The 72,089-nt window shown below is 32.2% G+C and overlaps 3 protein-coding genes, 2 long non-coding RNA genes and 2 pseudogenes across 5 annotated transcripts in view; 2 read left to right on the top strand and 5 right to left on the bottom strand.

Annotated features, from left to right (window-relative positions):
* Positions 1 to 648: 648 nt before the first annotated feature.
* LOC131621397 (BEL1-like homeodomain protein 9) lies at positions 649 to 5,746 on the bottom strand. The gene is made up of 5 exons (XM_058892435.1): positions 5,597 to 5,746; positions 2,098 to 3,258; positions 1,502 to 1,914; positions 1,344 to 1,404; positions 649 to 1,252 (listed from the first exon to the last, which is right to left on the bottom strand). The coding sequence occupies exons 1-5, from the start codon at positions 5,744 to 5,746 to the stop codon at positions 740 to 742; spliced, it is 2,298 nt and encodes a 765-aa protein (XP_058748418.1). The 3' UTR covers positions 649 to 739.
* Positions 5,747 to 12,182: 6,436 nt separating this feature from the next.
* On the bottom strand, positions 12,183 to 13,479 carry LOC131621459 (uncharacterized; annotated as a pseudogene).
* A 259-nt stretch (positions 13,480 to 13,738) lies between these two features.
* LOC131621360 (uncharacterized) lies at positions 13,739 to 14,980 on the bottom strand (annotated as a pseudogene).
* Positions 14,981 to 24,618: 9,638 nt separating this feature from the next.
* On the bottom strand, positions 24,619 to 25,687 carry LOC131621359 (kiwellin-like). Its single transcript, XM_058892400.1, has 2 exons — positions 25,271 to 25,687; positions 24,619 to 25,170 (listed from the first exon to the last, which is right to left on the bottom strand). Exons 1-2 carry the CDS (start codon positions 25,641 to 25,643, stop codon positions 24,857 to 24,859), a joined length of 687 nt encoding a protein of 228 aa, XP_058748383.1. The 5' UTR covers positions 25,644 to 25,687; the 3' UTR covers positions 24,619 to 24,856.
* Positions 25,688 to 46,032: 20,345 nt separating this feature from the next.
* On the top strand, positions 46,033 to 47,613 carry LOC131621358 (uncharacterized). The gene is made up of 3 exons (XR_009289558.1): positions 46,033 to 46,218; positions 46,291 to 46,368; positions 46,843 to 47,613. It is a non-coding gene; the product is annotated as an uncharacterized LOC131621358 (long non-coding RNA).
* Positions 47,614 to 68,881: 21,268 nt separating this feature from the next.
* Positions 68,882 to 69,532, bottom strand: LOC131621357 (uncharacterized). The gene is made up of 3 exons (XR_009289557.1): positions 69,379 to 69,532; positions 69,019 to 69,081; positions 68,882 to 68,895 (listed from the first exon to the last, which is right to left on the bottom strand). It is a non-coding gene; the product is annotated as an uncharacterized LOC131621357 (long non-coding RNA).
* An 809-nt stretch (positions 69,533 to 70,341) lies between these two features.
* Positions 70,342 to 72,089, top strand: part of LOC131621457 (lysM domain receptor-like kinase 3) — a 1,983-nt gene continuing 235 nt past the window's right edge. The window contains exon 1 of the mRNA XM_058892509.1: positions 70,342 to 72,089. This exon is cut by the window's right edge and continues 235 nt beyond it. Within this exon, the coding sequence (XP_058748492.1) occupies positions 70,342 to 71,712 (1,371 nt within the window). The 3' untranslated portion in view covers positions 71,713 to 72,089.

Here is a 72,089-nt window from a genome sequence, read left to right as displayed (position 1 = left end):
GGGCTCGCCGAACCACCACCGTCGCAGACTACCATGTATTACATATCTATATTTATATTTTTAAATAAGTCATTTTTTATTCTTTCATACAACCTCAATTGTTATTTTAGGAACTAAAATATAATAAGTGGCTTATTTGAGCTCTGCAGAATTTTTTAGAAAATGATTAGATATGATAAAATTAATATCATTTACTAAAATACTCTTATTTATTATAGGTAGCTGAGTAATTAAAAAAATATGAAAACTAATAAATAGGGATATAATAATATTCTAAAGAAACCTTTATTTTTGAAACATAGAAAAAAAACTCAAATAAGACACTTATTATAAGACGAGAGAATATTAGAAACATTTGCCCGAGATACACCTAAGAACAAATATGCTTAAGCACCATCCAAAATTACAAAACAAAAATGATTGCAAAGATTTGGATAAAAACGAAACAAAATATAACAGACATGAGAGCAAAACATGATCACACCCAAAAAGACATGGCAACACAAGGCATAATCGCAAAACAAAAAGCAAATAACCCCAAGAAAGTTGCATCAGCGGCAGGAACAACAAGCAAAACCAGTCTCAACTGGCAGAATGGTTCTAAGCAATCTCAACTATTTATTTTAGTCTAGGTAACATACTGTTAACATTGGAAGCAAGCTTTATCTACTTTCATTTCAATGTTCAAGACCAAATTACAAGGCAAGATAATCATCCTACAAAGTCATCAATGTATTCATCATCCTACAAAGTCATGTATCATTTGCCCACCAAGGTGATGATGATGTCTAAATTGAACATCTTGGTGTTGTACACCTTCAACACCATGCCTAAGACCTAATGTCAATGAAACAGACCCAAGTGATCCTCCAACATCATGTCCACTATGTCTATATGGCAAAAAATCCATCAGTGTTCCATCCATTCTTGAACTCATCTCCCATTCCAATTTCGACCGCTTCTCTTGTCTCCATTGTTCAGCTTCATTCAACTCAATTTCATCTGCATTTTTATCTATAGATGTACCAAACTCCATATCCTGAATTTGGTTTTCAGGTATTGAATGCAAGAAAAATCTGTTCATTGTTTTATCCATTTTATCCTGGTTGTATGAGCCACCTTCAGTGCTGGAAGTTCCTTCATTTCGATTGGAATTCTCATCGTTACCGGTTGTTTTTTGGTCAAGCATGTGTACTTCCTCAACCATAGGCTTCCACACCCGAACACGGGCATTGATAAACCAATTTGATACCTACGGGAACCAATTCCAATATAAATAAAATTTGCAGGAACTAAAACTAAACAATAGCGAGCAAAAAACAAAAAGTGGTGTATGTTCCTACCTGGTTTCTTGAAAGACCTGTCTTAGTAGCCAACATGTGTTTATCAGTGTCGGTAGGATAACTACAAAGAACCATAAGTCAATATTAATTGCATCCTTAACAAACAAGATATAGAAAGATTCATGTAAATAAAAATTGAGACAAAGATGCAAACATACGGGTGAAGAAAATGTTCAAACAACCAAGCTCTAAGGATCGCAACCGCGCGTTCGGGAAAGCCTCTTTGAGGCCTCCAAACATGATGTTGCTGTGGATCATGGAAACCTGTTATAACCTTTTCAAGTTTGTTCTTTTGCATGCTTTGGTCCATCCACCTTACGCTTGCCACATTATTAGTGTCAACAAGGTGAGTACTATTGTTTATGGTGGCTATGGAAGAATCGTTCTGCATGACTTCACTTATAAGTTTGAGCTGATTTGAAATAGAATTGTTTAGGCACTTGAAGTGTTTTGATACTAACTTCAAAGCCAAGGTGATGTAAGGAGTGGCTGAATTAAGACCTGCTACTGATTCAAAAGATGAAAATACCATTTGCATTTGGTGTTGGTACTGCTTGTATCTTCTGTTGACCTATTATTACACATACATAGCCAGGATAAACAATGTCATTACCAATTTTCTAACTATTGTTACTATAAAGTAAAGTTTCCGAAATGAATGAACCAAAAACAAATATACAGAAAAGAAAATCAGAAAACCAATTTTCTCCAAATACAAGAACTATACAAGAAGTAAATGGGGTAAAAAACAAACCTCTTCTTGCATGTACACAAGTTTTGCTTTATTTTGTTGATAATCTGGCTGCAAAGAAACACCAAAACTACTTCTAGATCCCCAATCAGCTCTATTTTCTTTTGTACCATGAAACATAGAGGGTGATGAACATGAATGACTTTCTATAGAAGCAACTTCAGTTTCTGTAACATCACATATTGACACAGATTTTGGACAGCAAACTTCTGATAACAAATTTTGGGCAGTCTTTAAGAATCTTGAATTCTTAAGAATAGTGGCATAACCAGTGAAAGGGCCAAGTGGACCCACATTTCCATAACTAGTAGTAGTCTTTGAATTAGGTATTACTCCAACCACCAAATCTTGAAGTGGTTTTCCATAATCTCTAGTAACAAAAGAAGGCTTCACATATGGATCCTCCTCTTTAAACTGAGAAACATGAGCCTTAGATGAGAGTGATAATGATAAGCTTTGTGGATTTGAATCTGATTGATTTTTCCATCCAAACTCAAACTGATTTGGTTGGTGTTGAAGTTCAGAAGCATTCACTACACAAATCTCTTGACCATGGTTATGATGCATGAGTGATGTCATGTGAGAATCTGAGCCATTGGAAGTGATGGACTTGACAATATCTTGCAAAGAATGATGATTCTGAAACAGTGCTGAAGAAGTAGGAGTATGATGCATGACTTGACCTAGTTGCTTATCACCGCCATAAACACATGGAAGATAATTTGTTGCATTATTTAAAAACCTATCAGTGACTTGATGTTGAACAGTACTGTTTCTCCAGTTTCCAAAATCACTCACTTGCTTTTGTTGAGGAGAATGAAAATCAGTCAAAGAATTAGCATATGAACCATACTGCTGCTGCTGTTGATGATGATGATGTTGCATCATGAATAACCTACTTGATTCTTCTGCACTTGCACCAAGTTGCTCCTGATACTCCAAAGGATTCAAAGTAGTAAAGAAGTTAGGGTTTTCTGATGAAGAATAAACAACAACAGGTTCCTCATGGTTGTTATAATAACCATTTCTAAAGCTTCTAACTTGAACAAGATCCTGCATGTTAAACTTCAAGGGTTTAAATGTTGTTAGGGTTTGATAACTCTGCTGGATTCTTATTCTTTGATCCAATGCCAAAAGACTAAGATGCTTCAAAATACTTCCCTCCTGCAAACAACATCACCATGAAAGAAATACATTAAGATCTAGAGAGAAACACATAAATTACAATAAAATAAAACAAGTTAGGGTTAGTAACCTTGAAAGTAGCTAGGGTTACAAATACTGTAGCTGTGTGTATCTATGGTGATGCTTTGTTGCAGATTTATAAAACATGAATCAGTAGTTTTGAAAAAGGTAACTACACTACACAATCATTCATTATGATCTACTATATCATAAACTAACGTAAAGTTGAATCTTCAAAGCTGTAACTCAAAAAATGAGGAGCTAGCTAAGCTAGGTCTGTATGTTCTCAACATTCAACACTTGTGTTGTGTTGTATGTGGTTGGGGGCCCTCCTCTTCCACCTTCCATTTTTCTTGTCTGTCTAGTTTTTTTACTTTTTGAAATTCTGTCCCTCTATAAAGTTGTGGAGAGCTTATATTCTGATTGCTACTGTTAAAAGGAACGAAAGTAATTTGATTTTAAATTAATATCTTTATCAATCAACTTTTTTTTGGTCATTCATTCAACAAATATACTAGTAGTCATTAAAAGCATCTGAGATGAGTTCAAGCAATCAATATTAATGTGAATAACTTAAAATTTAATTAGTTTGGTTGACACAAATTTGGGAGCACTCCGTTTATTGCATACATACTCGTATTAAGCTGGTTAAGGGTAACTGGCACACAAGTTAAGAAATTTATTTATAAAAAAATTGTATGGAAAAAAATAATAAAAAAATAATTATATATTTTTATCAAAATTCATGTATAATTTTCAAAACAATATTTTTTATTTAGTTTTTATTTTGTGTCTCTAAGATATAAGTTAGCATTATCCTATTAAATTTAGTTTTAATTGCTTAGAAATAAAAAGTTTAGTTTTAATATTATTTTATAAAGAACATGAAATGGTGTTAGTTTTTGTTAGACGTTATATCTACTATTTTAATTATAAAAAGTTTAAATTAATCGTTAGTTAGTCCAATAATAATTGGCGTTGGATTTAGTAAGAAAGAACACCATTCAATTATTGACTGAATTGATTCCTGAATCAGACTATATCAATGGTAAAAAGTATAAAAGAAATGGTTACATTGATTTTGAATAGTAAATGTATCTAAATTATATATTAACAAGAATCCTGGCTACCTTTATAATTTTGGAGGTTTAATAAATTTTGATTAATTTTTGGTTGAGAGATTTTAATTTTGAGAGAGAAGTTAATGAGCCCTAGATCATAGAGTTGGAAGGGGTGGATGTTTAGCATACTCAGCATAAGTTGAAAATTTTTAAAGAGGCTCTTAAGGTTTGGAACGATGAGATTTTTGGAAATTTGGAGTTTAAAATAAGGTTTGCTCAAATAAGCTTTAAAGTCTAAAATTAAGGGTGAAGACAGTGACTGTTTCTCATGAGAAATTTGTTTGTAGATCACAGGTTTATTATGAGTTGTGGGAGCTTATCCGATGTCAGGACTCTAAAATATTTCAAATATACATGTTGTCATAGCTAAAGCTGAGAGATGTTAATACAAGGTGCTTTCATGTCTGTGTTAAGTATATGACTATAAGGAATAGTTTGATTTCCCTCCTAGTGGGTGGCATTTGATTGGAAAAAGTTTCCAAGGTTTGGGGGGAGATTTCTAAGTTTCTTAAAGAGCATATTTCTTATTATGAGGCCCTTAGGTATTTCCTTGGTGCATTTTCCCTGCCTTGCCTCTCCTTAGCTGAGGCTGAGTCCCTTACTGCTAGGTTTTTTCCTTGATAAATGACTGAGGTAAATGACGAGACGAATGGCTCTAAGAGTCTGGGTCATGGTGCATTCAATTATCTTTCACTAAGTTCTAGGGGTAAGTCAAGGAGGAAATTTATGTGATGTTTGACCAAAATTTTTAGAGCTTTGTGTTGCCTAATAGCTTGACGTCCTTTTTAGTCGCTCATGTTCCGAAGGTTGAGTCTCCTTTGGAGTTGGGAGATTTTAGACCTATTTCCCTTCTTGGTTCGTTGAATAAGTTGGTGGCTAAGGTGTTGGCCGCTAGGCTTTCCACGGTCATGGGTAATTTTATTTCCCTAGAGCAATCGACCTTTCTTAAAGGGAGGCAATGACATAGTGGTCCCTCTTAATTAAGTTTAAGACTATCCTAGGGTGTATAAAAGAGAATGTTTTCGTGTTCGAAGTGCACATTGTGAAGGTCTACGACTATGTAAGTTGGTCTTTCTTGGATTATATGTTGTAGAGGTTTGATTTTGATGATAGGTGGATGGTTTGGATTTGTGCCTGTATTTTTTTTCTAATATATTTTCTCCCAAGGCACCTGATGCATTTTTTATTTCAAGAACCTTCATATGATATTCCTGGATGATCTCACCATCATTCATCTTCAGATTTTCAAATTTAGAAGTGAGAAGCTGAAGTCTTGACATATTCACTTTAGATGTACCTTCATGAGTTGTCCGAAGAATTTCCCAAACATCCTTGGCTATTCGCATCTTTATCTTTCACAACAGGATGATCCCATCCTTTTAAAACAACCTTCCAAGCCTTGTTGTCCATGGATTTCAGAAAAGCCACCATTATGACCTTCCACCAGTTATAATTTGAACCATCTAACATAGGTGGTCTGTTGTTGTATCCCCCTTCCTCATCCATAGTACCCGAAAATATTTTCCCTTAAGCTCACCCAATAATTAGAACAGGGTGTCTGCTTTGTTGCCAATTGAAATTCTGACACTTACATTACAGACGTCTAGACTGATGTTTCAACACCAAAACACAATCTCAAGACAGATGTTATAACATCATCTGTTAACAGAAAACACTTTTACCCCAATAGAAATTATGCAGAATTAAATTCCAGAAGGTTAAAGACGCAGTCAATTGTTAACCCAGTTCGGTGCAACTCACCTACTCTGGGGGCTATCAAACCAGGAAGGAAATTCACTATAGTAGTATTAGTTCAAAGCCTAAACAATCCCAATTTATAACTTATCACCTAATCACTACTTCTGTGAAATTTCTACCTAGAAACCTTCTAGATATGAGAACCCCCTCTCACTTTCCACAATCACCCCAGTGATAAAAACCAATCACAACCTGTGACAAAAACCAAATAACCAAATAGAAGATTACACTTCCAATGAACAATACTTAGTTTTTCTTAAAAGCTTCAACTAAGAACAATACTCAACTCTTTGCTTAAAAGCTCTTGAGTGAGAACAATCATTCTACCCAATGTATTAGAAGATACATGAGTGACATACAAAGAAAACACAAAAACCTTAAAAGACTCCCAAAACCCTTATTTTCCACCCACAGTTTGTTGTTATGAATGCTTACTAATTTAGGTTTAACAAGTCTTTATTTATAGACTCTTACAATATGGGTTTGGACTCTTCAATTAAATCCAATCTTCTCCTTTTAAATCAGTTGCAAAATCTTCACACAAAAATATGAACAAATCTTCAAGATTTCCTAAAAAGTCTCAAAGATCCTTTTTATGAAACCAAATCAAATATGCATTGTTCCTAAAAATATCCTTGATTGGATGCACCTGTATGAGCACTAGAATCTTCCAGAATCCCATTTTTTTCAATCAAATCTTCAAGGATTTAAACCAACTATACTATCATGATGTTCTGGTATAGCATGTCACAACATATGGTAGAACATCTGTGTGAAACACATGACAACAGACCTTGTCATGACAGTTAGTCAAGATGTTACAACAAAACAACAACCAAACAAATAACCAAATCAAACAACTATCAACTAAACCCAAACAACCATATAATTACTCCCCATTTTCAGTCAAAAAATGACAAAAACAACCATGCATTCACCGGAAGAAAAAAAACTCATCTTACTATAATCTCCACACATTTACCTCTATAAAAAAAATTCTCCTGTACTCCTTGCTCACTATAGTGTCACATTCCTTATGAATGTTAACAATGAATTCCTTCACCAGCTCCTCGAACATTTCCCAAAACCAGCAACACTCTTCATCAAACCAACTTCCTTCCTTTTCAAGGACCTTGTCATGGTAGCACGAGTCACAACTTTGCTCTACCCTCTTGCAATTCTAACACTAGCACTATTCCCTAAAATGTCATGCACCATTAAATGGAGGAAAGAGAAAGTGTATGTTGCACTCTTCCACACTTGTAATTGATATCACTCTTCAAAAATGCTACTCCCATTAATTTCCCAAACTTATTTGCATTCAAAGTCTCCCATTAATTCCCCAAACTTATTTGCATTCAAAGTCTTATTATATATATATATATATATATATATATATATATATATATATATATATATATATATATATATATATATATATATATATATATATATATATATATATATATATATATATATATATATATATGTATGTATATATGTATGTCAGTTGCTTCTTAATGGCCACATGCTCAAGAGAAACAATTTTATCTTCAACAAGATCCCTAATAAAATGATGACGAATGTCAATATGCTTTGTCCTGCTATGTTGGATGAGATTCTTGGATATGTTGATAGCACTCTGATTTCACAATATAATGTTATGACATCCTGCTCAACATTATATTCCTTTAACATTTGTTTCATTCAAATCAATTGAAAGCAACTACTTCCTGCTGTAATATATACTCAGACTCACCAATACACAATGGAACACAATTTTGCCTCTTACTAAACCAAGATATAGGATTGTTCCCTAAAAAGAAGCATCCCTCAGAAGTGCTTTTTCTGTCATTAACTTTAATCGTCCAATCTACTTTACAATATCCTACCAGCATGAAATTAGTACTATGAGAATACAACATACCCTAATCACTAGTTACATTGATGTATTTCAAAATCCTTTTCAATTGTTTAATGAACCAATATATAAGATTGTTGAACTGAAAATAGAGCTAAAGTTCTGCGTGAGAAGATTTGCAATAGAATCAATTGATGCATAATAAATTTTAAATAAGCAAAGATTTCATGTCAAATAGAATAATTTCATATTTGATAAAATACTACTAATTGAATTGTCAAGTATGCACAACTTAATAATTTTTTATAAAATTTAACAGAAATGACAATTTTGATTCACTAAATAATTTTTAAAAATTAAAATTGAATGTTCATTAATCAAGGAATAAAAGTGAAATTTTAAATTAAATTAAGCACCAAAATATCATTAAGTCTTAATTTTATTAATAAATAAAATACTTCTTTTTAAATAATAATAATAATAATAACAATAATAATAATAATAATAATATATTTTTAATATTTTAAAAAATCATTTTTAATAATAAAATAACAAGTCATAATTTGAGCAATGTGGTATTTGTGGAAAACGAAGTCATAAGTACTGTATATTTTTATTTATAATCCTCTTTGACATAAATCGGAAAACGAGTAAATGAAGTTGGGCGTAGCGTATGAGGCAACTGGAGACTACGTCACCTGCAGATTGTACGCTGTTGTTTTCAGTGGAAAAGAAAGAAACAGACACTTCTCGGGTTTCCAACCAAAACAGCTTGCACTTTCAGAGCTACTGCACCATCATATCTTTTGCTTAAACACCATCAGTGCCATTAATTTGCCATTTACCAATAACTTGTTTGAAAAGATCATTCACACTAAATTCCTAGTCATACAATACACTCTGTCATTATTCTCTCTCTCCCTCCATCTCCTCAAACTACACAAAATTTCTCACCATGTGCGCCATGTCCCTTACATAATCCCTTTTTTGATACATTTTTATGAAAAAATTATTATTATTCTTATGCTCATCATCCTACTTTATATGGGTTGATACTTTGTGTAAAATATCTTTTTGAAAATAGTGATAGAGAGTATTATATTATGAAACACATATACCTTTAATACATACGATTTTGATATTGACACAACGATATCAATAATAATTTTTTTAAAAAAATATATTAAATATAATTATAAGTGTTCATGTAAGTGTGTGACACAGAGACGGGTACATTTTCATTGATATTACAGAGACATAAAAAATAAAATTATTTGAACCATATTTCTAGAACTAAGAAGTAGAGTCTACAATCTTCATTGTGTCTATCTACAATCTTGGAATTGTAACTCATAGTTATTGATACTGGTAGATTTTTGTTTGATGATTGTTAATACTACTAGTACTTACAAGTACTGTAGTACTATGGAGTAACAAGATGTATCAAAGTATTTTAACCATTTATTTATTTTCAATGAAGTATTTTAGGGCATTGTACGTATTTGTAATGTACACTGTGTTGGTGTGGTTGTGAGAGAGTGATCCACGTGGTAGTGTTGTTGATTGCTTAAACTACATTTGAGATTTCTATTTTGAGGCAAATTCATAGGTGATGTTGCACGCAAAACGCATTAAAGATACCAAAAATGATGTAACGTAACCCATACTATTCTATTCCATCTATTGTCCTCTATTTCTAGAGAGTAATCATGCATGCATGTCTCTTCAAAATCATACCATAAATCTAATTAACAGAAAAAGAAAGAATAATACTCTCCTATAAACTAATATAGCTATAGAGTTAATTGCAATGAGGTGATAGTATCACATCACGTCAATACATAAACCCTAGCTAGGGTTTCATACAGTATTTGCAGTTGGGGCATCATCAAACCATTTGGTTTCAGGCCCTGTCTCACTCTTGATGTCTGGAACAAGGTGAGAGAGACCATAATAGTGGCAGTGTAGTAATTAACACAGCTCAGTGCGGGTCACTATCAAATGTCCATCTTTCTTTTCTTTTTGCTTATCATCATCACTCAACCCTACCTCACCTTCTTTTATCTTTGCTTTTGCCACTCCAACTTCTATGTATTCACACTATTGCCATTCTTAGTCCTACCAGTATGTAACTGCATTTTTTTACAATATACCACTAACAATCATCATCGGCATGTTTATAAAGCATGTTCTTAAATAATTCATTTTTTTTTTTTAATAGGCAAACAATCTATTAAAGGAAGCTAAAGGGAGCTTCACCCAACAGAACAAACACCGTTTCATCTCAAAACAAAGGAGAGGAAAAGAGTTCCAAGTGTAGAAATTACAACAATCAATAATCTTACAAAAGGAGGATAGCCAATTCCAAGATCTAAAAACAATAGCCGACATACAATCGACGAAACTCGGGCTAACATTGTTAAAAATAATATCGTTCCTCATAAGCCATATGCTCCACACAGAGACAAACCAAATCACCGACACCACTCTGCGTTTCCTCTTGCTCAAGATTTTCTCACAATTGAAGAGGAAGGACTTGAATTCATCCAAACTCAATTCCGTTATTGACCCAATCCAATCATAGACTTTCCTCCATATGTTATCCGCAAAAGGACACGACACAAACAGATGCACTGCAGATTCATCAAACGAGCAAAAAACGCACCTGAGTTGGGTGATTTCCGTAATGATACCACGTTTGAAAATGCCTAGTCTAAAAAAATACTCGTATTATTAATACTCGTAAAAGAAGATTTATCAGACTAAATTCATAGTACACAGAGCCTGTCATTATTAATACTCGTAATATATATATATATATATATATATATATATATATATATATATATATATATATATATATATATATATATATATATATATATATATATATATATACACACACTAGTGTGTATACTCGTGCGAGACAAATAGGTTTAAATTTAGTACGATTGATTCCGATAAGTATGATTATAACGAAATTTAAAATAACTATATAATGATTAAGGATATAATCACAACCTTAGATAGTCTCCGCGAGGCACGAGATAAAAGAATTCAATAGAATTTTACACATAAAAATATTTTCTCTCATTTCAAAGGATTTAATAAAAAATATTTGAAAATTCATTTATTTTCCGAAAAATAATGACTTTTGAGATAGAATTTTCTAAATATTAAAAATAATTTTTATTTATTGACTCAAATTTTAAAATTATAATTGTTTTTTACAAATATACATAAGATTCATATAATATGAATTTACATTAACAAAAATATCATACGAATACAAAATTCATATATTATACATTTACATTTATTCATCTTTCTTATAAATATTTAATATATAATAAAATAAAATAAATATATAATTATCTTCTTTTTTTTCATAAGAAATTTGTGATTTCTATATATCATAACTATCTTACATCTTTTGTTAAAACAAATATTATGTCAATTTTAGTATAAATATTACCGTTTTAGATGACATATGCACCATAGAATCTCGACGTTATTTTTTAAACCTTTTCCATTTTAGTTTGATTTTTTAACTATATTTTATTATAAATAATAATATGTAAGTAATAGTAATATTAAAATACATATTGTGTGTACATTAGACATTAAACTAATTTACTATTACAATTAAAAAAACATTTTTGTTACGAATATTAATTAAAGATTGCTGGAATAAGAAAAGTTGGTGGTAATAATAGTAATGGCTTTGGCAATAGACGCCAACGGTGGTTGTTTGATTTTCCAAAGAAATTGTGTAAGGTTTAGAAATTAAGTTTTTTTTCCAAGGTAATTAGAGCACTCACATCCATCATATCCATTTGGGTTCTTTAAATAAGACCCGTTTATTTTTTATATTATTTCACACTTCCCAATTATTTAAACAACCCATCTACAATTTTTAAATATCCATTTAACTCATCAAAAAGTTTAAAATGGATCCCACTAAACAATTCAATATATTATATAAAATATAATTAAAAAATTCATTCAAATATATCAAAATATAATAAGACTAAAATAAATATATATTAAATAAAACAATACATAGCACAAATAATTCATCAAAATTACATTAAAAAAATACATAAATTCAAAAATACATCACTAATACGAAAAATAATAAAAAGATAAATTTAAGACAATTTTTAATTGTTGTTATTCTCATTCTCAAAACGTTGCCATATGTGTTCTATCAAGTCTTATTGAAGGTGTTGATGAATTTGTTTATCACGAACATCAAATCTTCTACGTAGAAACTCTTGAAAATCAATATTAGAATCATTCGGCAATGTTGTCGTGTCGTTGCCTAAATGATCATAAGAAAAATCAAAGTTTCCACCATATGTGGAACGTTCATCTTCAACAATCATGTTGTGTAATATGATACATGTATCCATAATACGTTGGAGTGCATCTAAGTGCCAAGATCGAGCCGGGTTACGTATGATTGCAAATCGCGACTAGAGAACCCCAAATGCACGTTCAATATCCTTTCTTGCTCCTTCTTGATGTTAGACAAACAATTTTCTCTTATCCCCTTGCGACATTAGGATACTTTTCACAAATGTGGCCCATTCAGGATAAATGCCATCTGATAAGTAATAGCCCATGTTGTATTCAGTATGATTGATTGTATAATGAACCTCAGGAGCTCTCCCTTGCAGAATATCGTTGAAGACATTGGATTGGTTCAACACATTAATATCATTATTTGAACCCGCTACCCCAAAGAATGCATGCCAAATCCATAAGTCTTGTGAAGCTACTGCTTCAAGCATAACAATGGGTTTTCCATGATCGCCTCGAACATATTGCCCTTTCAATGCAACAGGACAATTTTTTCATTCTCAGTGCATACAATCAATGCTACTTAACATACCTGGAAAGCCTCGCGCCTCCCCCATCTGAAGTAAGTGTTCAATATCTTGAGCGTCTGACCTTCGCAAATATTGTGCTCCGAATACGCTGATCACGCCTCTTGTAAACTTATCAACTCATTTTAGTGTTGTAGTTTCACCGATTCTTAAATAGTCATCCACACTATCAGCAGACATTCCATATGCCAACATACGAATAACAACAGTGCATTTTTGTAGCGGTGAAAGACTTGATCTACTAGTTGCATCAACCCTCATTCGGAAATACTCATCATGTTGACCCAAAGCTTCCACAATACGAAGGAACACATGTTTATGCATTCGGTATCTCCGACGAAATTGTTCATTTGTGTATACTGGAGCTTCTGAAAATAATCATTGAACAATCGATCATGTCTTCACGATTCCTCTCTATATTCCTTCTTTGACGTCTTGGCCTTCTAGAGCTCGAGGCTTCTTCTTAATTTTGACTTTCAAAAAAAAGTCTCACGAGTTCTTCATCCATGCCATCATTCATATAATCCATGAACATTTTTGCGATGTGGGAAGGATTAGAAGGATCCATGAGAAAAGAAATTTAATATTGAATAGGATGACAACAATTTGTAAAAAGTTAAAGAGGTTGAGAATGATTGTGAAAATTACTGTGTTACTAATGATTATTTATAGGACTAGTTTGAATAACGGCTAGTTTGAATAACGACTAGTTTGAATAACGACTAGTTTGAATAACGACTAGTTTCAAAATACATAACCATATCAATTATAAGAATAACAACTAGTTTCAAAATACATAATCATACTATTCAAAATACATAATACAATTAATTAAGGCCATATTTTTTCCGAATCACGTCGCACAATAAATCATGAGCTTGTAGTTGTCTTGAATTCATATTTGAAGTATCCTTTGAGAGAATTTGTAGATCATCGATCTTCAATCTTTCCTCTTTCATCTCGGCCTTCTTAATCTTTGCTTCAACCTTTTTTCTTTCAATCTCGAGTTTTTCACTCTCAATACGTGCATAGTCTTGTGCAAACACTGACATCAAATCAGTTTTCTTTTTGAATTCATATTTGAATTTATCATATTTAACATTGGGAGTAGACATTTCCACCATCTTTTCTTTCTCCTTCCTTTTGGCTGCCTTTTGACCGATTGGACGACGTAACAGAGTAGGTGATGGTGGATTGTATTCGCTGCTCGTTGGTGTCGGTGGGTTAGAAGACGAAGAATATGCTCTAGATGCTGAATTCTTTGTTCTTTTTGCAAAAGCTTATGATGAACCTGCGAGCCAGTTAGGTTCATCTTTCAATAATCTCCAAGCAGACTCAAATGTAAACTTTTCACCTTCATCTTGAAAATAAATTCTATACGCAACCTGCATGATATTGTTTTCGGAGCTCCCACTTTTTTGTGTAGAAAATGCTTGTTTGTAGCATCCAACAAACTTTTGAACAGATGGATTAATTTTGTGCCATCTACCTTTTAGTGCCATCAGTTTCCTCTCTTTGTAATTCATGTCACGATGCTTGTTAAATGCTTCACCAATTCTCTTCCAGAAACTATCTCCTTTTTGATTAACTCCAACAATTGAATCCTTTGAAACGTTGAGCCATGTTTGAATGAGAATTTCATCTTCTTTCGGTTGGAATCTTTGTTTAGGCGTATTCACAACCGGTGCAGATGCAACATCTTCACCAAGGGTAGTATTTTCCAAGCTATCTTGAGTGCAAAGTTGTGGTGTTTCATGTTCTTGATCATTTGATTGCACACCACTACTACCTATTTTAACAACATGAGACATATTGGGGTTAGTTGATTGAGATGAAAATTGTTGATATTGATATGGATAAGGTGGTGTATGATAGGAGTAATTTCTAATGGATGAATTATTTTGTGGATTTGGGATAAAAAGAGAGTTTTGAAAATTTGGATTATGGTGTGGATTTGGAATAAGAGGTAGATTTCCAAAATATGGATTGTTTTGTTGATTTGGGATACTAGGAGGACTTCCATCATTTTGCATAAAATTGGACCAAGTAATATGTTGATTGGGATTCATTGTTAAATGAAATATATGTAGCCAAAAATCTAAAATGAGATAAAATAAATTGGTTAAATTTAGACTAGATGTGAATGAGAAATTGAATAAAATGAGAGTTAGATATTTATATTAATAATTAACACATCTGTTTAAAAAAAATAACCGTTACATTGATTTCAATTTATTACCGTTGAAGTTGTTCAATTTTATTACCGTTGGCTTTTTCATAGTAGCAGTTTAAAAAATAAAAATAAAATAAAGAGCCATTTAACCTAAAGAACGTAGTGTTGTTTGAATACGTTTTAAATAAGGGAACGTTATAGTCTTTTAAATATCCATTGTATTCTGACAGCATGTCTTAGGGAATAGTGTAGGAACGGCAAAAAGTGAGCGATATTCATGCTCTTAGATTGTTGTGTACATTACGTTTTTCGATGCAATTTATATACTACTCAAGGTTGAAATTTGTCAGAAGTTAATAAATATCAATCAAATGCTATTAATTTGGTACTATACAAATTAATTTAATTTATTATTTAATTTAAAACAATTATATAACTTTATTTAATTTAAAACAATTAAAAAAATTAAAGTAATACAAACTTTGCTTTCATAACAACAATAAAATATAGGAGAATGCACGAGAGAGTGCCAAGTGACAAACTTGCAAAGAACTCGTCTTGTATTATTCTATTAAATTAAATAGATTAACAAAATCAAATTAAATGAATAACAAATAAATAAAATAAAAACAAAACTATCCTACAAAAGGGGAAAGGAATGCCTCATTCCTTCAATTAAATACTATACTTAAAATAAAAATGAAAATTAATAGAAAACTTTTATCTCTCCAAAAAATCGATGAAGGCTCTGTTTGGTAAGACATGTTTTCGAGCTTATCGCTTATGTCTTATAAGCTCATATGATAATTTAGACTCGTTTGATAACGGTCTTTTCATCACGAGTTTATAACTTATTTTACTAGCTTATAGCTTATTTTCCAGACGCTATTTCAAATAGCGTTTTAGCTTATGTATTATAGCTTATTACTTTTTCTTCCTTTTTTATCCTTATTATTTTAATTAAAATCCATTTTTAACCCTTATAATTTATTTTAATTTAAAATAAAAAATTATATATTAAATATCTTTTATGTCATTTTACATTTATAAGTTAATTGAACCGCTAATTTTACCAAACACTTTAATGAACTTATAGGCTATCAGTCTCAACCATCCGCTATAAGCTATAAGTCATCAGCCATCAGCTATCAGCCATCAGTCATAAACTATAAGCTATCAGCTAGCTTATCAGTCAACCGCTATTTTTACCAAACAGACCCGAAGTCTCCCTTGTTTCTCTCATTAATCCAATTAATCTATTTTTTAATTCCAATAAAATTAATTAAAAGCTAAATCAAATCAATTAAAAAAACCATAAAAATAAAACTAAATCCTCTCTTTATTACAATTACATGGCTTGATGCGGATGCAAAAATCTAACTTCAATCCATTGTAAAATTTCACTGTTACAATTACATGGCTTGATGCGGATGCAAAAATTAAAACACGACAACAAAATCGAAGGAAACGAAAAGGAAAAAATATAGGTACGTCATCTTATTTTCTCCATCTTCTTGCTTCTGGATCTAGACTCTCCTTGTCTCCAATTTCTCTGAGTTTGGCGTTTTTGTTTAGGATTGGTTGAGGGAATTTTGGATTTGGATGTGGAAAGGATGATGGAGAATTTTGGTAGAGGTTTGTTATGAGAATTGTAGATGACTTGAAGGAAGTGAAGGTATGGTTTTATAGTGCGAGGAATAAGTGAATTTGGGGCAGCTTTGCATTGATTGAATTTTGACCCAATAAATTCCAAACGTGAGAACCAAAACAGAACCTTAAGATAAGATAGGGAAGTTGCAAATAAATATGAATGACCTATGTTTGATCTTCCCAATGGTTTAATCACTCCTTATTAAAAATTTGAGATTTCTAATAGTGAAACCAATAACACCTCACGTGTTTCAAACCATTCATGTTATATAAATAATTAAGTAAATATAACTAAATAATTAAATAAATTAAATAAAAAACAAATAATCTAAAAATGTAAAATAGGGAGTTTCTATAATTAGAAGCTATTGAAATTATAATAAAGCATGAGAGAGTGACATGTGGCAGACTTGCCAAAGTACTCATCTTGTTTTTTTCTATTGTATGATATTAACAAGTAAATGATATAAAAATATATATGATGTGTATAATAATATATTTCTATTTATAAACTATTTATTTGTATTAAATTTTCAATTTTGTTGAAGTTTTCAAATATAATTTAAAAAATTAATATTATATTAGTTAACTAAAGTGATAATTATAAAAAAAATTAAGGTTAATAAAAATGGATCATGAACTTAAACTGTGAATTGATAAAAATGGTACTCCTTCCGTCCCAAATTATATGTCACAATGGCCAACTTCACACAGATTAAGAAACAGTAATAAATGAAAGAGAGAATGGTGACTTTACCCAATTATCCTGATTAACTATTAGTGTATTTGAAATAACATTAATCTTAAGTGAGAAAACAATAAATTAAGAGTATTTATTAGAGGGTGCAATTGAAAGATTAAATATAAAATTGCATTGGTAATGTAAAGTGACAAGTTTTTTGGGACAATTTTTTTTCAAATGTGACATTTATTTCGGGACAGAGGGAGTATAAAACTTGACAATTTCTTTATCCACCCCAAGCTTCTTAGAAACCTGCACGAAATTCCTAAAACGCCCCTATATTTCGGAAGTGCATCTCCGAAGTCATCAAAAAGGGTGATTTCGGAGATGCATCTCTGAAATCATTTTTTATTGAAAAAAGGTGTTTTTGGAGATTCATTTCCGAAAGAGTGATTTCGGAGATACATCTCCTAAAACACATGCGTTTTACAGTTTAAACAAAACAACCTCCCCCTTTTTCATTTTACCCTAAAACTCAAAACTTTCAAAAATCTCCCCATTTCTTGCCACTACTGTACAAAGTTAATTCTCTAAACTTGCTCTACAACCTTCAAAGACTACTTCAAAGGCTACATTCAAAGCTTCCAATTTGTAAGTTCTCACAACCTTAAACTGTAGGATTGAAATTCATATTAGAGCTGTTAGAAATTAACAAAATGTTATAGGGTTAAGTTATTATACGTCATTGAGTGTGTTTAGATAGGAATTTTTTTTTGAAGCATTTAGGGGAAGAAATGGGTTTCTGCTAAAAATGGTGTTCGCAGGTTGTTTCGGAAGTGCACTTCCGAAAACACCTCTCTGACCATTTTCAGAAATGCACTTCCGAAATGAACTCAGATTTTTTTCTAGATTGTTTCGCCTTCTTATCGGTTTCTATTATTTTAGGAAAATGTCAAGAAACCCCGCACGACTTAGACAGGGTAGGGAGACCCAGACCGCATCGGCTCGACGCGAGCGGGCCTTACAGTTAGCATCGACACGGGGATGGGGTCGAGTATCCGTCCAAACGGATGAGGCGCCTGCTGGTTCCTCATATGGATCTATGAGTCGGCTGGCTCGGGCGTCTTCCTCTCGTGATGTGGTATGTGAGGAGGAGGAGATCGAAGAGGAGGTGAGACATCATGAGGATGAAATACCTGATGCTGACCCTCCGAGCGGGGAGGATGACACAGAGGAGAGCTACCCAGAAGGGCCTACAGACACTTCCGTGCTGATTTACTATCACAACCACGTCGCTCGACGTGTTTGGGAGGGAGAGGTAGTTTTTTTAATTATACTTTATAATTTAACCGTTTTTATTTAGGTTTTTATTCTACTTTCTCCTAACGGTCTAACTAAGTTTCTTTTTTATTTTTGTTGTGACAGAAGCGACCGACCATAAAATCCGTGAAACATGCACGAAATATATTTTCTTTGTTTAAACCACAGGCTTAGTGGTTTAATGACGTGGTAGCTGGGAGCGGGCTTGAAGGGTTATGCATAACCGACTATAGTACCATCAGCCATGGCACGCAGAGCGCTTTTGTCAAGAGGTGGCACAAGGAGACATATTATTGCCACCTTCCTGTTAGGGAGTTGACGATCACCTTACACGATGTGGCCTGTCTGCTCCACCTGCCGATCAGAGGGAGGTTGCTCGACCATTCTCGGATACAGAGGGTTGAGGCCATTGAGTGGATGGTGGACTATCTGGGCATGGACCCAAACATGGCGGATTATGAGTGCAGAGCGATAAGTAGGCGCATATCAGGTTCTCTAGCTTGATACAGTTGTATGAGAACTACTTGGTGGCGGCAGCGGAGTCGGAGCAGAAGGGTGAAGAGCTTTTTACTGAGTATCACCGTGCCTGCGCTCTGCAGTGCTGGTTCATGTTCTTGGTAGGCACTACACTCTTTATGGACAAAAGTGCAACCTACGTCGACATGACGTATCTTCAATACTTTATCGATCTGTCTACCATGGATCAGTGGAACTGGGGGGCAGCTATTCTGGTATACCTATACCAAAAGCTGAATGAAGCCTCCAACTGGAGGACCAGACAGTTGACTGGATCATGCACCCTCCCCAAAGGATTGAAAAATAGTTGCAAAATGTTAGAATAATATTGCAAGTGTGAGTAAGTGGGTAAATAGTCCCACATTGGATAGGAATATGGTGACTTGAACATTTATAAGTGGGAGAACCTACTCACCTATCACCTTAAGGTTTTAGGTGGACAAGTGGCGTGTCTCTCACAGAGATGCCTAGTCATACACTAAGTATCAATGCTTCCTAGTGAACCCCCAACAAATGGTATCACGAGTCTTTGGTTCGAGAAAGGGAACGACTCACTTGTATCAAAATGCCCAAGAAGAGGTGTCTCGTTGCCAAAGAAGAGGTTAGACGGTACAAGTGTAAGTGGGGATCATTGCGGACTCACACTTGAGGGAGAGTGTTAGAAGATACTGCAAGTGAGAATAAGTGGGAAAATAGTCCCATATTGAATAGGAATGTGGTGACTTGAGAATATATAAGTGAGAGAACCCACTCACCTATTATATTAAGGTTTTGGGTGAATAAGTGGCGTGTCTCTCACAAAGGTGAATACTTCTCAACTATGTATCAATGCTCCCTAGTGAAAAATTCCCCCAACACCTATCACAAAGGAGAATATATAAGTTAGATCATTGGATGTGGAGAAAGATCCTTTCAGGCCTTGAGAAAAGGATGAAGAATTGTTTGGTCCTTAAGTACCATATCTTAGTGCAATTGAAGCACCAATGTACCTTGCTAATTATAGACGTCTTGATATATAATTTGTTGTAAACCTATTAGTAAGATACAGTTCTTCACCTACACGAAGACATTGGAACGAAGTCAAACATATACTTCGTTACCTTAGAGGTACAATAGACATGGATTTGTTTTACACAAAAGTATCAAGATTTGAATTAATAGGTTATGCAGATGTAAGTTACTTATCAGATCCTTATAATGATAGATCACAAACAGATTATTTGTTTACATGTAGAGGTACAACTATTTCATGGAGATCAGTGGAACAAAGCATAGCAGCAACATCATCTAATCTTGCAAAAATTTTAGCATTACATGAGCCAAGTCAAAATGCGCTTGGTTGAGATCCTTAATTCAGCACATACAAAATACTCGTGGTTTATCTTTTGAAAAGTTAAATACAACGACCATATATGAAGATAATATTGCATGCATTGCTCAATTGAAAGAAGCTCACACTAAAGGAGACCAGACAAAATACATTTCTTCAAAGTTTTTTACTCACGATCTTCAAAAGAGTGGTGATATAAGCTTTCAACAAATCTGTTCATGTGATAACCTTGCAGACCTTTTCACAAAGTCACTCCCAAGTAGAATTTTCAATCAACTAGTACAAAAGATTGGTATTCATCGAAGAAATGACTGTTCAGCTGAGGGGGAGAAATGAAAGGCTATTATACTCTTTTTTCTTCACTAGATTTTTTAGTAAAGTTTTAACGAGACACATCTTCAATGGACATCTAAGGGGAGTGTTATAAATAAAGATAAAAGTGAATGTCCATCATTCTTCCCCTTTTTCACCTTCTTATTCCCTATTAATAAATGTGATTTTTCATCTCCCTTGAATCCTATAAACAAGATCCACATTACAATGTAAATGATACTTTTAGAGAAGATAATACACTAATTTTCTTTCTTCTCTTCCTTTCTTTGATCTATATATTATTTTATATAGTTTCATAATAGGTTTTATGAATAATTTGTTAATTTATTTTATATAGTTTCATAATAGGTTTTATAAATAATTTGTTAATATAAAAGAAAATAATGGGATAGTTAGTTAAATGAGGTTTTTTAGTGGAACTAATATCACAAATTAAAAAAAAAAATCATTGCATATAAAAAGTTATCATTAATTAAATAACTTAATAATAATAATAATTAATTAAAGGTAGTTATTTTAAAAACGGGATTAAGAAAAAAATAAAAAAAATAAAGTAAGAAATTAGTGGGATAAAATTAATAAAGTAAGAAATTAGCGGGATAATGTTAGTTTTTAGAAAAATAAAGTAAGAAATTAACGAGATAAAGTTAGTTTTTTAACTTTGAACAGGTGGAATAAACAAAAAAAAAGTTTATTAATAAATATTTAAAATTAATAAATAATTAATAAAATAAAATATAACAAATATTATAAATTATTAAAAAAGAAGTTAGTTTTTATTAAATAATAAAAAAGTTAGTGAAAGAGGCTAATTAATGGAACAGATAAAAATAAATAAATATAATAATCAAATTATAAAATTACAAAGTCATCTTCAATTTTATAGGCAAAATTATTAAATAATTTAATAACTATTATATAATAAAATAAGAAGATAATAGGATAAAGTTAACTTTTTTTAAGAAATTAAAAAAATGAAGTAAGAAGTTAGTGTGATAAAATTAGTTTATTAGTAAATATTTAAAATTACTAAATAATAAATAAAATAAAATATAATAAATATAAGAAGCTATTAAAAAAAGTTGGCTTTTATTAAATAAAAAGTTATATATATATATATATATATATATATATATATATATATATATATATATATATATATATATATATATATATATATATATATATATATATATATATATATATATGCTCGCGCAAAAGATTTATGAAAAATACCGGCCCCAATATTTATACGTGATTTTTCAAATTCAGATCGACTAAAAGCTAATTCTTTTGGTACTTAAGTAACATTAAGGGTATTGTAGGAACACTAACTATGAATTATGGCCTAACAATTCCCGCCTAAAATTCCAACTCAAATGATGGCTTCGTATTTAAGTCACATCGCTCTATCGTTTTTTTTCCAAATTTTTCCAATTTTTCTTCGGCTAACAAAACTTAGTGAGCAAATCAAAATTATACTAGATTGTGTTGATAAAATACTTGGAGACTACTACTAAGAATTAAAGACAATAATACAAAGTGGAATTTAGAAAGTACAACTAATTACAACTCCACTCAGGGTTGGACTTAGCACATAACTCTATATGTATTAGTATTACGCGCTATTTTGATTGAAACTCATTCAACCATAGTGTACTTATCATCGGAGGGACGAAACCTCTCCAAAGAAATCTCATTGCCATGCCCAAAACGAGATTGAAATAACCACGACAATGACTTAGTCTACATGGCCATGACGATCATCACTTGGTGATCACCCGTCAGCCAAAGTTGATGTCCGTCACTAAGACCATCGCCCGTCATATGGGATTCGGAGCGTGACAGTCGTTATTAATCCTAGGTTGCATTTTTCTGCAGAATTTAGCAACAGACTCAAGGGTTACGGTCGCCATCAATCCCAAGTCGAGTTTTTCTGCAGAATTTATCAACAAACCCAAAATTTTCAAAGATTCTCTACTCTAATGCATCTCAGTTTCACATCTTAGCATCTATACACATTCTAAACATGCAATTTTGCAGCAACACCACTTATCATGTCATTAATTTGCAAAACATACATGAAATCAACTACTTAAAAATACACAATTTCACAAAAGGGCAAGAACATTCATTAAAAACCCCAATTTTCCGAACAAGCATCAAAATCCAAAAATTCAGTTTTGAACCTAACTATCTAAGAACGCGACCTCTTAAGAAACTTGGATTTCAAACTGGAACGTGGTTAACTTTGAATCTTCTTCTTCCATCAAGATCTCCAAAGCATGCAGGCTCTATTTTCTCTTTCCTTCATCTCCTTCCCGTATTCCTTATGTTTATCATTAGTCTCATTTAATTAATCAAGATTAAGTTCTTAGAATAAATGTGGGGTGTTACATACGCCTCCGTTAAATTTAAAATTTCTCCTCGAATTTAGAATCGGATGGAACAAACTAGCAAGTGTACCGGTCTCGTTGAAGTAATAAAGTAATTCGTCTCCACATGGATTGCGAATGAAAACAAGGAAATAACAATGTGAATTAAACTAAATAATGGGGGGGGGGGTGACAGCGATTCAATACGAAAATAAGAACGAGAAAATTAACGGAGTAAAGTTCGATGACAAAAGGCGATTAGATCTTTTTATCGAATCCTCTTATTATAACGGTTGATGAATTATGTATCAAATGAATTAGGGTTCGGGATTTGGTAATGCAATGAGAAGATATTAGCACCCCTTGTATTCGTTGTACTCAACGAGACCCATTTATTTAGTTTCAATAATGAGTGTTAGCGTATGTTTACTTGCGATCTTCTAGTTATTATGCGATCTTCTAGTTTTTAGGTTTTTTACTATTGTACTCGCCAAGATTTTAAAATCCCGTGCCTTCGTATTTCTAGATGCATTGGGAAAATCAGAGCTTCGTAGTTCGTGGTAGAAAATTACATATTTTTTAGTTGATTTTAAATTGTGAAAATGAATTTAGTCGCGCTTGGGCGGAAAAAGACTCCCTGATAAAAAGATTCGCATTTGGGCTATGAAAGTTTTTTGAAAAAGTACTCACTCTTGGGAGAAAAAGACATTTTGATGAGTTGGATTGATTTTAGGTGGGAGACGAGTATTCGAAAGGCAAACTATACAACTTGTATCCAAATACTCAGGAAAAAGGTATGACACAAGTCCATCTCGTCCTTTTTTGTCTCTTTTAAGCATTCAAATGACCAATCTATACAACTTGTATTCAAATATTCAAGGAAAATGTGAAACATACATTCATCTCGTCCATTTAATTTGTTTATTGAGTTTAACTAAACTCGCTTAATTATTGTGTTTTGAAAAGATAAATATTTGAATGGCTAAGCTATACAACTTGTATTTGAATACTCGAGGAAAAGGTAGGACATACGTCAAACTCGTCCTTTTTAATTCGGTTTATTGTAAGAAGATTTTGAGCATTTTTTAATTTAAAAAATTGATTTAAAAATGAGTTGATTGTGAGAATGTCCTTTGATGTTGATCAAATATTTCAATTTGAAAAGGTTGATTTTAGATGGTCAGGTTAATTAAAAAAATTCAATTAAATGAACTAACTAAGAAAATTGAGATGAAACGGTGCAAGAGTAAATATAACGTCATATAGAAAAAGGAAAGAAAAATGGGCTTGGCCCAAAAAATAAACAAAACAAGAGAGAGGGTATATAAACACAAATCATGGGGAGAGAAAAAGAAAGGATGAACGAAATAAAATAACAACCAAAAGCTAGGTTCATTTTACCTTACGCTAATTAATCATATTCTTGCTTATTTAATTTTGCAAAAGCAAAATGAATTTATTAAAATCCACACACATGCACAAGGTGTGCAAATTAAGCTTATTCTTATTAACTAGTTATTAGTCCATACATGTTACTTTGCATATACTTAAGTGTTATTCATTGATTCAAGTCATTGACCATGTAACTTGCTCAACACCCACATCTGTATTCAATCCCAACGCATTCCACACTGCCACCGATCCATCCACAATATTGTTACGACATGGCGGCTGACCTGCGTGCTCTGCATCACATCCATTCACTGAATCACATTCGTCCACCACTTTTGCGGTCGTACTCTTCCCATTCCTCGCGGTGATTCTAATCAGTTTTCCACATCTCGAACCTCCGTTGTACCAACCAGTTGACAATGCCACCACTCTTTCGGAGTTGTCGTGGTATTTTTCGTCGCACTCCGACGGACCTCCTCCATCTCCACCTATTAAAATTGGTTTGAGAATTGTTAGAATTAGTTGAATATTGTTTAAAATAGTTAAAAGATGGTTATGACTTATGACTAATTTTTATAGTTTGTTTACCTTCACTGAAATCGTTAAAGGTGAGTTGTGCTTGTGTGGAAGATGAAACTGGTGGAGAGCATCTATATTGAGGGTATGATTTTTTTTTGCATTGTAGGGTTCCGGAGGATTGGCAGTTTCCACCACCGCCGCCGCCACCACCACCGCTCGGTGGTGGTGGTGGTGATGGTGACGGTTTGGTGCATGTGTGTGTTCCAACGTCGGGGTCATCGTTGCATTTGCCATTGATGCAAATGAGTTGACCAGAACAATCGTCGAGAGTTTTGCATGGTCCGTTGCATGAGGATTGAGCATTTGTGATCAAGAATGGAATGTTGATAACGTTGAAAAGAAAAATGGAACATAGAAAAGCAAGATTTGATATGGGAGCCATATTAAGATTAGAATAGAAAGAGTGAGTAGTTTGGTATTTATAGAGTAATTGCATATCCTTTATATAGAAGTTGGGAAAACTATCTTGTACTATCATAATGTAGTTATTATACTTAGCAAGTTGAAAATTGGGACCAATTGAGCCTCCTATTTTGAACAGGAAGTAGTGAGTGCAATAATACATGAAGGTGAAATTTCAGTAAACTTACCATACAGCCTCCTTGAGTAATAATGAGCAGCCATATTTGTTTTGGCATTTAAAGAAAGAAATTTGTCTAGCCAATCTTAAGATACCCTAAGTCAGAGTGCGAAGTTCTGAATACAAAATGTTAAAAAATTCAATTCCACATATATGCATTTATAATAATGGACACTACCGTTGAAAAAATTGCTACGAGCCATGTGAAGTGAATATGTGATGGTGGGACAACTAATATTGATTTTTAGTGGCAACTTACACCTTATACCCCCGTCTTTCCCGTTCAATTTACGTTAAAATTTATTTTTAGCATATTAAATGAACTTATTAAATAACTATGGTTCGTGCCTAATAATAAATTGTTTATCGAATCGTGAATGTACGTGAATGATAAGAGTAGTTTGGATTTGATTTTTTAATAGATAATCATCTACTTCATCCTTCTTCTACTACTGATAATCTTATATGTGTCTTATTCAATATATATTAGATATTAGAACTTAAACCCCTGCGAGTCACGAATTAAATATTTTTTAAATAAAAAATATTATTTTAAAAACGCATTTATAATTTATAAATTTTATAGTTAGATTACTATGTTAAAATGTTATTATTATTAATAATATATATTAAAAAGTTTATTTAATTATTATTTTTAATTATAAATAATTTGGGCATTTCTAATTTATTAACAATTTATGTAAGTTTTAAAAAAAATTAACTCGTTAAATAATTGTACCATCAATTGACTTTTTCCCGTTTATAAAAATATTTGCAACTTATTCCCATTTATAAAAGTAATTATATCATCGGTTGACTTTTTCCCGTTTATAAAAATATTTATAATTTATTACAGTTTATAATAATAATTGTATCAATAGTAAACTTTTTTATGCTTATAAAAATATTTGCAACTTATTCCCGTTTATATAATTGAATTAATCTATCATATAAGAAAAGTCTACCATTTCCTCATAGTTGTTTAGGTAAATAAAGAGTTTTGAAATGAAAAGACATACATCATTTACCTATAAAAAAATTAAATATCATAATCATTTTACTTGATTGCAACTTTAATTTTTGATTTAATCTGATTGCAACTTTTGATTTATTATTTTTAATTTTTTGATTTAATGTGATTAGAATTTTTAACTTCTTATCCATAATAATCCAAGCATTATGGTCGATTTGAACGTGATTTTAAAGAATGGTTCGTTGAAATAATGAAGCATCACACCTATTTTCTTGATATGGAAATAATTGGTATATTATTGCAAATTTTAATAAATAAATTTCATTGATTAATTGATATTATCTTTGAGTGATATTTATATTAAATCTTAGTAGCTATAAAAATTATAAAAATTATAATATATAAATAACATAATATTGTATATTAATTCATATAACTAAAGAATATTTTAGTTAGGTCAAATTAAAAAAATTAAGTTTATCAATATATATATATATATATATATATATATATATATATATATATATATATATATAATTTATAAAGTTAGTTTTATAAAATATTATTGATATTTATTTATTCTAAGGTCGAACAAAAATAAATAAATATAGAATATAATAAAATATTACAAATTCAAAACATATACATAATTTTGAAATGTATAAGAAAATAGAATCAAAGAATAAAGAAAAAAACAGTATATTTTTTTAGGTAAATAAAGAGTTTAGAATGAAAAGACATAAATCATTTACTCATAAAAAAGTTAAATATCATAATTATCTTTAGTAATCATTGATCGATTGATTGCAACTTTTAATTTATGATTTAATGCATGTGATTGCAACTTTTGATTTCTTATTCTTTTAGTACTTACCATATGTATATTTAAATTATTAGATTTGAGAAAATATTGTACTTTTATATCTTACAAAATTATATTGTTTTTACAATATTATATGATTTACCTAAAGTTAATATAATTTTGAGTAAATATTGTACTTTTGTATGATTTACCTAAAATTATCTAACTTTGTAAGATATAAAAGCCTATTTAACGACCCATACCTTAAAATCAGTACGTTGGGAATAATTTAATTGATATAGAATCAATACATTAAAATCATATCAATTACTTACCAATATCTTAATTGGTATAAAATAAATACGTTACAAATATATTTAGTACTCCAATTATATTGATGTTGTATCACCAAAAATTGAGTGAATCATATTATCATTAAAAATTAATAAATATAATTTATCTCACTTGATTTCTTTCAAAATTATTTAATAGAAACTTTCCAAAATAATGAATTTATCAACATAATTTTGAAACCAAATTTCATATGGTTAGAAGATTTTTAACCTCTCATTTAACAAAAGAATAAATATTATTAGATACATATTTTAATAAAATGTTTTAGGCATATCATTGCTTTTATATATTGTATGGAGTTTTTTGATAAAAAATTCATAGATATTATTATAAAAATAAAGTATATTTTCAAAATATTTAAAATACAACCTGTGCCATCGTCATTCTCTGTATAGAAAAACTAACTACTATTTTCTATTTTCACTTTAATAAGATATCTTACTAATACTACTAAATTATTTAAAATATAAAATATGAAAGTTATATATATATATATATATATATATATATATATATATATATATATATATATATATATATATATATATATATATATAAAAATGAAATTTTTTAGAGATTATTAAATAAAATAAATATATTAGATCTATTGACTTTTTTTTAAAAAAATATTTAAAAATAACTATGGGTGTTAATAAGCATAAGTAATCGAATGAAACATAAGTATTGTATGAATAAATAGTAATAGAATGAAACATAAGTAATGTATGAATAAGTAGTAATAGAATGAAACATAAGTAATATATGAATAAATAATATCAAAATTGTATGATATTTTTTATTAATCATACAATTTGTTTGTCATTTATAAAATTTAAAATTTAATTGAACAAATTCATCAATAATCAATATATATATTTATCTATATATAATATAATATAATTGAAATATTACCATTAAAACTTTAATGGGTCAATTCTATCCAAATACAAAATAATATATTACGGATACACACGGGTAATTATATGGTACGCACATATGGTACTGATATTAACACATTTAATTAAATGTAATAACGAGAATAAGTTTACAATTGATTTAAATAGTTGGCTTAATTGCAACTTTGGTCTCCCTATTTTGTCTTTTTCTCGATTTTAGTCCCCCCATTTTTAAAACCACGATTTTGGTCCCTTTTTGAGTTTTCTAATGAAAAAGAGACAGGAATAGGGACTAATTTTGCAGAAAAAAACAAAATAGAGGGACGAAAATTGCACAGAAAACTTAAAAAAGGACTAAAATAGTGATTTTTAAAATAGAGGGATCAAAATCAAGAAAAAGACAAAATAGGAGGATTAAAGTTGCAATTAAGCCTAAATAGTTTTATAAATAATTCCAAAACAAAAATATTTATATATAGGAATAATTAACTATTGATTCAAATATTTTATATATGGAATAATATATTTGATTTGTAAATTGAGTTTAATCAATTATATTAAATATTTATTATTAATTGTATTATTTAATTTGATAGAATATTTCTTTTTTTGGAGCAAATAGAATAATTTTATTCCAAAAATAGGCGTTTAATACAAGCTGATCGACAAACCGATCCCGGCAACCAAAACAGACTAGGAAATCAAAAGCATACAGCTACAGAAACACTATAAATCGAGGTAGTTACAGTATGCAGCCAGCTTAGGGAATCTCTCAACTCTCCACTTGATGCTTTGGATGATACTTTGGCTATTTAGAGCAATGTCGCTGGCCTGGAATATCCTCTGATTCCTCACTATCCAGACTGTGTACACCACTTCAGCAATAGCTATCTTAAGCAACTTGCTTTGGCAAGATTTCCTGGAAATCACAGAACAGACCCATATTTTCTCCAACTCCCATTGTTGAGGAAAATGATCAATTTTAAGCCACTGAAGAACTTGGCACCAAATGCTTTTTGTGTACCTGCAATCAAAAAAGAGGTGCTGGCAGCTTTCACTCTCCTCGCAATAGCTGCACTTGCCATCAGTATTGATCCCTATCTTCTCTAACCTGTCTTTGGTCATCACACGATTCCTGCACACAAGCCAGAGAATAAAGACAGCTCTAGGTCTTGCTCCATTCCCAAAAAACAGTCTTCTCCATGGAACAGTTGGCTTGGTACCCTGTAGGCTCTTGTACATCCTCCTTGTCTTGTAGTTCTGCTGAGTGTTGGCCTCCCTCCACGCCTCAGTCATTCTCAGAGCTAAACCATATTTGAACATGCTTCTCAAAATCCACGAGCTCTGCAGTGGAGGGATGAAGCTATCACATGCTTCTCATAATTTGATAGAATATTTCTTCATTATAATTTGTCAATTTAAGATTTTTGTTATTATAAAAAATTTTAATTATCATCAAATATTTTTAAACAATGTTAAAATTAATTTATTTTTGTTTCAAAAATATCATCAAAATATTGAATATTAATAGAAACATGAAGTTACAGATAAAAAAATTGAATATTAACGGGAACATGTAGTTATTAATCAAAATATTGAATATTAATAGAATTTTTTTTAATATTAATGGGTACATGAAGTTACTAATCAAAATATTGAATATTAAAGATAATATTAAATTACTGATCAAAATATTAAATGTATTGAATATTAACGGAAACATGAAGTTACTGATAAAAAATGGCATGTTAACGAGAGCATAAAGTTACTGATCAAAATATTGAATATTAACGAGAACACGAAGTTATTGATCAAACTATTGAATATTAACGGGAAAACAAAGTTATTGATCAAACTATATTGAATATTAACGGGAACATGAAGTTATTAATCAAAATATTGAATATTAACGAGAACATGAAGTTAGTAATCAAAATATTGAATATTAACGTGAGTATTAAATTACAGAGCAAAGTATATAATATTAACGGGAACATGGAGTTACTGCTAAAAATATTGAATAATAACGGAAACATGGCGTTATTAATCAAACTATTGAATATTAACAGGAACAAATTTGAAACATTAACAGAAACACGAAGTTAGTGATCAAAATAATGAATATTAATGGCAACTTGAAGTTATTGATCAAAATATTGAATTTTAACGGGAACATGAAGTTACTGAACAAAATATTGAATATCAACGAGAACACGAAGTTACTGATCAAAATATTAAATATTAAGGGAAACATGAAGTTACTGGTCAAAATATTGAATATTAATGGGAAATGAAGTTTATAGATCAAAATATTGAATATTAGTGGAAACACGGAGTTACTGATCAAAATATTGAATATTAACGGGAGCACGGAGTTATTGATTAAAATATTAAATATTAACGGGAGAACAAAGTTAATGATCAAAATTTTGAATATTATCGAAAACATTAAGTTACTATCCAAAATTTAAAAATTAACAGGAACAAATTTTGAATATTAACAAGAACACAAAGTTACTAATCAAAATAATAAATGTTGACGGGAACACAGAGTTATTGACAAAATATTGAATATTAACAGGAACATTAAGTTACTGATAATTTTTTTGAATATTATCGAAAACGAATTTGGAATATTAACGGGAACACGAACTTATCGATCAAAATAATGAATATTAACGGAAACAAGGAGTTACTGATCAAAATAATGAATATTAACAAGAACATGAAGTTACTAATCAAAAATTTGAAAATTAACGGGAAGAAATTTGAAATATTAACGGGAATACGAAGTTACTTATCAAAATAATGAATATTAACGGGAACATGAAGTAACTGGTCAAAGTATTTTTCTATTAATTATGCATTTTGAATGAATCATTATTATAAATGGAGTTTGTAGTGGTTTCTCATTGGCCTACAAGACAGAGCTGATAGTTTGAGATTGAGCTGATAGTTTGTAGTTATAATTGAGCCAAAATAATTAATTTTCTCCTTAGCTAGCAAAAAATAATCGATTCTCCTTAGCTGATAGTTTGAGATTGGATTATATAATTTGATTGAATATTTCTTCATTATAATTCGTGAATTTGCGATTTTAAAACTTTTCCTTCATTATAATTTGTTAAATAAAATATTACTATTTTTATAACTTTTTCAATTTTACCAAAAACTTAATCTTTTACTGATATCTTTTATTTTTCTCAATCACAATGCCCAAAAACGACGGGTACCCGTGCGAACGCACGGGTAAGACACTAGTTAATTAATATTTTAAATGTCTCCCGTAAAATTAAATATGATTATTATCAATTAAATAATAATTAAAACTATAGTATAAGTTTTTAAATTACATAAAAGAGTTTAATAAATATGTAGTGATACTGGAAAAGCTTGCAGAAGAAGAAAATCAAAAGATAAAGAAACATCAAATCTATTAGGAGGACGGCGGATCGCGCAACATTATTATAAATAGTAAATAATAATTATGCTAAAGTAGAGATTAGAAAGTATAGATAAAGAATATACTATTAAAAATACTAAATAAAAATATGTCAATTTGTGATTGTGATCCAAATATGAATTAATTGTATAGTATATAATTATTTTATTAATTTTTAAAGAAAAATTGTGTTAATATAATAAAATTAGATATACAAATTTACTAACACAAATGAAAAATAACTCTTATGATATTCGAAGATAAAAATTTGAATATAATGAAATATATCAAATTAATTTATTGATCTTTATTAAATATAGTAAGAGAATAAAAATTATCCAAATTTTACTGTATCAAATTTTATAGTAATAAATTAATGTATTAATCAAATATTTTTAAATTTTTTAGAATAAATAGTAAAATTTTATTAACATTTTATTTTAAAAAAATACAAACTTTTTTGATAAACTAATATTTTAATATAATTTGTTACACTTTAATAGTGTTTGTAATTATAGTTAATATATTACATATATATTTTTATAAAAATTATCATAAATAAATAAAATTTTTAGATACAAATTATTATATATTATTTTAAACATTTTTGAATAAGATAAAATTTACTTTTAATGGAAAGTAAAATTTATGTTAAACAAATTTCAAATTTTCAAAATAATATTAAATTTATTTAATTATTTAATTATTGCTCTAAATTTATACATTGGTTATAGGTTTTAAAGACTAAATATGTCAGTCAAACTAAGTTTCATTTAATGATCAATAGAAAAAAAATAAAAAACTTTAAATATAAAAGAAATGATAATGTTAAAATAAACGAAATAAAAAGATATGACACAAAAGATTTATTTCAATTTAATACAAAGTAAATAATTTTTTTTACAGTTGTTATGACACACAAAAAATGATAAAAAATTATTGTATAATTAGATTCATTGAAACATAATAAAAATAAAAATAAATAATAATAATTATATTATTATTAATTATTATTATTACTGATAATAATAATAATTAAAATTTTAATACTAAAATTAGTATAAAAATTGAATGATTAATATAATGAGAAGGAGGTATATCTATATGGTAACGACAATAAAGCTAAGGATGAATTACTCTAGATTTTAAATATAAGAGTAATAATGAAATATATATGTATTAAAAAATAAAATAAAAATTTCATTTTTATTTTTTTAATTGAAATACATGTATTAAAAAATGAACAATCTTCATCTTTAAGTCTCAAAGGTGATTGAACATTCCTATCAGTAATGTTATGGAACACATTTTCACGAAATCACGAAAACACATAGGAGCCAATTGAATTGGCGCCTACATGCAACTTAAAAGAGAAGGCGCCATCTCACTTGGCTTGGCCAAAAAGTCAGACATGGTTGAGCCATGTCAACTGGCGCCTCCATATAACTTTAAAGAGGAGAAGCCAATTCAATTGGCGTCTCCTTTATACCTTTTCCAGAAACATGCACTACAACACGCTGGGGCTTTAAAAGCGCTTTTTATGGGCTTTAAAAGCGCTTAAAAGCGCTGTGAAAGCCAGCGCTGGCGTAGGTAACAAAAGCGCTTCAGAAAGCGCTCTGGTAAGCCCCCTCTATAAGAGCGCTTTTCTGGAAAAAGCGCTCTGGTAGGCCCCCCTATAAGAGCACTTTCCTGGAAAAAGCGCTCTGGTAGCCCCCCTATAAGAGCGCTTTTCCAAAAGCGCTTTCGTATGTTGCGTTTTTTTTTTAATTTTTATGCTTTTTTATTAATCTTTGGCAGCGCTTTTACTTAGAAGCACTTTTGTAGGTGGACCTTTAAGATCTTCTTCAAGCGCTTCTGCAATCTCTTCGACTCGATAGCACTCGTATGTGTCTGTGCAATCGTCGTTTGAAGCATACTTCCTATTACAACTCGACTCAGCATTCCCGTTACTTTTCTCACCATGCATTGTCCAACATGTATAACTTCTATCAATTCCAAACCGTAGCAAATGGGATGCCAACTTATTCCCGTCAACCTTACCCCCATAACAGCAACCCAAGCAAGGACACGGCATTCGAAGCGGGTCTTCGGAGTGCGCAACCGCAAACTCAACGAATTCCCATACCCCTTTCTCGTACACTTTCGACAATCGGTTTGAATTCATCCATGTCTTATCCATGTCTTAATTAAGCTAAACAAATGCTTCTTGGTTTCTCTATCAGGTACTAAGGAATTCTGTCAAGATAATAAATAGCTATCATCATAATAGAATACCTAATCAGAATACCTAATCAGAATACCCGATTTCTTAAAGAAGACATTACCTTATTTCAAGGTAATATAAGTCCACAAACCAAAAAACTGGTTGAGAGACACTAAATTGATATTAAATAGAACCATAAACAATAAACTATAAGCAGAAAATAACAAACTATAAGCAAGAAGAAAGGGATAGTAACCTGAGTTAGACTTTATGTGGGAGATGGGTAGGTTTGAATCGGCGTTGTACAAGTAGAAACCAGAGACTTCAAAGTAACTGTAAAATTAAACACACACACACGATGCAGTTAAATACAAATATCATAAAAGTGAAGGAACTATATGCAAACTGTAGCACAAACTACAATGATTAAGAATAGATTAATATTATTTTGACATACATTTTTATATTAGCAAAAGAATAACTAATTACCTTTAGAGAAATTCAGAAACTTCTGGAACCACACACCGTAAGCTAATCTGATGTCTCTAGTGATATTCTTTTAAAAAATCTTTAATATCCCCTGAAAAATAATCATAACCCAAATGTTATAGCAATTCTAGATACATAGTACCGTAAGGTAAATCAAAGTTTAACAACTACTTAGAAACCGGGGCAGCAACTACGCATGTCAAAACAACGTCGTGAAAACGACCACAAATCATAGTCGAGTCATACAAATGGAGAAATCAAGGTGGAGCAATTATATCTCATGAGAAAACAACAATTTAGCATGTATTTTCATAACGGGGCAGCATTGATGTCTAACAAAATAAAGAGGAAAATACACTCAACTCCCTTTAGAATTAGCTAAATAACACAAACATCTTCTTTAACTTTCAAAATACAATAACCGTCCTCTATCGTGATATCGTGTTATTTAGAGAAATCGGAAGAATTAACTTATGTGAGTGATGGAGAGTTGGGCCTGTATCCAGAAGAAGAAGCAAGCAATAGAAGCATAGTGAAGGAACTGACTTACAATCAAAGGAGAGTGGGATTTGATTTGGATATAATGGCAAAGATATATCAGGCTATGATTATTTGTTGATAAGATATATTAGACTTGTCAAACATTGTACATGGTAAACTATACCATTATGAGGAATCATAAGCCAAAGATACATAGAAAAAACTATTTGCTTGCTATCATACTTTTAGAGTAAACTATACCATTATCTCTCATAAATGTTTCAAAGTATACTCACAATTTGCTCTTAAAATAGTGGGAAGACTTTACCTGAACAGAAGCAGAACTGGACTTTGATTTTAACCAAGAAAAACCCTAAAATCCCACAAGACTTTGATTCTGAGAGAAGCAGCAAGAAGACGACGACGGCGGCTAGTTGAGACGACGACGGAGGGACGGAGGAGGGACTGAGACCACGGTGGAGGGAGTGAGAGCGAGGAAGCAGAGAGTACGTAGCGAGGAAGAAGAAGAAGATGTACGGAGGAGTTTTGGGTTTCTGAATAAAATAGCGTGTTTTAGTTTTATGAAAATTTTAAAAAGGGCTACCAGAGCGCTTTTCAGAAGTGCTTTCATATGCCCCTTTATACCAGCGCTTTATTACTAAAAGCGCTTTCGTACCCACCCCCTATAAAAGCGCTTTTAGAAAGCGCTTTCATACCCACCCCTATAAGAGCTCTTTTAGAAAGCGCTTTCATACCCACCCCCTATAAGAGAGCTTTTAGAAAGCGCTTTCATTACCCCCCTATAAGAGCGCTTTTCTAGCGTGATTTTTAATTTTGTTTTTAGCCAAACCTACCAGAGCGCTTTTGGGCAAAAGCGCTTTCGTAGGTGTGCTGTTAAAAGCCGAATTTGACGTAGTGATGATTATTTACGTAAATTTGACCGAAAAATGATTATTTGTGTATTTTTTTTCAATACCTGATTATCTAATTTTTTTTTCCAATTACGTCTCACAAATATAAATGTTTGTAAAAAATAGTTTATAAATAATATAAAATAGTAACATAATAATAAAAAATAATTTAACATATTTATTATTGATTTTTTATATGTCGACAACATATAATTTGTTTTGTTATATAACTAGAATTAATTGGTGGATAGAAGATGGAGGTTGTTGCAGTAATTTAAGATTCTAATGGGGTGGAGAGAGACTAGCCTGTAAGACTAACATTCTAAGGCCTAAGTCTATATAAGAGTGAAGGTAATGTAAAAATGAAAATAAATTTGAATACTTGTGAAATGATGAACTTATTTCTTTATATAATAAGGACAGTTGTAATTGCTTGCATGTGATTATGTGGTGAACTGTCTAATTAATATGGACGGTGCATGTGATTATCTAGGGGCCAATATTTTTTAGAGAACGGGGGTTCCCAGTCTCTTGTGAGTTCTCATGTGTTGTTCGCTTCTAGGCTTTTCTTGTTGGGCCTTACAGACGCCCAAAACATAACTTAAAATTTATATATTGCCCTCATATCTTAATTTATTTTTGGCTCCATCGCTTATTAAAAATATTTTAAAATGGCATAAATTCGTATAAAAAACTCTAATGGTTTAATATCTTGGCATCAACATCAATTTCATTAGTTGTTGGTTGTTACGAAAGTAAATTAAGAGAATTTCTTTTTCCACCTTTTAGGGGTGAAAAACACATCTGAAAATTTCAAAATGTCCTTTGATACATCTTCGATTGCACCACAAAAGAGATATTTTCGGCGATACATCTCCGAATGCACCTCAAAAGAGATATTTTCGGCGATACATCTCCGAAAGCACTCCTTATGCGTTTTAAAGGTGTTTCGGAGATTCATCTCTGAAATAACCCCTAACACTGATTTTTTTTAAAGAAATTCATCAAAGTTTTAATACGAAATTAGATTAAAACGTTCATAAAAACGTGAACGAAATAAAAATGTTAAACGATAATAAGCAATATCAAACGATAATAAGCGATAAGCATAAATTGTAAAATATTAAAATATTATACATAAATTTTTCTGGAATAAAAAAACATAGCCCACTACATATGCCTAATCCTCACCCTAACCCCTCTTTTGCCTCCTGTATCCCACCACAGTCGCTGCCTCGCTATCCACCCTCTCCATGATGGCCACCTTCTCAGGTCCGCCCCTTTCAATGATCCCTAACTCCAAAGCCTCATGTCCAATCGCCTGTATCCGCTGATAGATCAACAAGACATTAATGGCATGGTCATCCTCGGCCTGCTGGTTCTCTAAAATCTCCTCACGTCCAGGAGCATTCTTTGTCATGATAGGGTGTGACACTATGTAGAACCATGTCACATAGATTTATTGTCTCCTGTATCCCACAATAGTTGCTGCCTCGCTAACCACCCTTTGAGATGGAGATCTGAGTATGATCTGGACATAGCCAAACTTCCGCATGCATCACTCTGGAAGATACCTGACCATAGTGTCGGTCCCACATGCCAGCCACCTAATGTACAAAGAGATGGATTCAAATGGGATAATCTCTCTATGATCCTCGAACGACGTCCAAAGAATGTCGTCATGAACACTTCGATCAAGATACACCCGGAACGACAGCACATCTTGATTTCCTCCCGCATTCTCGAGCCTTCGCAACCTTCTCAGCTCTCTCGCGCTGAGCAAAACAGTTTGGGTTGGCCTTCTGAGTCTAACTCTATTAGGATTCTCAGCCATTTATCTTAGAAAAAGAATAATAACAATAAACAGGTTTGTCAAAAAACTACTCAGGCATAATTTTGGAGATGCATCTCTGAAACCCCACAGGTGTTTTCAGAGATTCACTTTTGAAAGTACCTGCGACCTCCATTTTTGCAGCTCGTGGTCCTCTTCTACTTGAAACATTTTAGCAACTTCTCTCATTTCTCTTTCCTTCCTACTATTTGAGTGCTCTCAAAATCATAATTGTTGACCCGACTTTTTGCATATATAATAGATCTTGTACTATAAGCAGAGATTCTCTCTAGTAACGGAGAATTAATCATTTTTAAAGGAGAATAAGTGGGATGTCGTGAGTTCAAATCTATACCCTTACATTCGATATCCTTACACAACTACCAACCGAGATGTCTTAATGGGAGTGTGCATTTAAATCTTTTAATTACACAAAAACTATTGTAATGGACACTTTCATTTCTTTAAGAAAATAGATAGGATCTTTACCTTTTACCCAGTAGGTGGGAGAGGATCTTACAAGGAGCTCAAAAGGCTACAACACCCTTCAAAATAATGGATTTAAAAAATAGCATTCTACAGGATTTGAACTTATGAATTCATATATATCAAAGTATATTTTTCGTTATGGAACCAAAAGTAGAGTTAAGATCTGAGATGATGGTGTATATGAGCTTTTGATACGGCGGAGAGGGAACTGACCTACAAGTAACGCTCCAATGCTCAAGTCAGTATGTTAGGGAAAAAACTGAATTTAAATTGAATTTGAAACTGATACCTGTATTTGTACGCTCTTTATATATAATACAGAGGAAATAACAACCTGCTATTTGTTTGGCATGAATTGCGGATCGCTGGATGTATCTGGAGATTGGGTCTTATTACCTATATAGCTTATTTAAAGTGATTGGTTAGGGATCAATATGATTGGCCCAAAATAGTTTTCCACCAAGCCCTTGTTTCTATTACCATTATTTGCCTAGAAGCTAATGTAATAGTTTGCGTTGTTAGAGATGGAGTGGAGGATAAATGTGTTGATTTTTCCCTAAGTACTAGAATGAGAGCCATTTTGTAATGGGAAATGGGTTGTATATCTACAAAGAGGAAGACATTTCTCAAAAAGAGTTGTATCCGAAGACGCGGTTGACGAGTTTTATCAAAGACCTGGATTATTTTGGGGGAAGTATTCCTCAGAATGATGTCGACTGAATACACTTAAAACACATCACCGATACTTGCTTTTGGTGGATGCTCGTACCAGGGAAGAAAGGAAGATTATTTTTGGTAAGTCTTGAAAGTCCTTAGCTTTTATGCATTCAACTTGCTTACTCGTGGCGTATTTTCTTTGGTGATGATTGCATTCATATTCAATGAAGGATGAAGTAGCGCTCTAACTTTTAAGATGGGGAATATGGCCGGGAGGAACTGTAGCAGGCCTTTCCACTACTTTGGAGCCTTCTAAAGGTGTTGCTGCTTCGAATGCCCTTATAAGGTTGTTGTGTGCTTCGAGTACTCTGACCCTTACGTTGTTGATGGGTCGGCCCCCTGCTCCTCTAGGGAACACCGATTTCTTCCTTTAGAGGAAGACTATTCATATTTAGCCAATATGTTCGAGCGTGCCTTGGAAGAAGAAGTGGCAGCTTTGACCCAATATACTCGACACGCTTCTACGACTAGGGATGACAATGGGGCGGGTCGGGGACGGTTACTACCTTCCCCAAACCCAAACCCGAGTCCCCAAACAATTCCCGTTCCCCGCCTCAAACCCAAACGGGAATGGAGAATTAAAATCCAAACCTGACCCAAACGGGTTCGGGTATCCCCGCCCCGCCACCATCCATTTAGTGAAATCAATTTTTTAATAAAAATACTTATTTTTTCCAAAATAAAACTACATTATAAATAATAAAATAAAATAATTTCATATATACATTTAAAATATTTTAAATAATAAATTCAAATCAAAATATCAAAATATTGGCCACTTATTTAATATTTTAAATCATCAAAAATAAATAATAATATACATCATGAAATAAACAGGGTAGGTACTAGTGTCCCCATTACCCGATCTGTCCCCATATTTTGTAATCGGTAAAAACCCAAATCTGAACCCAAACCCAATCAAAGCGGGTTTTTCCCGTCAACTTTGGGGTGGGTTCGGGTGGGTATCCGCGGGTACGGATTTTGTTGCCATGCCAATCTACTACTTTGGCCCTCGGTGGAACCAACCAGGGCCGGTCCTAGGGGTAGGCCACCAAGGCTACCGCCTAGGGCCTCATTTTTTATATTTATATGGCACTGTATTAGTTAATAGTATTTTCTTTTAAATACAAACTCTTTAAATTATTTTATATCAATTAAATAATAACACCTATTAAAAATTTATAACAATAACAATAATTTAGGATGTGTATTTTATAATTGATTAACTTAAAAATTAAAGTCGTTTTAAATTTTTCAAGACCCTGTGTAAATTTACGATGGTTTAATTACAAAAAATTAATAAGTCATATTTTGTTATTATTTAACTATAATCAATATTTTTTAGGCCTTTTGTAATCAACAACTTAACCTTAAAATTTTTTAAACCCTTTAATTATAGCCCGTCTTACACTTCTAAGTTCTCTAACAAAAAAAATACTTGAAATTTAAGTTTTTTTTTAAAGAACTTTGCTAATATTTTTTCAATTATAATTTTTTAAAAATGAGAAGAAGTGTGCTTAGATGGGTTGGTTGTATTATCAATTAAAAAGAAAATATATAATTTAATGATTTTACATTCAAAAAAATCTAAAATTAAAATATATTAATCTAAATAAAATTATTTTTATTATATTAAAAAATTAATTTTAAATTTTGCCTCAGGTCTCAAGATATGTTGGGCCGGCCCGGGAACCAACCGCTAGGACGCTATTTGGTCTGACCAAGAACATGAGGAGAAGCATCGGTAGGAAGAAAGTGTTTGTAGCCTAACGCTCCAACGAGATACGTACCAGTAAGAAATATAGGAAAATTTCACTTCTCTCACTAGAGTAGGTGGTGTTTTACGCCCCCTTGTGAAAAAGATGATCTTCATCTATCTTAGCTTAGTTTTGATGAATACAAAAATTTATGAAAGAAGAAAGATCAAAGAAGAAAAAGATTAAAATCAATTAGGATTGGATTAGTTTTAGAAATCAGAGAATTGAATCATGAAAATTAAGGTACCATTGACAATTCATTTGTGTATGTTAGGTGCTCTCAAACTTTCATCTAAACCCTTCTAAGATTGTCATAGCATTCATACATCTTATTAGCCATTAACTGTTACATAAACTTTATTCAATCCGACCATAGACCAAGTAATTTGCTCTACACCCACGTCTGAATCCAACCCCAACGCATTCTCCATACAGCTATGGATCCATCAACAACATTGTTACGCATGGTGCCATTGAGATTAGAGTATATGGAGTGTTTATAGTTTTGGGTGTTTGCAATGTTATTTTGGCATAGGGCAATTGCACATCCTTTATAGAGATCAGAACCTTCCTTCTTTCCATAAAATATAAGTAAGAAGAATGTATTGCTATGTCGTGGAGTTCATTTAAGAAGAATGTATTGCTATGTCGTGGAGTTCATTGGCATAGGGCAATTGCACATCCTTTATAGTGTTAACAAATTTTGCAAAATTTTTTTTTACAAAGAAACTTTTTATAAAAGCTTCAAATGAAAAATCTGTTTGAATAGTTATTCTTAAAACGTAATTTTAGGTATTTCATCTATTTATGGGGAAAAAATTTGGATATCAAAATTTCAAAAAATCACTTAATTTTGAAGCTATTTCAAATAGATTTTCGTAAAAATCATTTTTGAAATACAACTTTTTGAAAAAATTATGATTTTGACTAAGTTTTGGTCTTCAATTATGTATGTTTATGTTATAGGGTGTCAAATTAAGTGTTTCATTTTAGAAAAAACGAATATAAAAAAATTGTAATATTTTGAAAAACGGTTTTAGAAAATCTATTTTTAAAAATACAAAGAAAAAATCCATTTTTTTAAAGCTGAAACAAACTGGCCCTAAAATACCTGTAAAGGGTGCCCTTTCTATGATTTAGCTTACTTTAAACTTGTTTGACTTTTTTTAAAACGGAAGAAATTTATTTGCTAAAAAAAAAGTAAAAGATAGTGCATAGATGGTGTAAATTTTTTTTACACTGTTCATTCAATAGAAATATTTTATTCTACCATATTATATCAGTAATTTAAAATTTACAGTATGATTTGCGCTTAACAATGTAGTGATTGATTGATTGACAGTGTAAAACTTTTTTACACAATCAGTGTATCACCTATTTTCTCTTAAAAAATTGGTTAAAAATATTTCATCTATCAAGTCATTTTATTTAAATAATGTAAATTATATTTTTATAGTTTATAATTTTATTATATTATATTTTTAATTTTACTTTATTTATAAATTTGTTAATATTTTTTAAAAATTTATGTCTATTAACCTATGTTAATTTTGGACATGTATACATTTATTATTATATATTCGAATTGAAATATCATATTGAATATAATAGAATTTTGTTATATTAAATATTCAAGTAAAACTTAATCTCGTGATTTATTAGTTTATTTAATCATAAATTAGACTATTATAAATGTTATTTTTCATAATATAAAAAGAGTTAAAAGATAGTGCACAGTAAAATAGTTTTACACTGTCATCTATTAGAAAATCATAAATGTTCCATGTCATTAATACATGGTGGTGATTGGTTATTTTACACTGTCAGTGTATCACCCCTTTTCTATTGAATGATAGTGTAAAACTATTTTAAACTGTCAGTGCATATCTATTAAACTCTATAAAAAATGTTTTGAAATAATATTAGATTCTTCAATGGTCTTTAAATGAAAAGTTAAATGGTCTCTCATGTTTAATGGTAGGGATTTTTTTCTCGTATTTTTTATTTTTCATCTATTAGAGAGTTTGAGGATTTTGACAGTAGGATCATGAACTCTGTCTCATGTTATCTTTTGCGTGTTAACATGGATATCGTTAAAAAATACTATTGTACAATAATGGATTATAATACATGATCTTTCTCTGGATATCAAAGACTATGATTCTATTTTCAATGGCAAGAGGTATTAATGTCCCTTTAGTCAGGAAACAACTTGTAGTAAATAAAATAAATATTATGTTAGAATTTTGTTAGATTTTTTTCCAATTTCATTTTTGTTGAAAGGAAGGGTTATGCTTTAAATGTTCACGTTGAGCACAAAAAGAATCCCTTCATTATGTTATTTTTATCATATTGTTAGTCACTCATTAGTATATTATTTTTCACAAATGTTATTAAGTTGAGGAAGAAAAAGATAACAACGAGGATTGATGTTCTAAAATTTTTAATCAGCATGTAGAAAAAGTTACTACAATAGTAAACGAGCTACAAAGAAATAGTACAATCAATATGGAGAAAGAAACAGAGATAATGCGAGGAGAGTTTAAGTTGAGGTTAATAGGGGAGTTAAATTATTTTCTCAAACTTCAATACAAACAACTCAAAGAAGGGACATTTGTGTGTCAAACAAAGTATTGTCAATAGTTGCTTAAACGTTTCAAAATGGTAGAAGCAAAGTCAATCGACACTATAATGCCCACAAATGGAAACTCGAACAAAGATGAAAATGGTAAGGATGTTGACTTCAAAAGGTATAGAGTTCATGTGAGTGCATTCTTCGTTGGTCAAGCTATGAGGTAATATTGTTTCATGTATCAGTATCTCTTTGTTCGTAAGTCCTTATATCTTATGTTGCTTATGTATATCTCTTGAAATTTGATTGTATGTTCATGTGATAAAAAATGATGTATGATGCAATCCCATGAATGTTCACTTCTAAAAATTTTGTTGATTAACCTATGAGTGTTTTTCAATCCATATGATTCTCAGATCGACACATGTGCTCAATTTTAAAACTTGTAGGTCTATGTGTCGACACATACGATTTTCAGGTCGATACATTTGCTGCACTTTTAAAGTTTGTAGCTTCTGTTACTTATAGGTCGACACATGTGCTACATTTTTAAAGTCTGTAGCTTCTATTACTCATAGGTCGACACATGACCTGATATGTGTCGACACATGCATTTACATAGGTTAACACATGCTGCTATTTTTTTTGAAAACTTGCATTCTTTTTCAAATTTATAGGTTTCCTTTATGCCTCTAACTTGTACATCTATAAATACCTCATACATGCATCATTTTCAAGTTGATGAAACTATAAACACATACTAATATTGCTAATCATCTTCAACCTTACACCTATGCAGACACATAAACAACATACACATAATTATTCATGGTTTGGGTGCCATCTAGACCTGATTGATAACATTCAATTTAGGTTGGTTGTAATCTAAGGTTGGATTGAGAATCATAGGGGGTTTCTAAAAATTGATGTATGATGCAATCCCATGAATGTTCACTTCTAAAATTTTTATTGATTAACTTAAGGTTGGATTGAGAATCATAGGGGGTTTCATCGAAAAAAACTCTGAGGGTTTTTAATCCAAGATCAAGGTGTTGATTTGGAGGGTTTCGACAAGAGTTACACAATTGGATTTGATCGAGTGAAAGGGTTTGAAGAACAAGAGGTTCTTGCAAAGGAGTAACGTGAGACGGTGAATGAATTAGTAATCTTGGGTGACACATGCTGCTATTTTTTTGAAAACTTACATACGGCGTTTATGAAAAAGAATATCACATTCAACTTGCTGATTCCACAATAAAAATTTATTTTCTTGAAGTTTGATTAATGATTTTGGTGCAAACGTGTTTGCTGAGCTGCCATGTGCAAGATGCCCGGAGGTTTCTTTAGAAGAATGAGCCACTTGTTGTTAATCTTGAGGAAAATTTTTCATATCTATCATTGAAGCTCCTATAAGGCTTGCTGCAAAGCTTGATTAGTAAAGAAGTTAAACAGGGAAATGAAACTTCTATGAAACTTTAATCTTCAACCAAAAAATCGAAGAGGATGAAGCAGAAAAAGTCTCATTTATCGAATGAACTAAAATGCATGAGAGTTTTATCAACAAAAAAAAATGCATGAGAAAGAGAGAGAGAGAGAGAATTTCTTGCATTAATTGATTGAGACAAATTGATTTCTAAGTAAGCCATATATATAGCTACACTAACTAATTTTTCAACCACGTAGCTAACATTTAAAAAGGAGTCTCTAATACAGTATACTTTAATATTATATTTTAATAATAATAATAATAATAATAATAATAATAATAATAATAATAATAATAATAATAATAATAATAATAATAATAATAATAATAATAATAATATCTTAATACGATTTAAAAGGTTCAAAAGAACTTGTATCCGGATCCCCCCAATGTATTTTTATAAAATTAATTAATCTTAACATACATCAATGAAATGATCAATACTAAAAGATGAGTTCAAATGTATGTGTATGGATTTGTCTATTCTCAACAGTGCTTCTTAAATTTGTATCACTACAACATTTTTATCCTATAGCAACGCCTAATTTTTGAGAGGTAAAAATACTGTTCCCATAGAGAATAATAGGCAACAACCTTTATATTTTGTTGCGGTAGCTTATATAACATGTTAGAACAGTTCTAATATAAGTTTTAATTATTTTAATTAAATATCAATTATTTACCACCGTTCTCATAAGTATCACTAAAACAAATTTTTTATTAAAAATGTCTTCAGTGGGAATCGAATTGAGATCACCAATAATTATTCGCTCCCTCCCTGAAAAATGTCTTGAGCGGGAGTATTTTTTTACAGAGGTTTCACTACCGAACCGAACCCATATATTATTCGTAGGAGGTTCTCACAAACCGAACCCCAACCATTTCTTCAGCACACAAGCTTCTCTTTCTTCTCCTTTGTAGGATTGGTCGCCCCATCTAAAGCTCCCTTCGATTACAAGCTCTCATTCAACTTGTGTATGTGTGTAAATGCTCTCCTTCAATTTTCTCTTTTCTCTGCATACAAATCTAACTGTTTCTTTTTGCTAGGTATCAATTTGCGTATGTGATACTAACAGTGTGCGGGTTTTCAACAGTGTGGAGTTTTTGATTCATCCTGGTAAAAAGGTGATACTATATTCTGAACAGAACTCAAAATTGTTTGTATTAGTTGTTACATGTATTTTATTTTAAGATCTGTGATATGAACTTACTTGATAAATGTGTTATTTGTGTTCTTTGTGTAACATCTTTTGATTCTCTCTTTGTCCTTGATCTATCTACTTTCTGTCAGATGATGACATGTGCAGGTGTGTTTGTAATTCTGCATATTATATATAAGAGGTGGTTCCAAATAATTGTGTAATTTTGGTGTTTCTTTTCAAGGATTTCAAATTATGTATTATTTATATAAAACACTATCAACTTAATATGAATTTAAAAATCAAGTGTGAATGAATGAGACTTACTAGTTCTAATGAATGAAACTAGCATTTGATGTTATGAGTTTCATACTCTCTACTACATAGTCTAGATGTTTTGTTTAGAAGGTCTAGTGAATTTATCAATGAAATTGTATGCATCTTTATATCAAAAATGTAGGTAGGTTTGAGGGAGATAGGCAATGGGAGAAATAATTAGTATATTTATTTCAATGAGTCATCAAGCAGCCAATGAAGTTTTTGGTTTGCAGCAGCCAGTGGAGTTTGCTGTTTCTGTTTGTTTTAGTGCAGTGAGATTTTCGGTCAGGTGGGCCTATCCACGATGTAGTTTTGTTCTGCTTCAAGCTATTCACACTACCATTTTGGTTTGCTATGGCCTATCCTCAGAGTTGTTACGTTCTTTAGCGGGCATCAACAACGCTCCGATCTTGTGCGAATTAGTTGTCTCTTAAAAATCGTGTACTAAATGGTGGCATTAGTCTGTACTATAAGTATATTAATAAAATTGAATAGGAATGATGTTGAGAGAACTATTAATAAAATTGAATAGGAATGATGTTGAGAGAACTAATGGAATTAGGATTCAAAATACATGCATGTATGGAACTTGTATTGAGTTTAGAGTGGGGTGTTGAAGTTATTAGATGAGGGGGCTTATGCATCTCCATTTACTCCAAGTTGGAGTTCTCTGTATCATTGGACATTTATTGTAATGTAATTTGAAATAGCTAATTTTATAAATTTATAAATTTATCTTATTTATTGCGTATTCAACTAATTTCTTATTGCATATTCAACTAATTTCGAAAAAAAAATCCAAATAACCATGTTTAATAATTTATTTACACCAAAAACCATGTTTTCGGCAAAATTACGCATATGACCAGGTTTCAGAGGTGGTCTCCACATAGGAGCCACCTCAGGTGGCGCCAAAGACCAAAACCTCTTAACCTATGCGCCACCCAGGGTGGCATCAATGCATATTTTTCCCTTTTTAGCCACCTAGGGTGGCGCCTATGTATATATATATATATATATATATATATATATATTTTTTTTTTTTGTTTTTTTTTAATTGTTTATATACTATTTTTTTTTAAATTTTTTTTATTTATTAACAAAATTGTTTTAACAATTAAATAAATAATGAAACACCACATGTCATTCATTCCAAACATTACAAATACAAGAAATGCAGAAACAACATTAGAAATACGGTCATACAGTTCAAACATTACAAATACGGTACAAAAAAGATAAATAATAAAACATGGATATTATGCTATTCACGACCCCTCCGACCATGACCCCTCCGACCCGGCGCCGGACCATGACCCCTCTCACCGCCAGTTCCGCAATCTGGAACTACTCGAATCCGGTTGGAAGGATCTCGACGACCGACTTCTCCACGACCCCCCTATTCCTTGGTTGTTCTTGTTGTGTCTGGGTAGGCGGTCCTCGGATTAGCCCCTCCATGCGCTCATTGGACATGTATTCTTGTATGTTGCTGTCAAATAGTCGGGTCCCCATGCCCTCAAAGATTTGTCTTGGCGGTGGAGTTGCGTCACATGGTCGGTAAAATCCAGCGCTTGATTGACCTTGAAAAAATGGCATTGTTTGCTGGGGTGTGGTGTACCCATATTGTTGGTGTTGTGGAAATTCGTACTGTGACGATTGAGTGGTCATTTGCTCGTTTGGGTCGTAATTGTCATCTAGACCCATGTCGGGGCTGGGTTGCCTATTGTAGCTGGAGGGGCCGGCGTCGCCGTGTTGTTGGGTGAAGGCCCATGATTGTTGCTGGATGGGTTGCCTAGTGGAGGAGGAGGGGCCGGCGTCGTAGTGTTGTTGGGTGAAGCCCCACGATTGTTGCATACGACAATGGGTTGACAGTCTTGCTAGAGAGAAATGGACCAGATCATACGACAACGGGAAGCGATGGGGGCACATGACTACGAATCTTGTGGAGTCTATGAACGGGGTGTTTAAGGGCATCAGACACCTTCCGATTACTGCCTTGGTGGAAGCAACATACTATAGGATGGCTTCTCTTTTCGCAAGAAGAGGTGAGCGTTGGAATGCAGTTATAGAATCCGGACAATTATGGAGCGAAACATGCGTCAAATTCATGAAAGAGCAATCTGCCAAAGCCAACAGCCACATTGTGACATCTTTCGATCGATTCAACCGGACCTTCAGTGTTAAGGAAACGATTGACCATAACGAGGGCCTTCCGAGACAACAATACAGGGTTCTTATAGATGAAGGGTGGTGCGATTGTGGAAAGTTTCAAGCCTTTCGGATGCCATGCTCTCATGTAATTGCAGCATGTTCATATGCGCATCAAGATCCGTTAGCACTTTTATCTCCCATTTACAAGGCAAATACCTTGCTCGGGGTGTACAACAACTCATTTCAAGTGATGGCAAAGGAGGATTATTGGCCTACGTATGAAGGGGACGTGGTTTGGCATAATGATAACATGCGGAGAAAGAAAAGAGGTCGCCCGAACAGCACCCGGATCACAACCGAGATGGATCATGAGAAAATGGTACGAAAGTGTAGCATATGTCGTGAAGTCGGGCACAATAAAAATACCTGTCCTAACCGTGGATCAAATTCCACCAACAATTAGTTGTATGTCATCTGTATTTTTATTGACAATGTTTTTGTATTTGTATTATTATTCGTATTTGTATTTGTATTTGTATTTGTATTGGTATTCGTATTTGTATTTGTTATGTATTTGTATTATCCTTTATTAAATCAACTAGTTATGTCTTTGTCTCGTAGTGAAATTGTCTTCATGGCCCATACTGCCACTCTTTATTTTGGACAGTCAGTCAAATACGCATGCTTTCGTCTAGTCCCATCAAGTCAGTCATTGATCAGTGTGTCTGCATTTATCATACATGTTAGGCGTGCTTGTAAACAGTACGCAACATCATTACTTTTTTCTACCCACTACTATTATAAATTAGTGGCTCCTATGGTTGAGTTTACACACACATACACAAACTACAAATACCAAACAATCACACAAACACAACCATGCCTCGCCGGACAACCATTAGGCCAGATGGATGTCACCGGACAACAGAGTTGCCGCCCCGGAGATCAACATGGCGTGTCGAACCTGAGCCGGAGTATCGCAGAAGGAACGGACATGTCATATTCTCCGCCGTCAAACCTCCCATGCCGGTAATGTTTTGGAATACCTCTTCCGTCGAGCAACTCAAGAGGGCTCTCCTGAGATTTTTAGAGGGGGAGTACGAGGCCGGTGAACAGATAAGAAGCATCAAGAGGCTTAAAACAAGGGCCGATCCTGTGACTGGAGCAACGATAAGTTTCTGGCATAAGGTGGAATACGACATTGATGCCATTCAAATGATGCATGGACCTAATGACATTGTTTTAACCGTGGTGATTTCTTAGATGTTTTACTTTATCTTTTCTGTTGGTTATTTTCTATGTACCTTTTAATTAATCATTGAACTACTCTTTTCCGTGGACACTCGACTTAGCTGATTCACTGAACTTATATATTTATGTTAAAAACCATTTTATTAATAAATAAAAAAAATAAAAAAAAAATAGTATATAAACAACAAAAAAAAAAAAAAAAAAGCAAATGAGAGTAGGCGCCACCCTAGGTGGCTAAAAAGGCCAAAATACTCATTGAAGCCACCCTGGGTGGCGCATGAGTTAAGGGAATTTGGCCTATGGCGCCACATGAGGTGGCTCCTATGTGGAGGCCACCTCTGAAACCTGGTCATATGCGTAATTTTGCCGAAAACATGGTTTTTGGTGTAAATTATTTATTAAACTTGGTTATTTGGATTTTTTTTTCACTAATTTCGAATGAGCTGGCTTGACCTAGCTCAGTTAATCTATTGATGAAATAAGTGAAACACTTGTCTAAGTTTAAGACAAAACTTAACATCTATGTTTCTAACAATCTTAGTTCATTTATTAATTAACTAAGTTGATTTTGTACAAATACAAGCATACCTTTTATTTGTTCATAGCATTTCTATTTTTCCTTTCAAAATTACTCATTTCTTGCTTTTTGATTCTGTTGCTATAAATAGAATACTTTGTGAATCTACATCTGCTGCTCGATCAAAAGAAATGCTTGTTATATACATGATCTAGATCTTAAAGTTTAGACCCTACAAATTGAAGCTACACCTCTTTCTGCCCAACTAACATTATACCAGGTTTGTAAAGTTTAACTCTTTCTGCTACAACTCTTAGTGTATCCCATACCAAGTATTGAAAAGAGATCCATTTTACATAATAATTATGTTTTTTCTCTGTTAGTGGGTGATAAAGTTCACATGCTTCTTGTATGAATATATTTTCATGTGCCGAGTTTGAGAATAATAATTTCTTACATCTTTTTCTTGTTTAGTCTTTTGACTTAAGTCTGCCATGTGAGTTTGGATTGTATCTATAAACTAATGTGCTTGAATTTACTAGATAATTTCTTACATATTTCTTTTTCACAAAGTATGGTCCATTGACCCCATTAGTTTTGGACCACATTGCTTTTTATAGAGAGAGAACAAAACTTGCATTTTAGGATCTGATATTTTTTAAGTAGCAACTCTTAGGATTGTAGGAGGACATAGTACTTACCACCTCCACCAATAATTTAAATAAAAGAGAGAATAAGGACTTTAGTGTGATTTGTAAGAGAAATTAATAAAAAATAAATAAAAGATAAGATGATATGATATGAGAGAGATGATAATATGAAATAATATTATTTTCAATTAAATATTAGAGTTGTGTGAGTGTGACATACCAATTGAATTATTTTTTATTAGAAGTAGGGCCAAAACATAAGACATATTTCCCTACATGAATTCTAAGATATATTAGATATTTTGACATACTCTTGAAAAATAACCCTAGTTCATTCTCTCATAAGTCAATTCTAATATTTATGAAAATTGTTTTAGATATCCAGTATACTCACTACTGCAATTTTAAACTATAATATATAACACTTATTTAATTGTAATTTTTTGAGAATAAGTTTTTGCACCTTTGTGTTTTTGTTTAATTAGTCTTGTGCTTATACTTTTTATTGACATATATGGTAGTCTCTTCGTAAACTTGATGGACAAGGAATGGACAAAGTTAAATCCCGCAAGTATAGAGTACCAAAATGGTCTTGATTTTTTTTTTAGATTATGCATACACCAAAGGAAAACCCCGCGGGAAAGAGATTTCGTGTCCTTGTTCAAAATGTTATAATAGCAACTGGTTTACAAGGAATGAAGTACGAAATCATTTAATCGCATTTGGATTTCAAAAAGGATATGATGTTTGGGTTCGACATGGTGAGAAGAAACCAAAACCTGGTGATCTTAATGATAATAATATGAATCATGAAGAGGATCAAATTGACGATATCGGTGGATTATTGCATGAAAGTTTTAGAGACGTTGTACAAGAGGAAAATGAAGAAAGTGTAGGCCTCAACGAAGATGCAAAAAAGTTCTACAATCTAGTCGAAGAAGCCAAACAAGATTATTTGGTCTATATATGCAATCACCTTATAAATCCCTACCGATAGATTATTTGGTACAAGATGCTTAAAGTGCACTTTGCCAACTTTTAGAATAAAGATTACCAAAAATGCATCGACAAGACTTTGATAGTATATGAGAATTAAACGGGTCTGCCCTTTTTTTTCTTGCTAATTGTTGACAGCTAACTAAAAGGAAATCGAGTAGCAATTGCATGTTGACTAGGAACTCACAAAGATAGAGTGAGTTATGGGATAAAGGGAAATGGAATTTGGATACAAAGAAACAACTTGACTTCTGAAGACGTTTATTGCTGTAATCATTCACATTATCACATAGTAGTAGTTATATTTTTCATTACAATAGACCACTCAATGGTAGTGGAGATTATCAATGACTTAGATGTATGTTTGCTTTGTTTTATTCTTTTAGGTTGTGGAAAAGAAATAATTCGAAGGATTGTTTTTAAAAATTGGACTGAATTGGTTAGTTGAATTGGACAAATTGAAAATTTGAGGGGTCACATGTCTAGTATGATTGTTGGATCGGACATGCTATTAAAACAATGGAAATTGACAAGGAAATGGTCACAATCGATTTTGGAAAATCGATGGGTTAGATGCATGTTTTTTTTCCTCAAACAAAACGACGATGTTTTGATAATTAAAATAAACTAAAATATTAGTAAAATTTATTTGAAACAACTTTCTCTCGTTTACAATTAGACCTTGTTCAAAATTTATTTGAATTTGTATTTTGTATTATTTTTTTATGTTTGATGACTATGTTTAGAATTTGAATTTAAAGAATGAATTTGTGAAATTATGATATTTTGAAATTCTAAAATTTTATAGATGTCGTGATATTTTTTAGAGACCGAGTCATCCGGTTTAATAAATATATAGTTTTGTTATAGAGACTGATTTATTCTACAAAATTATCTAATTTAATTCAGTTTAGTCATGCGGTTCGACGAGTGATCCAATGATTCAACTAATAAATCAATGATTCAGTACCCTTATCACCTTAATGACCGATCTGATTTTTAAAACATCCCTTATTAGTTAAGGGACACTTGCTTAAGGGTTCTTTGGGCTATTTTTTTTAACAAATTACATTTTATGTTGCATATATTTCTTTTAAATTCGTGATATATTTAGTTAATCATATATAAAAGTATAAATAATTCCATGAAATAGATGATTAATTCAATATATATTGAAAATTGTGATTAATTCATGAAAATGAATAAATTATAAATTTAACTATGAATTGATTAATCATTTGTCTAGCTGAATTAATCACAATTGTGTATGTAATTAAGTCTTAATACCAGATCTTATGATTTGTATTCTCGGGATATGACTTGTATGTTATATTTGGTTGTCGTTGCTTGTTTGACGACAAAACTCATGAGAGAAATGGTGGCCCCCTTTTCTTCTAAGAGATAAACCTCTTTCCTAGTTGCTCCTTCTTGCGATATGGGGTGCACTGTTGCACTGTTCTCCAGCATAAATCTTCTAATTAAATAGGAATGACGACATCGATCCCATACGTCAGCCAGAAAGGAGTCTCACTGGTAGTTAAATGGGGTATGGTCTTGTTCACCCAAAAGACATGTCGGAGTTCGTCCGTTCAGTTTCCTTTTGTAGCTTTGAGTCTTCGCTTTAATCTTCTCAAGACTACTCAGTTTGCCACTTCAAATTTCCCGTTAGTCTAGGGGTGTTCTACTGACGTGAAATATTTCTTTAGTTTTAGGTCTTCTAAGAGGTCTTTGAAGTTCCTATTTTTGAAATGTTTTCCGTTGACTGTTATGGAAGCTTGTGGAATTCTGTATCGAGCTAGGATGTTCCTCTTAAAGAATTTAAATATATTCGCCGCATTGATCTTTGCCAACGCTTCTACTTCAATCAGTTGGTGAAATAATCCACTACCACGACCAAGAACTTGAGTTTTCCTAGATCCTAAGGAAAAGGGCCAATGATATCCATCTCCTACTATGAGAAAGGCAAAGGCAATAATAATATGGTAGCTCGGATAGGGAGAGTAGTAGATATCCCCGTTGGCATAGGTCACATCTTTTCACATACTCCTTCGCCAATGTTTATGTGCCTAGGTGTTGCCCCTCAATCCCTTCATGTACTTTGGATAGAGTATAGGCGACTTTCTCTTTCTCCAAACACATAAACAAGGGGGATCACAACCCTTTTCTGTACAACATCCCTTCCACTAAGGAGTAAGAATTGACCCTTCTCTTTAAGAGGGTGGCCTCAACAGGGTCTGCATTAAATGTTAACTATCTTTAGTTAAGAGAACGCATGTTGAAACTCAAGGGTCCATTGGAACCGGACTTATTTCTTCAACAACTTGTAGAAAGGAAAGGCATGTTGCACTAACTTCGAAATGAATTTATCTAAGTCATTAATATTTCGTTTAGTTTCATGACTTCCTTCTTTGCGGTGGATGTTATCATTTGCATGACCATTTCACACTTGTTTGGATTTGCTTCTACGCCCCTCTCCACCATAAAAAGCCCAGAAAATTGTCAGCTCTTATTTTAAATGTGCACTTCTCTAGATTAAGACTCGTGTTATATTTTTGGACCCTTTAGAAAACTTGGTCGAGGTGTTAGTCGTGCAATTCCTCTTTGCTTGACTTGACGAACATGTTATCCATATATACCTCCAATGTTTCGCGTATTTCTTCCTTGAAATCCTTGTTCACAATCCTCTGATATTTAGCTCCCATGTTGTCCAAACCAAAGGGAATTACGTGTATTGGTAGTTCGCATGTTCAGTCATGAAAGTAGTCTTTCCTCTATTTAGTTTGTACATCAATATTTAATTATAGTCGGAGTATGCATTCGTAAAGGACAAGACTTAATATCCTACCGAGTTGTCGACCAACTTATATATACTCGTAAAATGGATATGAATCTTTGGGGCATACTTTGTTCGATCATATTATCCAATCTTATAAGGCCTTCTTGACCAATACTACATTGGATAACCACTACGTGTACTTCAATTCTAAAATGAAATTGGCGTATAGTAACCCTTGGATGGCCTTCGTCTCCTCCATCTCGGGGGACTGTCTCCTTCGTCTTTGTGACATGTATCGGGCATTGGGATCAACATTTAACTAGTGGCACACCACACCAAGATCTATTCCTGACATCTCATGGGGTAAATGGAGAAGAGATCGGCGTTTTCTCCCAAACATACTTTCAATCTTTCCTTTATTTCGACAGGTAGGTCGACTCCTCTCCTTACAGACCTCACTGGATTATTGTCAAGCTAGACAGACTTGAAGTCTCTATATGGATTCAATCTCAGGATTTTTTCCTTACTTCTAGTTAAGAGTCCAAGTTCATCTCCCAACGGGAGTTCCTCTTTGTGAGCATCGAGTTCGACTACGTTCGTCACCCTACTATCCTCATCAATACTCTTTTTGGGGACGATGGTGGTTGTTATAGGTTTTCTTCAATATCACTTCATGTATCTGGCGGGCTCTGCGGATGTCGACTTTGACCGTAACGGGCATGCTAGAGTCATCATGGTATTTTAACTTCAAGTGCATGGGAGAAGCTACGACATCTAGATCCACGAGAAACGATTGGCCAAGAAAGTCATTGTAGACATTTTCGCATGGAACTACAAAGAAGAAAACATTCACCGTCTTTCTCATACTCCCCGCTCCTAAGGTGATCGTTAAGCACATATGTCTACAGGGATAAATAAAATAGTCATTAATGGCTATTAGGCTTTGGCCTTCGCATGGCTTTAGATTTTGTTTCTTCATATTGAGTTTGGTGAAAATTTTAAAGTAGAGTACATTATATGAACGTTTATCGTCTATGAGGATCCCCGAGACGAAATGATTAGAGAAGGTGGCGAAATTAGACATCCCTGATTTTAGACTTGAGGCCAGTCAGGAACAATTCACATGTGAAAGGTTCATCTACAAGGTCAACAAGATGCAAGTTGTGATTTGGCTATCAATCCTATATTGTTATGCATAAACAACACATCCTGACGAGAGTGATAGACACGTAATAGTAATTTAGTAAAGGCTACTTGGATGGATGTGGAGCAATTGACTCCATGGCATAGGCAGAAGAATTTCCCATGTAAGATCTACATGGAAGTGTTCCAGGTGAAAAAAGCAAAAATAGGACGTTGTGTACAGTGAAGATGGATTTAGGCGTGTTTATATGGAAAAAGTATTTTAATAACCAAATTTTAAAAAATATATAAATAACTAACTCATATTTCAAGAAAATTACCCCAATAACCATGTTTGGAGGTTTTTTACACGTAGGCGCCATTTCATATGACGCCTCCTATTTTTTTTCTAATTTTTTTCAGTTACCTACGAATTTACCTATGGATTTAGTGTTATCTGCGAATTTACCAGCGGATTTACATGCAGACCAAATATTAAAATATCCTGCATGTAAATTCGCACGTAAATCCGCAGATAACACTAAATCCGCAGGTAAATCAGTAGGTAACTGGAAAAACTTGAAAAGAAAAATAGGAGGCGTCATATGAAATGACGCCAACGTGTCAAATACTCTCAGACATGGTTATTGGGGTGATTTTCTTGAAATATGGATTAGTTATGTAAATTTTTTTTTTAAAAGTTGTTATTAAAAAAAATTTCCTGATTGAATAATGAAAAATACAAGGAGATCAATTGGATTTATCCAAAAATCATTGCCAAAAGAAAAGTTTAACTAGTCTTAAGATTAAATATGTTTTTAGTGTCTAAATATTAGTAATTTTTCGTGACTATATAAAGTTATCATGCAATTTAGTTTTCAACTTTGTTGTTGAACAATATAAAAAGATTCATTCTAAAAAATTTAAAATATTTTAATATGAATTTAATTAAATATTATTATTTAAATGTTAAAATTTAAGAAAAAAGTTATGAAATATGAATTTGTATATCAAATTTTTTTAAAAAAATTACTATAATTTTTTTTTATAATATCCTAAACATATTTTTAACATGTTTGTAAAATATCATTAAAATATATATATATATTGACTTAATAAGATAGATTTTAAAAGTATTTTCAAAAAGAATAACATAGACTAAATTATTTACCAAAAATGCATCGACTAAGCTTGAGAGTATTTGCAAATCATAATCCATGATATGGAAAATCGTGTAGCAATTGTTGACAGCTAATCTAAAAACAAATCGTGTAGCAATTGCATGTTGACTAGCAGTAGCAACTCACAAAGAAAGTGTGAGTTGGAAAAATGGGAGAAAGAATTTGGACACAAAGAAACAACTTGACTTCTAAAGACCTCTGTTGTAATCATTCACATAGACCACTCAATGGTAGTGGAAATTTTATCAAGGACTTGGCTGTATGTTTGCTTTGTTTTATTGTTTTAGATTGTGGTAAAAAAATTATGTTAAGGGGGCACTTCTTTAAGGGCTCTTGAGCCTTTCCCTTTTTCTTGAACAAAGTACTTAAAAAGAAAGGAAAAATGTTTCAAGCATTTTTTTTTTATATTTGTGCGACGTCTTTAGTTAATCATGTGTAAGTAGTATTTTAAAAGAAAATTTCTTTACCCATCTCCCTATGAGGGTCACCCCAGCAAAAAACCCATTTTACCCCGCTTCGGAAATGCATTTTCGAAATATTTTTTTTTCAAAATTTTTCCAGACTTCGGAAGTGCATTTCCGAAAAAATCCCAAAAATTAGGATTTTGACTAATTCGGAGATGCATCTCCGAAACAACAAAAAAAATCTTAAAAAATCCCAAAAATTAATTTTAGGATATTAATTAATTCACATATCATAAATTTGATATAATTTATGAGTAATAAATAATAATAATTATATATTTTAATATAATTTATGAGTTATGAATAATAGTTATTATATATTTCTATCCTAATTCAAATTTTAAAATTTAAAATAATTTTAATTATCAAAATTAAAATAATTTCACTTACAAAATAAGTTATAATTTTTTATTTATATATTTATAATAATTGTTAATCTTTATAAAAAAATAACATATTTTTATTTTAAAACAAAACTCACGTTTTTATTTTCTTTAAAAAAAATCATATTCAATTAATTAAAGTAAATAATAAAATTGTTTCAATTTTAAATAGAATAAAAAATAATGCTCAAAATGGGCATAAATAATGAATAATAAGCACACAAATATGTAAAAATAAAAAATATATATAATATTTTTTAAAATGTTTAAAAATAATTACAAAATATTATCAATTTCATTGTTCACTTTATATAATATTTTTAGATTAATCATTAATCCTTGTTTGTTTTTATATTTACTGTTTATATAGTTTTTATATTTTAACGCACTATTTAAAAATATAACAATTTTTATAGTGTATATAAAGTATATATAATATAAGTTTATTTAAATAAAAATAACAAAATTTGATTGAAGGTCAGATTTTTTATTTATTTCAATATAACGTTTATTATTTATTAATATTAAAAAATTTATAATTTAAAAATTAAAAATTAAAATAAGTTTGTAGAATATAATTTTTCTTAATTATCAAAATTGTCATTTGTTTAAAATTGAGATAAATCATTATTTAATAAAAAAATAACATTTCCTACAAATAAATATTAAAAATCATGTATTTTTAAAAAAAAATTAATATAAATTACGTGATTATTATTATTATTAATTATAATACATTATTTTTATTATTTATTAAGAAAAAATGTGATTTTTTAATTAAAAAAACGTGTATTCATAATTTGAAACAAATTTCACAATTATTTAAAATACAATTATATTTTTTTTTCACAATAAAAATATTATGCTAATTATTATTTAGTTTTTGTATATTTTTTATAGACACTTTGTGAATTTGTATATATTATATTTAAAAATGAAACAACTTTATTATTTATATTAAGTGAATTCAATATGATTAAATTTAACTAAAATTAAAAAAAAATTCAAAAATATTTAGCATTATGATTTTTTTTATATGAAGTATAATTAGATAGTTATACAAAAATGTGAAAAATCTATTTTATGTATGAGAATAAGGAATTATGATTTATTAGAGAGGAAATTATTTATTACTAAAAATAGGAGAAAATTATTTTAAGTAAGAATCTTGAGAAAATTATTGATTCACTTTCATTTTATACCTATTAATTGTATTGATTCACCTTGATTTTAATTTTTTAATAATTATTCAATTATTTCGGAAGTGTATATCCGAAACATTCCAAGACCAATTTGGTCTTGGAATATTTCGGATATGCATCTCCGAAAACATCTCCCTCTCCCAAGGGGGTGAGTTCGGAGATGAACTTCCGAAACACCACATTTTCTGAAAATGTAACTTTATTTCGGAGATGCATCTCCGAAATCAATATTTTATATTAAAAAAAACACGTTTTCGGAAGTTCATTTCCGAAAACACCTTTTTTTCAAAAAAAGTACCTTTTGGGAAATGAATTTCCGAAATAAGGGGTAGTGTTGTAAATTCACCAGGGGTGAGCAAGAAGGTTAGGAGGTGGGTGAAGAAATTCTCATTTTAAAAACCGAACCGATCAAATCAGAAATTAAAAGGATCATCGATCTGGTCTGATTATTGGATCAAATATGATATTGAACCGGTCAAAATTGATGAATCGACGGTTTTAAAAAATCGGCGGTTCAAATACATACTTTTTCTCTACCTAAAACGACGCCGTTTTTATGATTTTTTAAAAAAAAATTAAAATTAAAATATAATTAAACTTTATTTAAACCTTATTTGGAACAACTTTTCTCCTGTTTGCAATTAGACTTGGTTTAAAATTTATTTAAATTTAAATTTTGTATTATTTTGTTGTAAGTGATGATTTTATTTAGAATTTGAATGTAAAGAATAAACATGTGAAATTATGATAGTTTAAATTTTAAAATTTTGTAGATGTTTATATTGGTTAGAGACTGAGTTATCCAGTTCGACTGATTTAATATATATATATATATATATATATATATATATATATATATATATATATATATATTGTCATAGAGACTGATTTATTCAACCGAGTTATCCGGTTTAATCTGATTTAGTCATGTAGTTTGACCAACGACCCTGTGGTTCAAGCAATAAACCAACGACCCTGTATTTTCATCGGTTTGATGACCAATCTGACTTTTAAAACACTGCGTGTAACAATATAAATAATTTATTGAAGTAAATGTTTAACTAAATTTATGTTGAAAGTTATGATTAATTTATGAAGTTGAATAAATCACAAATTTGACTATGAATAAATTAGCACACGCCTAATTGAATTAATCATATTTGTGTACGTAACTAGGTGTTATAATGATGTTTTTTATCGAAAAATATATTATAAATAAAAAAGAGAAAACAGAAGGTTCTAAAAAGTACAAATAACAAATCAAGCTACAAGCAAAATATGTACTAAATCAACCCCTTGAAGAAAAAAAGAACTAATAGAAGAAGAACAGGAAAAAATCACATACAAACATATTAAATTTCAGTACCAAGAACCACAATCAAAAGAAACAGAATCTTCCTAGAAGACAACAAGAACATATTGCCCCCGAGAACGAAAAGAAAACAGTCACTTTAAAAGGGCTCAAATAACCTAGATAAGTGGTATAACCAAGTCCACTTTATTCAAAGGAAAATCAGTGTCAATAATTTCTTCCAAGAGGATAGTATAAGTCGGTGTGTCGAGAAAACACTTCGTTTATCATGATACCACTGTTGGAACAAAATTAGTTTGTATCATACCTCTAAAGTTTTGATGATAACAAAAAACAATTGGGTATAATAACTTATGTTTAAGTGTGTAGTACCAAAGACTAAAAATTTGTGATACAAGTTAAGTTCTAACAATGTAGTTGAACATTTGAAGAGAATATTGAAGATCTGAACCTGAAGATTCAGACTCTGAGGAGGTCAACTTCTGAAGACTCAGACTCTAAAGAAGGTCAACCTTTGAAGATCCAAACTCTAAAGAGTAAGTAAACTTCTGAAGACTCGAACTTTGAAGAAGGTCGACCTCTAAAGATCCAGACTCTAAAAACTCAGACTCAGAAGTCAATCAAAGCACTAGGGTCAAGAAACTCTGATAGGTTACTATCAGACTCAGAGAGCAACTTGTCTTCTTCTAATCACACGGAGATTCAAGATCAAAGACAACATGGATGAATCAGATAATTCCTTTTGAAGCAAAGGTTTTTCAAAATTATTTTTGCCAGACATTAACCATTTGAAGAAACATCTGCAACATCTTTAATTAAAGCATCTCCAAGACTCACTTGTGAAAAAAGTCTTCTCCATTGTCTCTCTTATGTTTCTCTATATAAGGAACTGAAGTCTTGAAGAAAAGCATCGAATGAACCATTGACAAACAAAGAGTTGTTACTATGTCAAATCAAAATCACAAGTTTAACTTAGAATTTCTTAACACTTGTATAATCTTAGAAATTCTTAAGTCTTAAGAGTTTTTTGTATTGTATCTTGTTTACACCTCTAATAGTATATCAAGTGCAACTCTTAAGCAATCTCTCATCTATAAGTTAGATTGTGGGAAGTCTCTTGCTTGTATGCTTGAGCATCTAAAGTCTATCGCGTGTGTGCTTGAGCATATGGAATCCTCGACTTTACACCGAAATCTACCATAATTTACTTGGGGCAAGACGGTTTGTGATTAAAATGTCGAAGTCCATCGGGATCCCTTGGAAGTAGGGTCTGACTCATTAGAGCTTTTTGAATCCATATGGGACAAACCTTAGTTAAGGATAAGCTAAAATCCGCCTAGGGCTGGCCGTTCTGTTTTGATTTCCATTCAAACAAATCAATTTTTTATTAAAGAAATAAAGTGCATTAAGGCTACAAAACAATTCTAAATAAGACTAACATGGTTATCGTTAAAACAACCTCATAAGGGCTCAAATATTGTAGTTAAAGGATCAAGAAAACATCCAAACCATTATAAAACGCATCCTCTCGGATGACTAACAATGAAAGCATAAAAAAATAAAAAATTAAGATATTAATTATCATTCTTCTCCTTTTCATGAATATCGGGAGACCCGTCACCGACAACACCATCTTTAGAGGCATCAACATCAAAAGAAGACTCGTTTTCTTCTATATCTACAAGACAAATATCCACCACCATCTAAAATAATCCATTTCGGATACATTGAGCCCGAGGTGAAAACAAAGAGCTTGTGCTTTAGCCCTTTCAAAGACCAAATCGCCCACATAAAGGATATCCATTTGAGCCTCTTGGAAGGACTTTTGCAATTTTTCATAAGACTCCTAGGTTGCACCCAAATCTTTGGTCAGGGTGGCGACGGTCGCTTGAAGATCTCGACAATTAGACGTTGAGGTCTCTTTCTGTTGTTTCGCCTCCAACAATTGCTTTTTCAATTTTTCTATCTTTTCAGTGTGAGTCTTCTAGACTTCCTTCAACTGATTAACTTCGTTGTTCAGGCAGATTTCGTTCTATCCATATGCATCTTCGACCTCGAACAGACCCAGGGTCATGAGAACACACCTCATTAGATAAGACCCCAAAATTTGCGTAAACTTCTAAGCACCTATGGTATTTACTTTCTCAACGTCCTATATGGAATTCAAATGATCATAAAGATATTTAATCCCATCAAAACTGTTAGACCCAAACTTAAATTCCATTGATGGATTAGGCTTCAAATTGTCACCGGCCTCTTGCATCAAAATGTTAACTTCCTAGTTGGCATTGCATATTGGGTCCCCTATTAGAGTCTTTAGCTTCTTAGGGGTACTCGACTTTGAGCCACCAGAAGTGGGAATTGAGGAATCATTTTGCTCTAAAACATTTGGGAACACCTTTCTGTCATTTGCCTTTTTTCTCTTTTAAGCCCAAGTTTGAACGTCGACTGGGTCACTCTTAATGTCAAATTTCTCTCCTCTTTTGACTCTCGCCTTAGCCATTAATTTCTTTCATTCTCAATGATTAATTAGTCATTCTGGCTGAAAAAGGAAATAAATCAGGATGCAGATATAGACAATATGATAATAAATATATTCAGACGTATATGTATTACCTAGAAACTCAAAGATTTATTTAGGATCATCATCCAAACTTCGTAGTTCCCGAAACTTTATCATACAAAAGGAGTTCAATAAATCCAAAGCCTAGACCTCCATGACACTTATTTTGTCATAATCAAACGCAAAAATAGACACTGGATTGTGTGTAGAATAAATGGGAAAGTGATGGCTTCCGTCCATCGCATATAACACCTGAGGACACCTATCCCAACCTCTAATGCGGAGAAACATTTCCTTGAAACCTTAGTAGTTATAACAATAAACTTGGAAAAAACTTTTTCTATGAAGTCCGTTAAGGGAGACCCACCTTCCTCTGCCAACACCCTTGGTCTCATAGAAGGAAAAGAATAGACCTATAATGGGAACTATGTTCACGACCTCACGCATCATCTTAAAAGCTTTAACGAAACCCTAACTATTAGGGTGAAGTTGAGATAGCATAACATTTTGGGTTTTGAGAAGATCCGACACGAAATGGGTAAACGGGATGCAAACCTTTAAATCCTCAATCACCCTAGAGTAAAAATGGAAGAATTCGTCTGAAACCCCTCGCGTCCGAGTCACGAAAACTCGTTCATCTGGAATACAAGGCTCCAATATGACATCTTTTTCATTACCGCGCTGGAGGAATTCTTCCTTTCAGATCGGAGTTTGAAAATGTATTTGTCATCAATTGAACTTCAATCATAGCTTATTAATTCTTGGTTGATCGAAGATCTAGTCATCGCCATCACTATTTCTACAGAACCTGACGATGAAGATTCTGAATCAGTTTCGCTAATAGATGCAAAAATATCGCCATAAACCCCAAAGTCCTTAATAATATGGTCAAACTAAATTTTTTTGAAATAATCTCTACACTCTTTCATGCATAAATCCCAAAGTTCTTTTCTCTATTGGGCGTTTTGAGGAATAAATAAGTTTTCCCGATCGTCGCATTCACATATTACCACCATTATGAAAATTAAACAAAAGAAAAGTAAGGTAAAAACAAGAATACCTGAAGTTGTTTCGTGATCAGATGTCGGTGGTGTAAAGCTTTAAAAGCCCACTCTGGAAGAGAATTTTGAAATATTCAAATTTTAAAAAATGAAGAGTTTGAAAAAGAGATGTTTGGTATTTATCCACTAAGTGATATGATTATGAAATGACAGGGTAAGCTATGTCATTCAGAGTCATAATGAGCTTAGTTTTCCCATCAAAAGTTATCATTTCCAAGAGAGAGAAAAATCCCATGAAATGTGTAAAATTAGTATCAATTTAACACTCCAACATATGTCATCGTCTGATAAAGATCGGCGGTCAGGATCTAGTCGGATCAAAGCCAAGTGGGATAAGGTTTACGTGGACGTAACAAATGTCGAGATTTTTCATCTAAACATTTCACCCTTCTAGGCCTTGCGCTTGGGGACTTATGTACATCCCAGATTTTTAGCTTAGTTGAGATATCTCTTTTAGCTCGAATGAGATGATGGTTTATAGATATAAGAATTCATATGACTAAAAATCATGACATAAGACGTTCTGCCGAGTTAGTAACTGGGGTTAAGAAGGTCCCAAATAGATCACGGGAGCTAACCCATGATAGAAGCCAGTTTGCTGGGTTAATAACCCATCGTAACGGTAAAGAAGCAGACCAAGAGGTCGCATGGAGGTTACGAAGTTGATGTTTCACCCGTTACAATTCATGATTAGTGGCAATTATTGAGACGTCAGACGTTACCTTGAGCATTTAATCGTGAGAAACATAGATGCAATTTATTATGGTTCATTGTTGAAGGAATCATAGGATTGAAACAAAGACTATATAAGAAACACCGAAGTTGAGATATGTGAAAATATCTAACGGAAAAACATTAATAAATAAGCATACTAGACATTTATATTACAACATTGGCAATCTCCTCTTATTAGCACAAAGGAGATTATCCAAACGGTATTCTCAACTAGAACAAATAGTTAGGTACAACTCAAGTTATTGAGTTTAGGTCTTTGGCCTTGTCTTCCTATACTTGGTATTTAGTGAGACTAATACAATGGACTGAGTTAACCGTGTAATTATGATAATCCATTTTCTATATAACACTAGTGTGATACCCGTGCGTTCGCACGGGTACCCGTCGTTTTCGCGTATTTGAATTGAGGAAAATAAAATGTATTAGTAAAAGATTAAATTTGAGTTAAAATGGAAAAATTTATAAAAATAGTAATATTAAAAAAAAATATATTGAAAAGAAAAAGTAATTAAAAAAATAAAGTTTATATGTTATTTTAATAGTATGCAATAAAAATTAGAAAGGTCTAATGCAATAAACTTAGTCACATTTACTTTTAACATATTAAAATCGCTTCCCGTTGATATTGAATATTTTAATTAATAATTTCATGTTCCCGTTAATATTCAATAGTTTGATCAATAACTGCTTGTTCCCGTTAATATACAATATTTTGATCAGTAACTTCATGTTTTCGTTAATATTCAATATTTTGATAAGTAACTTCATGTTCCCGTTAATATTAAGTAATTTTGATATGTAACTTCATGTTTCCGTTATTATTCAATACATTGATCAGTAATTTCATGTTCCTGTTAATATTAATATTTTAATCAATAATTTCATGTTCCTGTTAATATTCAATATTTTTATCAATAACTGGGGAGTAAAAGATTGATAAAAATATTTTGACTAATACCTTTTCTTTATTCTCATTATAAATTTAAATGTATTTAAATAGTTGGGAGTTTCATAGTTGGTACAAAATTCGGAGTTTCATAGTTGTCTGCAAACAAAAATAACCATTAAGATCTTAAAATATATATATATAATTAACTAATCAGCTAATAAATTATATTTTCATTAAAATTGCATATGAATCGTATTGTTGAAGGAAGAGATTCGATACATACTTGATACGTGAGAACCATCTAAAGGCAGCATTGCTTTTTGTCTTGCATCCAGAGGGTTTCAATGTATGGGAGGCCCCACATGCATTAGCATTCCACTATCCTGAAAATCTAAATGACATCAAATAAATCAATCATGACATGCATAGACTGAGTTGGTGGTACATTTAGCCAAAATGTTAAGTTGGTACATTTAGCCTGTACTGATTTGGTGAATATATTGATAAATTCAAAACCTGGCAGCTGCAACATATATTTGTACGCAGGGGTACAACCATTGGTTCATCTGTTACAGAAGTTTTATCACTTTGTATTTTGGAGGATTATTAGTTAGACTAATGGTATTAATAGCTTTATCTGATCCATCTGTCGTGTATCTTAATGAGCATCTGTAACGTGAAGTGATTGAAGTTTAATCTGTTGTATAATACTGCTTACCATTTCTGCTATTCATGTTAGTAGCTTGATTAGTAAAATTGAAAAAACTCAAATCTACATTATAGATAAGATTGATTTAGAGGTTTAGGCGTGAGATATAAGAGTCTATGTTGGACTATATACAGTTAACTTGGTATGTCCAAAAAACTTTATCATCAATTTAATAAATGATTATATAAGTAATCTATAAAATACATATATTTGTTTTGTTTTATATTGAGGTGATAATACAAAACAGAATGCATTCCATGTGTGAACTTGGTATGGCCAAAACACTATACAGTATATACACGAATCAAAACAGTATTACAAACCAGTCTGCAACAGAACCCATAATAGAAATTGATAATAAATATGAAATAGTATTAATGATAAAGAAACTGAGGTAATCATCATGATACATATAGTTGAACACCTTATAGGTTCATCAAAAGCATATATAGCTGGATTCAATTGTTACATACTTAGGTTGACTTCAACTCAGCAGAACAATGAAAGACTTAAACACCAATCATTAAACACTAAAGACTTAAACAACTCAACTAAACAACTAAAGACTTAAACAATAATCATTAAAAACTAAATGATTATTAAAAACAATAATCATTAAAAACTAATCAATAATCATTAAACACTAATCAACAAACGGTTGTAAAAAACTCCATCACTCCTTTTTGATATGCTTGACTTTTGTTGTCGACTCTTTCGGCGTTAAAATATCCTCTGCAGACATGTCATCCATGGCTATTTCTGGTGCGCTCCTTTTAGAAGGGGTGTTGGATGAGCTAGTTGGACTCCATTTTTGTTGTGCAGATACAATTTCTGGATCAGAGTAGTTAATCTGTTTCCTATAACAATTAAGAGAGTGCAATAATTGCACGCATGAGAGTTCTCATCTCGTCATTCATAACAGCCAAAAAGTCATTGCGAGCATGAATTACAGTTTTTGCTTCTCTCCTAGCCATATCAAGTGCAACATTCAACAGGTGCACAAAGAAACTAATGTCGATCGGCACCAGAAAGCAACATAGGTCCAAACTCCCAACAACGGAACCAATACTTTAATTGACATCTCACTTGACAAAGATGACTACTATCAGTCAAAGGCATATTGATCAAAAAATGGTTCAATGATAGTCTGATTCAAGTTATATTTTAAATTGAATTTGATAGGATTAAAACACAAGCTTACCGATCTTCACCTGATGGAAAACATCCAAAGACTACAATGATTGAACCATTTCATAACTGAAGTAAACCCCGGTTCAAAAATCAGTTACTAACAGCTTACATAAATAAACAAATCAATCTTGAAACATGTTTGTTTATGATTTCTACAATGTACTAAAATTCTGGTTTGTACGTTTGGAGTTTGGAATCTTGAGTTTCAGATACCTGTAACTGTTTTTCATTTTTAATATAAAATAATAAGAAAATTTCATGAACACAAACAATATAAAACTCAATTATACGAAATCGGTACCTGTTTCTGTTTCTAAGGAATTTTGTTGGACAGAGGAGAAAACTCTGTCTTAATAGAGTCAACATTGCAGCCACGTCGCTACGGTCGCACTGACTATTACATCAGCAACATGTGACTACGTCAACCACTTATATCTTGGCTTCGCGAATGCATATAGAGTCGTCAAAACCTGCTGCAACCTTCATGGTAAGCCTGAAGTTATGGGTCCTTATCCAGCTTGAATTGTCAGTAAATGTCAGTTCCTCCAATGTTACAACACCTTCCTTCAGAGTCACTTGCAGGTCCCCAGTTCCTGATAACGAAACCATCAACGCAACCATAAATGAGCATATTTGGACAACTATACTTGTGTTTGCTAATTATGTTAAAACACAAGTATGACTAAACTTAAAAGAATAATAGGTTGTCAATGCAAAAACTGCTGCTCATCACCTATAACAAAAAAATAAACACAAGTAGTTATACTTTCTAAGAGGATTAATGGGTCATACATATTTCAAACGCGCATAAAGTTGTTAATCAAGAAGGAAGACACCAGCCTCAGAAACATCTTTCTATCTACAGACGGTTAGAGCAATTTCAGAAGCTACTAAATAAATGTCAGAGTATGATACTGAGGTATTATAAGGAATGACTTACACCTGCAAGGATTTTATTTTCTTATTAAAATCAGGACATCCACAACATAATATTTATAGAAAGGGAAATAACCACCACAAAAAGTTCTTGCAGAAAACAAAACTAAACAAAAACCAAAAGTTGGTTCAGCCAAAGTAAATAGTCTTTGTACCAAGATTCATAACACAACAATCTAACAATGAAGATTATAGAACAACAAAACATTGGTTGGAACTTGAAACATACCATATTGGAAAAGAACTTGCGACCGAGATCTCCTGAAACCCTAATCCCGTGGAAGGGTCGGATCTGGAAAAAAAGTCATGTTAATGAGAATTGACAATGGATAAGGTCAAAAATCATCAAGAAAACAGCTGCAGGGCAAAAACAACCAAAACCCTAGTTCATCATTTTCCCAATTTTACAAACCCTTCAGAAATTATTAGAAGAACATTGTTCATCAAACATCAAAACCTCAAACACAGATAAATCCCAATATTCATAAAAAAACCTAAACAATTTGTTCATCATTTCCCTTAAAATCAAAACCCTTCAGAATCGTGAGAGAGGAAGAGAGATCAAGAACAAAAACCAGAAATACCTCACCCGAGATTCAGATTCGTAGCTTTCGTCATCATCTTCATAGATCTTCAACCAACTCAACTCATTCATCTAAAATCGTTCAACATCGTTCATCACGAACCCAACAACATCAACATCACCATCATCGTGTTCATCATCGTCCTCAGCGCTCAACAGAACAAACAGTGTCAGGAAAGAATACAAATTGCAAATGTAGGAAGAAGGAAGAAGGAAGAAGAAGAGGGAGAAGGAGGAAGAAGAGAGAAAGTGAAGGAAAGGACGAGAAAGAAAAAGAAGGAAAGAAAGAATGATACCTGCAAACAGTGTATTCATTGGGAAGACCATGACTGCTGTTGCTGTTTTGCAGAGGAAACTTTTCTACTTTTTCTCGTCCATATGCAACCGGTTCATGGGTTGAATAATATAAAATAATGGAGACAGCGAAGGAATGGCACAAAAGGTCTCAATTATGTAACTAATACCATCTAATTGCCTGACAAATGATTACTTTGGACCTAATTTGCCCCCATAAGTGAGATTTGTCACTTAATAAAGCAAGGGTTAAGTTGTATAATCCAGCACAGTTTTCTTTCTTATATTATAGATTTCCATACTTTACATTCAAGTTGAAAGTAACATATCTCAAAATTAAAAATAAATATAAAATTAGAGAATAAAAGTCGTCTCCCAATCCCAATTCAAAATAGGTACTACCCGAAGCAAATATGGGTAGTTAATTAGATGGTTGCCGACGCCATTACAGCCCACACACCATGAACAAAACCTCCAACTTAACAACGCCGACTATTAAGAAAGCGACGAAGAAATAACCCACACGAGTATTTGCACTTATTTTATTTCAGTTTCAGTTGTGTCCACATCGTTGAATCTTCAAACCCCACTTGACCCTCTCACAATCTTCACTTCCATTCAATTCACAAATAATACCCCTTCAATCTTATGTATTCAAAACTCTTTCACTTTCCTATGTGCAAAACCAAAATGGCCATTAACGCTTCTACCCCAAAATCAACCCCACCTTCACATCAACAACAACGCACAAACCAAACACCAAGAACACCATCATCATCATCAAAAACACCATCAAAAGCATCATCAAAAACATCATCAAAAACATCAACAAAAACATCATCAAACCCCACAAATCCCAAAACCCCTTCTTTCTCCGACAACCCATCCACCTCCTACGCCACCACAACAAACTCCACCGGCTTCCGTCTCTCAACCGACACATCCATCTCAAGCCCAACCTCCCTCACCACCTTCCGCAACACCCTCCCAGAAAACCCCAACATCTACGACTTCTCCGAAATCTGTTCCGCCACAAACAACTTCCTCTCCAAACGCTTCTCCTCCTCAACCCCATGCTGGCACTGCACCCTCCGCGGCGCTGACGTCATCATCTTCCAACGCAAATTCCGCCGCAAACTCCAAACCACCCAACTCCGGGAGCTTCTCTCTGTCGTCTGCCGTAGCCACCACATCAGCATCATCAAACTCCTCGGCGTCTCAATCTCCGGGGAACATATCTACCTCGTGTACGAATTCGTTAACGGCGCTAACCTCTCCGATTGTTTACGTAACCCTCGTAACGTTCATTTCACAGTTCTTTCTACATGGATTTCGAGAATGCAAGTCGCCACGGATCTCGCTCATGGACTTGATTACATTCACAACAAGACCGGTTTGAATTTCAACTTCGTTCATAACCATATCAAGAGTAGCGCGATCGTTGTTACTGAATCTGAGTTCAACGCTAGGGTTTGTCATTTCGGCGCGGCTCAGCTTTGCGGTGAAGCCGTTGAGGAAAACGAAATCGCCACCAAACAATTGGGGGAAAACGAAATCACGGAGGAAGTTAGATCCAAGGAGTTCAGAACCTCCAACGTTGAATTCGAAGGTGTGAGAGGTTACATGTCGCCGGAGTTTCAAACCACCGGCGTGGCGACGCAGAAGTCTGACGTGTATGCTTTTGGAGTGGTGATACTGGAGCTTTTATCCGGGGAGGAGCCGTTGAAGTTTAGGTTTGACGAGAAGAGCCGTGATTTTGTGAGGAAATCGGTGATTGAGTCGGCGAGAGCCGCCGTGGACGGTGGCGATGGTGGCGTGGAAGGGAAGCTGAGGATGTGGGTGGATAGGAGGTTGAAAGATTCGTTTCCAGTTGATGTTGCTGAGAAGCTGACACGTGTAGCGTTGGATTGTGTACACGTGGATCCGGATCAAAGGCCTAACATGGGACGCGTGGCAGGGAAGATTTCCACGTTGTATTTGAAGTCTAAGAATTGGTCTGATAACATGAAATTGCCTGATATGTCTTTTTCTTTGGGTCCTAGATGAGCTCTTCTTAATCATAGGTCACATTTTTAAGATTTTAGAAATAAAAATTGATTTTTTTTAATTGAAAGAACAAGTTTTTATGATATGATAGGAGAGGAATTGATTTTGTTGTTATTTTTTAATATTGTATTTGGATGATTCGATTGTGACTCGAGTTGTGGAAGATGTATATAAATTTAGTTGAATTATGAAATGGGTTAATATAAAATTAAGTAGCCATTTGTTTTCTTCCAACATGCTTCGCTTTCAGATTTGAAATTCAAAGGTGGGATGTTGGAGGATGGCAATGAAAAGTGTATTTAAGTGGATGACGGCTGAGGCATTCTTGGTGGCATTAGCTTAGATGAGGTGTTGGTGGTTATGCATGTTAGTGGATT

This window comes from Vicia villosa, unplaced genomic scaffold, assembly GCF_029867415.1.
Source record: "Vicia villosa cultivar HV-30 ecotype Madison, WI unplaced genomic scaffold, Vvil1.0 ctg.000004F_1_1_1, whole genome shotgun sequence".
Classification (NCBI taxonomy): domain Eukaryota; kingdom Viridiplantae; phylum Streptophyta; class Magnoliopsida; order Fabales; family Fabaceae; genus Vicia; species Vicia villosa.
Note: the sequence above shows the minus strand (reverse complement) of the source record. Positions and strands in the feature narration are given on the sequence as shown.

Excerpts from the sequence above, each read along its gene's own strand:
- LOC131621397 (XM_058892435.1), bottom strand. The coding sequence starts at position 5,746 with ATGCGAATAGCCAAGGATGTTTGGGAAATTCTTCGGACAACTCATGAA. Across the intron at positions 3,259-5,596 it reads TCCAGGAATATCATATGAAG|GAGGGAAGTATTTTGAAGCA; the intron begins GTTCTTGAAATA and ends TGTTGTTTGCAG. Across the intron at positions 1,405-1,501 it reads TTTGAACATTTTCTTCACCC|TTATCCTACCGACACTGATA; the intron begins GTATGTTTGCAT and ends GGTTCTTTGTAG.
- LOC131621359 (XM_058892400.1), bottom strand. The coding sequence starts at position 25,643 with ATGGCTCCCATATCAAATCTTGCTTTTCTATGTTCCATTTTTCTTTTC. Across the intron at positions 25,171-25,270 it reads CTTTAACGATTTCAGTGAAG|GTGGAGATGGAGGAGGTCCG; the intron begins GTAAACAAACTA and ends CAATTTTAATAG.